The sequence below is a fragment of the Pituophis catenifer genome, unplaced genomic scaffold, assembly GCF_029215685.1.
Source record: "Pituophis catenifer annectens isolate HBS135680 unplaced genomic scaffold, rPitCat1.0.hap2 SCAF_3, whole genome shotgun sequence".
Classification (NCBI taxonomy): Eukaryota; Metazoa; Chordata; class Lepidosauria; order Squamata; family Colubridae; genus Pituophis; species Pituophis catenifer.
The window spans coordinates 114,697,625-114,758,572 of NW_027256883.1; the positions used below are offsets into that span (position 1 = coordinate 114,697,625).

General features: G+C 39.2%; 1 protein-coding gene across 1 annotated transcript; it reads left to right on the top strand.

The window, feature by feature from the left end:
- Positions 1-17,395: 17,395 nt before the first annotated feature.
- RGSL1 (regulator of G protein signaling like 1) lies at positions 17,396-60,672 on the top strand. Its single transcript, XM_070939269.1, has 22 exons — positions 17,396-17,408; positions 18,166-18,248; positions 20,692-20,766; positions 21,875-22,004; positions 26,177-26,281; positions 28,826-28,987; positions 30,285-31,273; positions 31,759-31,821; positions 33,101-33,323; positions 34,017-34,124; positions 36,129-36,234; positions 46,760-46,953; positions 47,522-47,639; positions 48,757-48,853; positions 49,920-50,049; positions 50,519-50,702; positions 51,617-51,755; positions 54,548-54,672; positions 57,291-57,415; positions 57,658-57,753; positions 59,405-59,462; positions 60,636-60,672. The coding sequence occupies exons 1-22, from the start codon at positions 17,396-17,398 to the stop codon at positions 60,670-60,672; spliced, it is 3,360 nt and encodes a 1,119-aa protein (XP_070795370.1).
- Positions 60,673-60,948: the final 276 nt, after the last annotated feature.

A 60,948-nucleotide genomic window follows, 5' to 3' on the forward strand; every position in this document is an offset into this window, starting at 1 on the left:
CCCTTCCTGCCACACATAGAAAATCTCGTCTCTGAATCAGATCTAAAAGTGCTTGTCTAGAGATTTCTGATAGAACTGATTAGACTTACCCATGGAGAACAGGATAAGGCATGTGGTGAACTGCATTGCTAAAATAACCATCCAAAGACGGGCTAGCAATTTGTGTACCAGGTGGGTGGTAACAGTGTTGATAGCGAGCCATCAAAAAAAAAAAAAAAACATTGGTGGCATGTGATTCACCTCTTTGGTTGACACAGTGATGTGAATTCTGCTGCCTGCTTATCACCACCTCCTGTTTGACTTTGTTCTTCACGTCTTTAGAGTAGGACTGCCGGGTATTTTCATACACTAGGTTAGTTTGGAGGTTATAATTCTTGCTTGTTGGCTCCTTTGCCTTACAAGCTGATTTTACATACTATCATAGCCTTATTTGGGCAGAATAATATTACTCAGTAATATGAATATTAGTGTGTGTGTGAAGAGGGGCTTGGATTTCCTTGTTGCCTGTTTTCCTTTAAAAAAGGGAAAAGTTAGCTATCAAAGGCAGATCTAAAGTTTTCCCAATTGAGGATATTTTCCTTGCCCCTCTTAATCTTCTTTCTCTTTCTCTAAGGAGTGACAGGAAAGGTGTTGCTGTGCATGGACCGAGTTTAAATTGAACTGTTGAAAATTAACTGTAGAGGCTGGAAAATGAAGATGTTTGCCCATTGTGCTGGGATTCTTCTACTTGTCTTGCATGGTAAGTATTTTCAAAACTTAGTCTTATTCAGATTCCAAATTTAGTACTTGATTATCATCAAGGAAAGGGTGATTCCAGGTGAAGTTTTTCTCCATTAATCACTAGGTTTTTCTCTCTCACCCATCCGCAATGCAGTCTTTTTTATTTATACTTAAATACACACACAACATCAAGAGAGAAAGGCTATTATATTGTGTCTATGAATGTCAGACTGTGTCTTCAGACAGGTTATCTCAATGATCATTTATAGCACATTGTTAAAAAAATAAGCAAAGCATAACTGTCAGCTTTCAATATTTCCTATCAGCAGAGCACAGCTTATAGCTAACAAATTATTGTTCTTATAATAACATTAGAAACGCAAAAGCACTAATTTGCAAAACAAATGGAGGAGTATTTTGCAGACAATGTTTAAAGCTGTTTTCTGACACACATACTATTTTTAAGTAAATTCTACAGAAATCCATTTTTTCTGCATCAGCTTAACACTTGAGTGGTACAGTTTCTATGTTTTATTTCTCTCCTGATTATATGGCTTTGCATAGTACCTTCATGAACAAATGCAACTCAAGAACTTTCCAAATTTTAACTTATTACATAGCATGCATTGTTTATTTGTTAATTGATTGATTGTGGGGCTTCTACACCGACAGTGTATCGTGCTATTAGTTTGTTGTGTAGACTGTGCCAGTATGCTAATTACTCCATTCAGCCATGGTGATGGTTTTGGTATTTACTGTAGAGGAGGAAATTCATTTTAATGTGGACTGCAAGATTGAATGAATTGAACCAATGAGTGAAAAATTCATATACAGAGGAAAGGGACACATTCACATTTTCTCTCTGCTTCATTTTGCAATAAAAGGTTTCTTTGTTTTCTTGCTGTAGCAACTAATTCACAGGGTAATCAAGTAAAAACGATTGAGGTCCCTTTAGGAGGCACGGTAAATATCAGCTGTGAAATTTCAGCTTTGCCTTTTGTCGTGACCTGGTATAAGGAAGGACAAAACAAAAACCTGTGCAAGATTGATCAGGATGACAATAACTTGAAAGGAGAGCAAAAGTCTACCTCATACTTCAGTAATCTGATTATCAACAATGCACAAAGGAATGCTTCTGGTACTTATACCTGTGTTGTAAATCAGAACTACGGCAAACTACCCATGCACAGGACAAGAGTAATAATCACAGGTGAGAATTCAAGCAGTTCAATAACTCATTCAGTGACTTTGGGCCAGCTATACTTTCTCAGTCCATCCTACTGAACAGAGTTCTTGTGAAGAAAAATGAGCAGTTTTATGTGTACCACCCATAGTCTTGATAGTCTTCATTCACTGGTAGTGGCGGCTTGCCCATCCGCCCAGACATCACCAAAAATGCTCTGTGCAGAAGTGCTGCGCCCGTGCGCTACTAATAGCAAACTGATAGCGCCGGGATTTGAAACCCACTATTGAGTAAGATATATACCTTAATAAATAAATGATGTAATCAAGTGTAGGTAATAAGGCTGATTTTTGGGAAGAACTAGAAAGAAGATGGTTCACAGTGGAAGGCGGACATATGATGCATGCACATCTCAGTTACAAAAAGAAATCTAGATACTTCCATCATCACAAATAGTAAAGTGTGGGCATGAAATATGGAAATATTGAACATTTCTAATGTCCTGTCAATGTTTGGGAATTCTTTACCATGAATAGTCCAATACATCTCCTTTTGATTTTCTGTTTGCGTGTTCTGTTCGCAATAGGCTATAAAATGGATTGGTCTTTGAAACTGCTATAATTTGCTTTACTTGCATTTTCACCTCTCAAAAAGTTTGCTTTGATCTGATTGCTAGCGTACCTATCAATTGTATAAATAAATTTAATTCAAATTTAATTCAGCCATACAGTCCAAAGGAAATTTAAAAGAACGGACACAAATTCTTTGGTGGAAGGGAATATGTTTTAAATAGTTCTATCCAAAAACAAACAAGTTCTTTAGTTGATCATACAAGGCTTTATGAGTAGAATATGTGTGAACATTTGTTTTAGGTCTTTTAAAAAAATATTTTCTTCCTAGCATTTCCCTGCAAGTGTAGAGTCCCTTTTTTCTTTTTTTTTAGATGAACACTTGGTTGATCCATTGGTTGCAACAGGAATTGACTGACTGGCTTGTCACCAGAACCTGACATCATGGACTGAGAGAGTGTGATTGGCCTAAAGTCAAGCACCCGACTTTCATGCCCAGGGCAGGACTTGAACTCATGGTCTCCTGATTATCTTGGTCGCCTAGGCTAGCTTAGTCACTCAACAGTGAGACACTCATAAAGCAGCCACTGCAGCACCTACATTTTCTGTGTTGCATGTGAAAAGTTCATCTTCTTTCCACTGTCCTTACCACTTTCTATAGAGGGACGATCAAGAGCATCCTGTCATATTGCATTACTGTCTGGTTTGGAAGCATTACTATTTTGGGCAGGAAGGCGGTGCAGAGAGTGGTGAGGATGGTAGAAAAGATCATTGGTAATTCACATCCTTCTATCCAGGGCATACCATTTAAACGATGCTTGAGCAGGCTCTGCAGGATTGTCCGGGGCACTAGATATCCTCTTCATGACCTATTTTCCTGGTTACCTTCTGGGAGGAGGTATCCAAAGCAGAACATCTAGATTCAGTCACGGTTTTGTTCCATATAGATGGGTGTAGATATATTTATTTATGTATGTATATACATACCTACATGTGTTATATGTATGTGTTTGGGTCAATACATATTTTCTTTAGAGAGCGGGCAACAGAATTCCATTTTTAATGTGTGCCAGTGCGTTCACAGTAAAAACTGACAATATGGCTTATCTTATCTTATTTCTAGCCTGGTGCCTTAACCACTAAACCAAACTGCTTTAAGTTTTAAAATGCTGGTATGATTTACTATCTGAATTGCTGATTCACTTCTACATGTTCAGATTTATTGTAGAAGGGTTTGTTTGTTTTTTTATTTTATTTTTTATTGAAAAAGTTTTACAAATACATTTTCTCCCCAATTTCCCCCCCCCAACCCTCCCTAACCCCCCCTAGCCCTCCCCTCCCCCCAGGACTTCCACAAAATATATTATATATATAAATAAAATATATAATTATATATATATTTATAATTTTTTTTATTTTTTTAAAGCCACACGCATATAAATTGATTATGTGCAATCAAGTTGTAATGACTCTAAGTGACCACATAGGTAAATTCTTTTCCATAGTGATTTTTCTCTACTTTGGTCTTTCAAGTGTACTAATCATTGCCATTGTAACTGAGTCCATCCGCTTTGCTGTTAGTCATCTTTTTTTTCTTTTCATGTTTCCCATCATTAGAGCCTTCTCCAGAGAGCTAGATCTTTACATAAGTCAAAACGCACACAATTTAAAAAAAAAAAACACAACCCCCTCCCCCAAAAACAAATCATCAACTTCAATGAACAATTAACATTTCCTTATAAGAACTCATATTCAGTGGTATCACCACTCCCTTGATTAGCATAAGCCTGGGCTCCAGGTCATAGGATTTAGAAATGCTGATAACCAAACTAAACATAGGTAATTTAGAGAGCCAGTTTAGTCTTATATTTAAGGCATCAGGTTAGAAAGCAGGAGACTGTGAGCTCAAGTCTCGATTTAGCCATGAAAGCCAGCTGGGTGACTTTGGGCAGGTGACTTTCTATGAGCACACCTTTGTGGGGAAAATAGGAGGAGGAAGGTGGTTGGATATGTTTACCATCTTAAGTTTTTTGTAATAATAATGAAGATAGGATACAAATTAAACAAACAAAGAAAGAAAGAAATTCAAGGGATATAAAGCGAATAATAACCATTATCATTTTTCATCTCTTGTAGAAACTTTGAAGCCAACTCTTTCCATCCTTGGGCCATCTTTCTTGCAGGATGGACCTCTGAAGCATGATATTCCTCTGCTCTGCATCATTTTCAATGTTAACCCTAATTCAAATACTGTCACTTGGAATATTAGTGGAAAAATATATCAGGATAAGAAGGATGCTGACATGATAGATGGGAAAGGGGCTTTCAGTATTTGGAGCTTGAAACTGATTCCTCCAGAGGACTGGCAGTCAGAAATGTCTTATGCTTGTTCATACCCAGGAAGCATGACAACAGGAGGTGTCTTAAACAGGAAGAATAACAGGTAAACCATGGCAAAATCGTCAAATAAATTGATTTATCCAGAAATTATAATATAATCATCTCCAACCAGCTGTCCTCCAGTTATGTTGAGCCACATCTCCCATCATCTACACTTAGAAGAGATAATAATTTAGGTCTAAGTTGCTAAAAAGGCACTTCCATATGGAGGGCAAGAAAATTGCATGGATGTATCCATATAGTCACCAGGAGATAAGCACAAGGGAGCCTTTTCCTCCTTTATATATGAGGAGTGTACCAGGCTGTGGAAACCTGTAGCCTTATAGGTAGGTACAGGGGCTTCAAAGGTACAGATAGCTTCAAAAATTTTAGAAAGGGGTTCTCTGTCCAGTTGCTGGGTGGGCGTGGCCATGGTGGGCATGGCCTAATCTGCCTCCTGTACCACAGCAGGGGGGGTTGTTTTTGCCCTCCTGGGCTCTGGAGGCTTTCCTCAAGCCTCCGGGAGGGCAAAAATGGCCTCCCCAGGTTTCTGGCCTTCCTGAACTTCCGGTAGGCCCATTCTTCGCCCTCCCCGAGTTTCTGCACACTTACCTGCATCCAAAACAGGCTGTGTGGTGACTCCTGGGAGGGGTGGGATGGGAGGGGCCAGCTAGGAGTGGGATTTGGGGGTTCTCTGAACTGCACAGAATATTAGCTAGAGGTTCTCCCAAACCCCTGCGTACCCCCCGGCAGCCCACCACTGTGTAGGTGTAACTTTTTAGCTCATCCTTACAGTGTTCTTGCTTTGGTTCCTTGACAGTTCATCTAACTTTTACCAGGGGCGAAGCCTCACAACAAAGGCTTCATAGTGTTGCCAGCATAGAGAGTAAGAAAGATGACCTTAATGGAAATATGCAAGATCCATTATCTAGGCAAAGGGGGCTAAAATGTTTTTATTTTACAGCTAATGTCTATTTAAGTAGTGTAGCCTTCATGTTGAGTTGATAGCCTGGTCTGGTCTCCCTGGCCACTTCTAATAAAGAGTGAAGCTGGATCAAGGTAATCCTACATGAAATTAAATTTCTATTAGAAGATGGAAGACAGCCCCTTATTCAAGCATTCTGATTCTCACCGAGGGGAAATCTAAGAAAAGTCAACGCACTGCAGAAAACGTACCAGGTCTGCTACATTACAACTCTTTCCCATCCGGCCATTGAATTCTGTGCCTCTGCGACCATTTCTATTTTAACTGCCAGAGAGATCAGAACTTCATCAGGTGCACATTGCTGCCCCTGTTAGCATCAGCCACAGCTAATCACCCGTTTTGGAAAGACCGATGCCGTGCAGTATTAGTAGAGCCAGTGTTGGGACAGGTGACTGGCAATACTCCCCAGCAAAGATTGACATAAAGAAATGGGCAGCAAAAGGGAAAAATAGCAAAACCTGGTGGAGGGAAGAGAAGGAGGCAGCTGAGAAAAAGAATCATATCCTGCCCCTTCCTGTTTTCCTGCTGCTAAAGCTGGAGCCATAGCTCACTGTGGCCTCCATTTAAAATCAGGGAATCTACTAGCCTTGTTCCTGATGTGTCTTAAGAGGAATTTTAAAGAGGGGAGGAAAGCATGCAGATAGTGCTTGTCTTACAACAGTTCATTTAGTGCAGTGTTTCTCAACCTTGGAAGCTTGAAGATGGGTGGACTTCAACTCCCAGAATCCCCCAGCCAGCGCTGCTGGCTGGGGGATTCTGGGAGTTGAAGTCCACCCATCTTCAAGCTACCAAGGTTGAGAAACACTGATTTAGTGACTGTTCAAAGTTACACCACCCAAAAAAGTGGCTTATGGCCATTTTTCACACCCTGCAGCATCTCCATGGTCATGTGATCAAAATTCTGATGCTTGGCACTGACTCATATTTATTTATGACAGTTGCGGTGTCCCAGGGTCATGTGATCACCTTTTGCGAACTTCTGACGAGCAAAGTCAATGGTTGTTAAGATTCACTTAACAACTGTATTGCTAACTTAATAACTGCAGTGGTTCACTTACAAATGCGGCAAGAAAGATCGTGAAATGGGGCAAAATTCACTTAACAACTGTCCCGCTTAGCAACAGAAATTCTGGGCTCAATTGTGGTCATAAATCGAGGACTACCTGTATTTGTGGGTGAGAAAATACAGTACAAGGCCTCAGAGACATTGCTCTTTAAAAAGCCAGAGAACTATAGGTGAACAAGTGGCTGAAGTGAGAAAGCAGGTAAGGTTGAATACCAAGGCTGGGGATTTCTGCAACAAGAGGTTGAGGTGTAAGAAAAATAGATTATTTGAGAGGAGGGACATGAGAAGGCAAAGGAATGTGAATGGAAGACCAGGGATGCTAAACTCTTAGGAAACTCTTATTAATTTCTCTTCTTGCCCAGCACAAAATTAACCTTGGTTTGGAGATCTGATTGCAAGCAGGGAGGCCTACATTGATTATCCATCAATGGAAAGACTTCAGCTCCTTCCATTTTGGCCCAGTGGCTAGTCTAACAGATTGTATTTATTGTTCCGTGATCTCAGTCCTGCTTTCACAGGGTTCTCTTTTGGGTTATCCCACATCAGCTTTCTCTTTCTAATTGCACTGTTGGTTTATTGTTCAGAGGATATATTTTTCAAGGAATGCAGTTGACAATGGCTTTGCCTTCTACAAATTTATTTAACTCCTACCGGTAAGGTCCTTCTCATGCTCCTGCTCTTCCCAGAAAATGAAGACAAGTCTGATATTCAGGAATAAAATCCAAGATGTATTTGGCAACTTACACGATGGCATTTTGGAAAGTTCATATTGTTGAAGCATTTTGACATCAAGCAGTGGGATTATGCTAGGATTAATTTTTTTTTTTAAAAAAGGAAGACTATATAGGGAGTGAGAATGGGAACTATATGCATTTCATATGAGTTAGGACATTTTTATGTGAATAGGTTTCTAAATTGCTTCACCCTTAAATACCTAGGATGATTGAAGATAGTTTCCAGACCAGCAATGGCTGGGATAATGGACCAGAAAATGTGTTTCTGGAACTAATATCTTTTATTTTTATTTTATTTTATTTTTTTATTTTACTTATTTTGCCAACCATGTATTAGATAACAGATATAGATATAAACATGGTTATTAATACATGAAATGGATATGAATAAAAGGGGACATTAAGGGACGCGGTGGCTCAGTGGCTAAAATGCTGAGCTTGTCGATCGAAAGGTCGGCAGTTCAGCGGTTCGAATCCCTAGTACTGTGTAATGGGATGAGCTCCCGTTACTTGTCCCAGCTTCTGCCAACCTAGCAGTTCAAAAGCACGTAAAAAATGCAAGTAGAAAAATAGGGACCCCCTTTGGTGGGAAGGTAACAGCGTTCTGTGTGCCTTTGGCGTTTAGTCATGCCAGTCACATGACCACGGAGACATCTTCAGACAGCGCTGGCTCTTCGGCTTTGAAATGGAGATGAGCACCGCCCCCTAGAGTCGGGAATGACTTGCACATATGTGCGAGGGGAACCTTTATCTTTACCTTAAAAGGGGACATTAGGGCAGGGACAATAGGCACGTTGGTGTGCTTATGCACGCCCCTTACAGACCTCTTAGGAATGGAGTGAGGTCAACAGTAGACAGTCTAAGGTTAAAGTTTTGGGGGTTTGGGGAAGAAACCACAGAGTCAGGTAGTGTATTCCAGGCATTGACCACTCTGTTGCGGAAGTCGTATTTCCTGCAATCAAGTTTGGTGCAGTTTACCATAAGTTTGTATCTTATGTGTGCTTGTTTGTTGTGGTTGAAGCTGAAGAAGTCATTGACAGGTAGGACATTGTAGTGGATAATTTTGTGTACTACACTTAGGTCAGACCAAAGGCGGCGTATTTCTAAGTTGTCTAAGTTATCTAAGTTGTCTAAGTTATCTTCTGTTAATATATTTTCATTTTAGCAATTTTTGTTCTTTTATTAGAGCTGAACTGTTTTATTTAAATTGTCATGTTAATTAAAATAGCCCAGGGTGTAGACAAGAAAAGCAGTCAGTTAGGATTAAAAATAATAATAGAAAGACCTTGAAAAACCTACTCAGGCAGTCTTCCAAATTTAGCAATCCTAGAGTTTCAACCCCAAATAGTTATTTACTGTTGCATCTGGGTAATGGAACACAGCAAAACAAAATTCAAAGTAGCTTTCTGATGCAAAGTTCAAATTGTAGGCAAATAAAGAATGTATAATCATTGGTGAGACTGACATTGATCTTCCTGTTTTCTTCTTTAGATCAAAGAAGCAGAACTAAGTGGGAAAAGGTTAAATGTGGCTTAAAGGGATTGAGAGTTTTGTGTAATAAATAGAAGATGGAAAGACTCACAAAGAAGAAAGTGAATGACAGAATTTAAAGGTTCAACGTGAAGAACAGAAATGCTTATGTTAATATCCAGCCTTTCCTTCTAGTATATCCCTATGGTTTATAATCCACAAGCATATATTAAAGACTCAGTTGCATTTTCCATAATTCCATGAGAAGAGAAGGCACCGCCTTTACTGTAAAGTAGTTTGAATTTTATCTTAAGCAATTATCTATATGTTGGGTGCCTGCCAGTTTTTATACTATTCAAATGTTCAACTTTTCTCCTTTATTATATCCAGCAATAGAGCGATGTGGTGGCCTAGAGGTGGAGCTCTTATCTCACAATCAGGAGGCTGTGAGTTCTATCCTAGGTAGTGGCAGATATTTCTCTTTTTCGGCTCAATGAGTAATTGTCTGCTGTGAACTCTGCGTAGGTGTCAGGAAGGGCATCTGGCCAATAAACACTCGAGCTCTGTTCAGTCGCCCCAACTCTACCCCAATGCAAGGGATTACAAGGTCATTAAAAGAAAACAAAATATCCAGCAATAATAGTGTAGAAACTATGGTAATACTGTACGTATGCACAGCATTATAAAATTAGTTACATGGCTACTGTGAAAACTTCCTCTGTGCCACTCAAATTAGCTTGCATAAAGAGCATCATTTTATCTTAGCAAAACCCTTAAAGATAGCTAGATCTAGAGATAATAGCTTTTCTAGGCCTTTTGCTAGAAATACAGTTCAAAAGAAGTTCTTTCTTATTTATTTTAGAAAAAGAAATGCATGTTAGGCAGCTGACATGGATATGAAAACACCATATGAAAAAAAATAATAAAAGAAATAATAACCCCCCCATCCTGGCGGCAACATACTTTCATATAAACCATTTAATGGCTTCCATTCCATTCTGGGTTCCCAGGCCCGCTGGCAGAGCCATGTGTTCAGGGCCTTCTGAAAGAGTGTTAGAGTGGGGGCCAGTCTAATCTTTGAGAGAATGATGTTCCAGAGAGAGGGGGCCAGATCAGATCATGCAGCTTGTCAATTGCTAATTTTTCCCCCTCATGTTTCTGGATCACTGTACATGAATGTTCTGTCTTCTGCTTGCAAGTCTGCCATTTCTCTAGCTATCCTAGTATGGCACCTACTTTTTAAAAGTAAGTCCCTCGCCTATATTTGGAAAGCATTAATCTTAATAGTTGTGAATTATGCCTGAAGATCCATCCTTTTGCCAAGATATTTCTTCTGTCAATGTTTATATGTATATTTGTGTATGCCCCCTGTGATTAAATTATACTGCAAATGTTTCAAATGCTTTTACATTTTGCATTTTACTTTTATGCTTATCAAATCATCAAGATGTAGGTACATCACTTTCAGTATGGGATAAAAAATTTACACACACACAAACACTTGGAGAGAGAAACAGAGAGAGAGATTGGTTCATAAGAATTATTTGGTGAACTGAATGAGATCTGAGAGACATCATTTTATAAGAGTCATTCATTTACAGAAACACACAGATCTTATCTAAGAGCTAGGAAAATAGCCTTCTTGCCATTATATGCCAGTTCTGTCAAGGTATTGACAGATAAAATTCAAACAAGGAAAAGGTTTAGTTGAATTGATATATCCCAAATCAAATGTTCCATGTCAATTTAACATTGGGCATCTTCTTTAAACAGTTTATAATTTGATCTACATGTAATCAAATTTGAGTTAGAAACATGGTCAGATTTGCACAGGAAAACTTATCTAGAACACATCTCAGCACCAAGATTTGAAGCTGGAATCGTTTGAGTGGAATAAGAATCTGTCAAAGAAATAGGCCAGACTATTTTACTTATTCTCTTTCCAGATGCAGAGTGAGGATGTAAGAGTCTTTTGCATTAGATCATGGAAATGAACAGTTTCACAAACAAATGAACAAAAAAAGCCTCTTCTGCAAAGACAGAAATGAGTTGAATGGATATTTAGGAGAAAAAATAGGAGATTTATCTCTCCCATAACAACTAAGGACATTTTTTAGCTTAAGCACTTATCTTCTGTGATAAAAGAGAAGATGGGGGCAGCCACATTCTTTAGGACAGCTGGATGACTTAACATGGTGTTTGTCTTCCCAAAGATGTTGGGAGTCTGAGCTGACTTGGAATGTGAGTACTTTGTATCCTCTTCCTATTTTCCTCAGCCAAGTTTCAAATTAATGTGAATTATAGAACTCAATTTAGTCTGTAATGCACCCCTCTGAATATTCATTATTCACCATCAATGAATATTCATTATTCACCATCAATGAATATAAGATATAAGATTTCAAATTGCCATTTTAATGTAAATTTCACAATATTAAATGAATAAAAGAAGTCAATTTGGAACATAAAAACTGTAATAGAACTGTTGTGAATATTGGAATTCCATTAATGGACCAGAGGGAGAGTTGTTTCAAGCACAAAGAACTCTTTGTCATTTTAGAAAGAAACGTTTTGCTTTGATTTTTCAGAGGTAGAAAATGTAAAAATAAAACCAAGTTCAGTTTTGTCTGAAAGACGCCTGCCATTTTTCATTTTCTTCTTTTAAACTGATTATTCAGAATTCAGTTGCAGAAATTGATGTATGATACAAAAGCAACGGCTAGAAGTCTATGTTAAATATTTCTGTCCCTATTATAAGATCAAAAATCACAGGGAAGAAAATATATTTCAATTTGTTAAGATGATCTACATTGGGTTGTTAATTGTAAATCTTTGCTTAATACATAAAACTTCGTTTGCATTAATGTGACTCTGTGTTCTCTCTTTTTTAAAATTCTTTCTCTGGAGGCCTGAACGTGACCAAATGGAGTGAAAAAGGAGTCTGGAAAACTCACATCAGACCCAGCTGAGAACAATGAGTCTTAAACATTAAAGGAAAATAACAGAAAATTATGTAGAAAGAAATATAACTATGAGGTTGAGGAAAAAATATTTGTAAATTGTCTGAAAGTCCAGGGGAATCTAATTAATTTCTCCATTCAAAGAGAAAAAAATACATAATCAGGCTGATGTTTGGCGAGGGCTAGCTGTCAACCTTGAAGCAAAACCTTTGGGAAATACTGGAAAAAGAGGGGGACAAAATGGTCTGGAGTAAGAGCTGCTGATCAGAAGAGTTAAAAGAAATGTATTAATCTAGCCAAAAATTAAAAGATATCCAGATTCTTATTTTATTTTTCCAGAGCTAGTAAGCTAAAAGACTTCTCAGAATTTTGTTTAAAGTTGAAGGAAAATTAGAGTGGGAAAGAGAGTGCCTTTTGCCCTTTAACACCACCATCACCCCTTATGCAGGAAAACACTGGAGATTTATGATCTGATTTTAATACACGGATGAGAGAGAATGACATTTGTTTCCAGACTGAAATTCTAATTCCAATTAGGCATTGCTGAGAGTCAGCACCATGGAGAACTCCCTCAGTTCAAGTTTACACTTCCAAAATAGGAATTGTCTAAAAAATACCTGGTATAAACTCATAAATTATGTCTCTTTAAAAAAACTTTGAATTCTTCTACAACAGGGGGGGTCAAACTCAAGGCCCACAGGCCAGATCTAACCCGTGGGGTGCTTAGATCCAGCCGGTGGGGCCAGCCTGGAAATAGCTCACGGTGCCCCTGCTAGCGAAAATGGGATATGTGCAGCCCCCCCCCCACCAAAGCCTGTTTTTGGCATCGATGGCCTCCTGCAAAGTCCTGCAGCAAACACAATCCCCTCACTAACCTGCTTTCCAGGTCCATTCTCCAGCATGCAGGGCAACATGTGACTACCAGTAAAAACAAAAGTTCAGTCAGACCTTCTAACATCGCAAGATCTTTTTTCCCTGAGAAGTTGGAAGGTCCCATTGCATTTTTTTTTAAAAAAACTGGTAGTCATATGGTCTTCTTTTGTTGCCCTGCACACAGGAAAATGGAGCTGGAAAGCAGGTTAGTGAGGGAATTCTGGTTGCTCTGGGATGGGGTGGAAGTGAGATTTTTGCATTATGATTGCTCTGGAATGGGTGGAAGTGAGGAGTTTGCATTATGATTGCTCTGGAATGGGTGGAAGTGTGGATTTTGCACAGGGGTGGGTTTCTACAGGTTCATCCCAGTTTGGGCAAACCGGTAGTGGCGATGGTGGGAGGCTCCACCCGCCCGCCCAGACATCATCAAAAGCACTCTGCACATGTGCAGAAGCTTCTGCACATGCACAGAAGTGCCACACGTTCGCAAAGCAAGCACATGCGCCCGCGTGCTACCGATAGCAAACCGGTAGTGCCAGAATTTGAAACCCACTACAGATTTTGCATTATGATTGCTCTGAAATGGGGTGGAAGTGAGGATTTTGCATTATGATTGCTCATAAGTAAGTAAGAACCAGTAATAGAGGAAAGGAAAAATTCCTATCTGTGGGTCAGCATTTTTCAGTCTTGGCAAGTTTAAGATGGGCAAATTTCTTGCTGCATGGGGAATTCTGGGAATTGAAATCCATGCACCTTAAAGTTGCCAAAACTGAGAAGCATAGGTCCACACTAGATTTTAGGATTTTTCATTCCTGTTTTATTTAGAGTTTGGTGCAATTAAAAAAGTCAATTGTGGTTTCTTTAACAAATAGTGATTAAAGTGATATGAATCATTACTGAACTTTTTGTGAGAAACTGAAATTAAAGGTTGATCTGGGGCTTTGATGATTAGATATGGGATTATAGAAATAATGTAGACAAATGTTAATCTTAGAGTAAGAGTTTGGTGTATTTTTTTACTTATATCTGTACCAAAGAAAGTTGGAAGTAATTCTTTTTTGGTTTTCCTTCTTTCCTCTTTTTTTCTTACACTTTCACTCTTTTTCTTTCCTAAGCCTTTTCTTTTTTTCAAATCTGTTTATTTGTTTATCCCTTAGCTTAGTGTTTTCATTGGTGCCAGATCTCTACAGCCTCAGGCAGAGAAGGGCTATTCTGCACCCCTCCCTCAAATGTTCTTTAAATTACAGGGTTTCCCAGCATTCCTTTAGGAACCTCCAACATACAAACTGTGGTTATTTGCCCTAAAATGAATCCTCTTTATCTGGAACTTAAAAATTTGCTGTTTGCTGGGAAGATGTGTAGCTAAAAGTCAGTTTACATTTAGTCTGACTTTGGGGATATTTCTTCATAACCAAACAAAAGTGTATTTTCTGTGCAGGCCGCACCCCTTGCTTGCTGGATCTGGCTGTCACAAAGCAAAGCTCACATTCTGTAATTAACCCCTGTGCCTCATTTTGGCTGGCAGAGTGCTGCAGGAGACTGAATGCTGTAACGCCTACCCTGGCCATGCCCACCCTGGCTACGACCACCCTGCCCCCCACCCAGCCCTCCGAGGTCAAACACAACCCTGATGCGGCCCTCAATGAAATTGAGTTTGACACCCCTGCTCTACAATATCTAATGAACCATTAGATTATTTATATTCAAAGTAACATCTTGCTTTTTTCCTGAGGCTGATTTTTGGTAGCTCACTCTTAGATTTTATCCACAGTAAATAATCTGAGGGTCAAATGAAAACTAATACCTCCTCAGCCATAACTTTAGTTTTAACAGGGAAATAAATGAAACAGGAAAATAATCCTGGAAATGAGCTCTTTTCTTGAATTTACATCTCTGTGTAATCACTATCTTTGCTATACACCACTACCAAAAATGGACAAGATTCTTAAAGCTGGTACCCAAAGAACTATAAATTTTGCAAGTTAAAGTTGTTATATTAGTGGCTTTTAACTCCTACTATACTCCATATACTATAAAATTACCTCAAAATGTAATGGTGGCTGTAAAAAAAGGGAATTTATCATATGTGGTAGACATGTAATAAAGTAACAGCTTTGCACATTTTTAGTGAAATTAGTATTATTACAACCAAAGATTTGAATGGTCTCAGAACAGGGTATGTTATATCCCTTTATGCAATACAAAATAAAAAGCTGATTGTCTATTTGCTATTGGCAACAAAACTGATTATTGCTCAACATTGGAAATTTCTTGAAAATTTAACAATTGGTTTGTGGATCAAAAAGCTTTCCCAATTTTTTTATTAGAAAAAATAGTCTATTAGAAAAAAACTTATAAGGATGAATTTCCAAAGGCAAGAATCACACTTTTATCATGCTTGGACAGATTATATTCATTATGTCAATTGCAACTGTGTAATTTTGTTAACTTTTACAATATATAGCAATTAAGAACAAGTTTAAGATTTTTTTGGTAACTGCCTTCTACTTTTTATAAATTGTTTTGTGTTTCTCCTTATAATACTGTATATTCTTTGTGTAGCCATTCCTCTCTTTGAGTAAACTACTGTTCAATAAATAATAGTAATAGTTCACTTTAAAAATACATGCTTGAGTAGTGTGGTGTATAACAGAAGAACAATCCATTCTTGAACTGAACTCTAGAAATTGGACCCTACCGTATGATTTCTTGGAAGCCTATTGGAATGAGGTAGAGGAACTGTGGTCTTTCTTTGCAGCAGAGTGAAAAGAGTATTTAAGTGAAAATAAACCTCAGAATTACCAGAAATGATTGAAAGGCACATACTGAAATCATCATTATCATATGGGCCAAAACAGTTTATTGATCTTCCAGTTTTGGCCCAGCAAAATGTGATCTAGCACCTCTTGAGAAGAACACACATACACACAGGAAGGAAAAGGCGGGTGTTGGTTTCTTTGTGGTGTTTATCAAGAATAGTACTTATTCATGACACTCTTATCATGGCAAGAAATATTTGCAGAACTGAAGGAATAGAAAGTGTAGGTTTCTCTCTAGCACCAAAGTTGCTTTTTTCTTTCATTTCTCCTTGCATCAAGGTCTTATGTTTACAGGTGAAATAAAGTTGGATACATTATGACTCAGAGGTTTCACTGCCAGTACTGGGCAGAGAGCACAATTGATGCAAGATAATAGATTGTGTGCAGAAATTAAGAAAACCATTCCCCTTAAATCAAGAACTACCTATATCATAAACACCAAGGAAGGTTTATTTGGTAAGCTGCAAAGAAAAAGGTGGCACTTGAACTTCTGGGAGCTTAAAGGATTATTCAACTTCCTACTTCTGTGTTATGAAAAATGAAAATCTTTAAGCAATGGATCATGACCCAATAATTGGAAGGCTCACTTTTGCTCTGTAAATACCAAATAGCAAAGAAAGATTTATTCTGCATAGATTAGATGCAATCTTCTAGTACCAACCCTCTGAAAATTGAATCCCACATTTGGCAACTGCTGAAGCTTCCCTGATTCCCTCTTACAGGAATCAAGACCTATGCATGGGTCAGCCCCAGGGTTTAAATTCTTGGACTTTTTCTCCTGCCACTTCAAGTCAATGGAATTTTTGCCCATCCTTTTCCTTGTCTTAAGAGTCTGCTCTGTGTTTCCCTAGAAGCTGTATCTGATGTAATAATTACATTGCCACCTTCATCCCTTATTGATTTATACATTTAATTTATTCTTTTATTGCCTTTAAAATGGTGACAAAAAAGAAATGAAAAAAAAAACAGAAAAATATATGCATTGTAAAATAAAAGAAAAAATAGAAAGTAAAATATATGACAAAGAAAAAATTATCATTTTAAGAGGAAATGGAACTCTATAAACAATTATCTAATGAATTATTATTCAAGCAGATAAGTATTTCTAATACATGTATATAATTATCATTTTAAAAAAAACACCTATGTATTCTGTGTGAATGAGTCCCATATTTCATTATATGTGTCCATACAAAATCTATGTCTATAGGCCATCCTGCATAGGAAGGATGTACATTCAGGTCTCCAATCCATTGAGTGCCCCCCAGAGTCATTATGTGAGGTGGACAGCTATACAAATATGAAAAATAAGTAAGAACCACATGGAAAGTTCTCCATACAAAATGTAGGTTAATGAAATTAGATTTTTCAGCTATAGGGCAACATCTCCTCCTTGGGATCTCTATAGGGAGCTGCTCTCACAAAGTGATGGATTAAGGTGGTAGGTAAGAAGAGGAACTGTGTAAAAGAAAACTGTTGAAGTTGAGTTGATATGACCTGAAAACATTTGGAGAGATCTTGATTGGAGGAAAGGGTCTTGGTGGAATGTGGAACCTGCTGGAACAACAAGAGATCTAAGGCATTGTAACATAACAGAATGCTCAGTAGGGAACAGTCTTCTTCAGGACAAGCTCAGCATGAATACAGCTAGTGAGTTGTCTGCTCTTCATATTCCTGTTCCACCTTTCTGCAAAGAATCTCTAAGTGGCAATAGAAATCAATCTCTCTTTCTCTTGATTCTGAACAAATTGCAAAAATTTGGAATCAAGAATGGTTCCCACAACCAAAGATGTGCCTCCCAAATTAATGACCCCTCCCCCCAGAAGAGTACAGCTATTCTTCCCTAATTAACCTCTTATCAGTTAGCCATTTGCAAAAGGCTTGTATCAGATTATTTTACTCACTACTACGGGTATATTCCTCTGCAATGAAGGCTGGAGAGTACAGTCTTATTCTGAACACAAAAAGAGCCACAGGGATGACCTTGGCAAAAGTAGGCAAAGATGATAGTTACACAAATAAAGAACAGGCAACAAATGTATGTTACTGTAAGATGTAACAATAGACCATAGTTCCAGTTAATCTTGTGCAATCTTTTTCCTGACCTGTCTGTCTTGCCTTTAAGGACAGACAGAACATAGAGTTTTTACCGCTTCATAGGTTCCAGATGAGATAGACATACTAGTGGCATCTTCCAGGGTGTATTTCTGAAGATCAAATTGCCACAACAGTAAATTTAGTTGAGGCCCTGCATGTACCATTTTTGAAAATTAAGCATATAGGCTTTAGTGGGATAGTCTAGTTTCTTTGTAGGAATATGAAACAAATATCCCAAGAGATGATAATATATCAGCCCCAGTTCACATTTTCTGCTCATTAATGTCATAATTGTTTTTCCTCTTTTCAGAATTGATTGGCAGCAAACATTTGTCTGTTCTGCTAAAAGATGAAATATTTACAGACTTCTTCAACACATTCCTGAATCTTCCTGTAAGTTTCCCTCTTGAATCAAGAATCATTTTCTGTATATGAACCAGTTATCAAAAACCTGTCACATTGGCCTAAAGTGCTATGCAAATTTGGTAACCATGATCTGAATTATTTCTTTTTTATATTTACTAGTACTTTCAGTGAAGTGGTGATAACACAACATCAAACAGATGTATGGGATCACTAAGGAGAGATCCCAATATTTTCTTCTCTAGGTTCAGACATATACTTGATCCCAGTTAAGGCTTAATATATAGCTACTATTTTGAGATAAAACATATAGATGGATGGCACTAGATGGCAGCAAAAGTTGGAGATTTGATCCAATTTTTTTCAGGCCAGATTTAAGGTGAAGTCACCTTTAAGATGGGCTCCACTCATGGTGATTGCATGGACACATCCACACAGTTTTATTAAGGGCAGGATGAAAGCAGTTTTTGTCATTTCTTTCTGGAATGTTTTCAGCTTCCCCATCTAGCTTACAGCTTTGGAATTTCCTGGAGGTCTCCCATCCGGATACAAACCATACTTTACTCTGCTTAGCTTCTGAGCCAAGGCAAAGTATGTCCAGTATTGTTTAGCTCTACTCTAACAGAATTTTTGAAAAAATGAGGAACAATTGAAATTCTCAGAGGTTGAAGTTACTGAACCTGAGACCACATTTAATCCTTCTCAGAATGCATGCTCTTCTTTCTCCTGCATAACAGAAGTTGTTTATTCATACAAAAAAAAAAAGCCGTAATTTTGTGTCAAGTGTTGTATGGGTTCTTACTCACATGGAGTATAATTAATGAGATTTTACAAGTGAACAATACCAGGTTTGGGACAATGACAAATTCTTGCTCATTTTTCCATATTACTAAGTCCACTACAAATATTGTATTTTTAAAGAATGCATCCCATTCTGTTTTAAACGAGCCTCACATGATTGTTACTACCACTTCTGCAATCCTACATGTCATATAGTATGACTATCATATCTAGGCTGCAAAAACCCTAATGCCCACTAAATGGCATCAGCCAGACAGTGAAAAAAGATACTGCACATAAAGATACACTTATGAAGGTGAGGCCTGATCCTAAGCACAGAGTGCTTTCAGCTGGGTACATCCTCAGGGGGCACAGCCAGGTCTTACCTCTGAGAAAGGGCCCTGAAATTGTTAACATCTTTAATCTCCTAGGCCTGATCTATTTTTCAGGCAATTAGCATGAATTGCTAATTACATTTCTGGAAGTAAGATGTGGAGAGTGGGAATTTAACCATATGTCAACATTGTAATCCCAGTCCAAATTTTATCTTTTGGTACTGATGTTGTATCAAGAGAGTATTCAGAATCCCCAGTTCCATTCCACTGCACACAGAAGGAGGGTAGATATAATTGGATCTTGGTAAGGCTTCTATTAACCTTACTGGCTGAGGAATTCTGGAACTTGAAGTCCACACAGCTTAAAGATGCCGAAGTTGAGAAACATGGCTTTAAAAAATCAGTAAGTGCTAATTACATCTATCTACACATCTACATCTATCTCTAGGCAGGACATGAAGATACTGTTTTGCTTTGATTCTTTTTACAATATATTCAAGATTTACTTGAAGCAAGGTTCCTAACATAGTATACAGGTAGTCCTCAACTTACGACAATTCGTTTAGTGACAATGGCAGTGAAAAAGTGGCTTATGATCATTTTTCACACTTAACGACTTGCAGCATCCTCACAGTCATGTGATCAGAATTTGGACTCCTGGCAACTGATATGTATTTATGATTGGTTGCAGTGTCCTGGGGTCATGTGGTCACCTTTTGCAACTTTCTGACAAGCAACGTCAACAGGGAAGCCAGATTCACTTAATAACTGTGTTGCTAAGTTAACAACTTCAGTGATTTGCTTAACAACTGTGGAAAGGAAGGTCCTAGAATGTGGCAAAATTCACTTAACAAATGTGTCATTTAGCAACAGAAATTTTAGTTCAATTGTGATCTTAAATTGAGGACAACCTGTATATTCTTCTTCCATTTTCCACATATGTTCTTTTGAGTAATGGGTTGTGTTTCAAAAAATCCACTGAATAGATGCCTAAGGGGGGAAAGAAAATAAGTGTGTCTATATCTATGGAAACTGAAATCTCTTTTTCTTTAATTTCTACTTGCTTAAGAACGATCGCCAATTTTCAACCCTGATTTTATTTGTTAAACATAGTTTATTAATTACAGTCAAACAGAATGTGATCTGCTCCGAATGAGGTTGCCTCTGCATTAGCCAATATACCCTGCAATTATGATGAAGGGAGGAACAGCCCACCAATATCTGAGCCTAAATAGCAGCTTTGCTAAGGAAGCCTTGCCTGTATACAGCTGGGTTCCTACACCATGCTAAGCTGTAATATGACTGGTTAGACATAGCAAGATGTGTGAATCTCCCCTCCGCTTCATCTCTCTCTACAGGTGTTTGGTCAGACACCTCTTTTCATTTGCAGAACGCGCCAGTGGTATCTGTGGCCAGAATTACCATGCAACCAGGTATGATTTTTCAGTGTTGTAAAATTATGCACTGGAGGATGGACCTCATTGATTTATTCCGAATCTGGGAACTATAGCATATTAAATGTAGCTTCAATACAGTCTAATCATTGTCATTACTAGTAATTCTTTTCCATAAGATTAAAGTACAAAAAATCTTTGAAAGCCCAAATTATATTAAAAATGTCTCAGCACAAATCAAGACAGAAAGAAGATGCTTGATCAGAATATACTTATCTTTTATGGTCAATTCTTCAAAGAATGTAATGTTTGATGGTGTGAATTGGAATTTGTAGCCACACATACACCTATGCCTTATATCAACAACTTCTTTGAGTAACCCAGAACAGTCTGCATGTAACAATTAGTGTTTTTCAACATAATGTCCAAAATTCTATCTATTTATGTTCTCTTTTTAGGAGAAAATGAGACTGTGTGCTTGTCCCAAGGGCGCTTTTTTAAAAGGCAACTGGACTTTGTTTTTCCTTGAAGACATTTTGCTTCTCATCCAAGAAGCTTCTTCAGTTCTGTGTGATTATTGCAGGGGTCATTGTCCTGTAGTTTATGGCTACAGAGACAGGACACCATTTGGTCTCCAGGAATCAGAATGGTCAGTCTAGCAGTAAACTAAAAGAAATAAAAGGAGGAGATAAGAGAAAAGAAAATAAGATGCATTAAATCTAGTTCACCCATCCTGTTCCCATATTTAGTAAACAATCTAGCAAGGTACACAAATTCATCTACTTGTTCCAGGTTTTTTTGTCACTCATCTACAGCTTCAGATTTATTTCTCCTTTTCCTTTCCCTTAGCTCTACAGGCATACAATATACTCATTTTCCTTCTTTCATTTCTTAATTCATACTCTTTACTCCTGTTATATTCTTCTGTACTTAGAGTACATTCAGGTCCAGTATTTCTGACTTCTATATCATCAGCATTGGGAAGTCTCCAGAATGGTGGCCAAATTTTGTGCCATTGCCATGGCAACCAGAAGATACTGGTTGCTTAATCTCAGGTAGAAATGGCGATTCTCTTCTTGCGTTAATCTTTGGCTCATGCAGATTATTTTTTTAAAAAGTTTCATTGCTCTTTTGGGGGCTCATACAGGTATCAAAGCACAAAGGCTTGTTGAATTGGATGGAGAAGCATCGACTGCCTTTCTTCTGCAAAACAAATCTGTTTCTTCACTATGTACTCTGTGAGGAGCTTGTCAGTTTCATCCGTTCTCCAGAGGCAGGTGAGAGTTGAAGCTAAATATATTAAGTTAGCATAGACAGGACATGGGGTCTTTTGTGGGGGGGGCGGAATTTTTGGGAACTGAGCACCTTATTTTTGGGTAAAGATGCAGGATAGACAATGTCTCTGAATTTGTCCAGGGGAAAGGGAAATTTTCCAACAACTACTCAAGGGCAGAGCTAACAGGCAGTAATATTAGTACTACTCCTACAAGCACTACTAACTCAACAATCCCAGTGGAAGACGTTCTAATGGAAAGAGCTGCAGATTTCTGGAGAAATGACAATGGATTGAATGAAGGGGCCCATTACTTCCCAAAGCTCACATACAAGCTGCTCGACTGCCTCCTTGATAGAAAGAGCACAAAACTCACACTCAAAATGAGCCCTGCTGTTAGTTGTCTGGCAGACTTGTTTTGACTGTGGGTTTAGCACTTTGGTGGGTGGTGGAAGCCTGCATTCAGTCCCATGGAACATATGATTCAACTCATAAGTCACTTTTTCCAGTGCCATTGTAACGGTTGTAAGTCAAGGATTACCTGTACAAAAATACAAAAAGCTTCTTTGCTTGCAAAAAGCTGCCCTAAATACCAATCATTAGATTAGAAATACCTGCAAACTGGAGTTACAAATCAGGGAGGGTGCCAGAGCACCTTGAGGAATTAAAATAGTTAAAATGCAATGATAACTATCAGCAGCCAACTCTTGCTCATAAAGTGAAACCCTTTAACAGAGAGGTCATTTAAGCTCTCCAGAATGAAGCAAAGGAGCAAAGAGAGTATCTGTTGCTTGTTAAACCAATTACCAGAACAAATAAACACAGAACTAGTCAGATTTCCAAAGCTGCTTCTTTTCAGGAACAGAGATTAACATTTTTCCTTCCAAACAAAGCTGAATAGGGAAAATTATCTCATCACTAAACACAGGATTAAACATCACCAAGCACAGAATTAAACTTCACCAAAAACCAGTTTTAGACCAAAAGTCAGAAAGGGTATGTAAACACACGTTTGAATGTCAATCTTTCTAGCTAGCCAGTAAGCCTTGCTGAATGTCACTCATCTTGGTTCTTTGTCCTTAAAAGTTTCTGCTTCGTTATTCAATTATTTCTTCAAAGTGCTGATCATTGCACTCTGGCTGGAAGAACTCCAACAAGGGAGTATTTCCTCCCAACAGTGGTATAAAAAGCTTAAAACAACCCTTCCCCTTTAAGAAAGTCAAACAAACAAACAAAAAAAAACCCTCCAAGAACCTCCGGAACCGGAGAGGCAGTTTCTGTAAGCAGGGCAATAAAGATTAGGCTAGGAAACAACACCGAATGTTGTAATTCCTTACAGGATTAACCCTGTAAAGTGGAAAAAAAACAAAAGATTTCTTTTAACAACCGGTTCTCCAAACTGCTTAACTACTTAACTACGGTAGAATCCCACCACTGGATTTGAGGTGAAAGCTACTCAATTCAGTAGGTGAACATGTCTCACATTATGAAGCCCTTTAATGATTAAGAGCTGAATAGGCTTCTTTTGAACATAGATTTAGTACTGTGCTAAACTCACAGTCAAAACAAGTTGGTTATCAAGAGCTGTTGAGTAAAGTGAGGGAATTTGATCCATTCCATGGATCAGCTATTCTATGCACTGAGGGGAGTATCAGGTTGTGACAGAAAGCTACTCCAAGTATCTGACAAAAACATTCCTCCATCATAATGCTTTGATTGGCAGATGGTTACCTCAACTGCTGACAAAAAAAGTGGGGACAATCAAGTAATGGCTCAACCAATGACTTTACATAACATAGCCTGTATGAACCAGCTCTCTACCATCCAATGGCAAACTAGGGCAGGAGCAAAAGAGTCAGGATAGGGATTGATAGCAATTTTTCGACCATCGATTTTCCTGCTAGCTAAAGACCATGTAGATGACACTTTAATAGAGCCATTTAATGAAAGGCCCTTCAGTCACCGTTAAGAGCGCTGCTTTGAATGTGACTCTAAAAACCTTCAGAATGTGTAGAAGTATGAATATAGCACCCGACTGCAGGTCCTTATTGCAGCCCTAATTTTTTTCTGGAATTGAACCTTTGCTTTGTTGTCACACAAGTCTAGAAAGAGACACGGCCACTATCCAGGTTTGTAAACAGCTACTACACTTGCACTCCAGCATTGCCTTAAGCACTCCAGAGCCCTACTTACCAATGCTGTCCCAACCAAAATGAATTAAACCTAGTAGAAATTCTGCAAAAACTTTCCATTGCTAAGTATTGATCATGCTGATGTTTTGTTGTTATCCTTACTTAAGGAATTATAGATTCTGTTCAGTAAGTAGCTATTTTACTAGACCAGCTTGGTCAACAATCAGAAAGGAACCAATGATTTACCCAGCAATAATTGTGTATTACACTAACCTTAGCCTTATTTTCCAAATGTTATGAGTCTGACAAGACAGGGAAGGCACATTTTATTAAGCAGTAAGCCCTGCCCATCTGTTTCAAGTTCTCCAACACTTTGCATGTTGTTGCCAAGAAACTGTCACTAAATCAACTCCAACAGACCAGTTTTGTATAGTGGTTAAGGGACCAGCTAGAAATTGGGGAACCATGAGTTCTACTTCTACCTTAGGCACAAAGCAAATCGGTTGACCTTGGGCCAGTGACTTTCTCTCTACTCTAGAAAGAAGGTCATAGCAAATCACTTCTGAAAAAACTTGCCAAGAAACCTGCAGAAACTTGTCCAGCAGTCACCAGGAATCAACAATGACCTGAAGACAAAAATTTAAAAGAAATCAGCACTAAGCTTATACATTTGTTCAAGAAATAGTTGCATTCTGCCACATTATATCTTTACACTTTATGCAAAAGTGTACTTAAGCTAATCCTCTCACTAAAATTACAGTTGTTGGAGGCAGATTTTGCTATATAAAAGATCACCATTCATTGGACATTTCCTATGAAAGTGGTTCTAGTTAAAAACAGACAGATGGGTCTTGTTACAGAGTGCTCCATCATTGTACAAGCTTTTGATCTTATAAATCGGAAGTGCAAACTGGCTGGCTAGTAATGGATTTGAAAACTGCAGCTGGATTAATTATATTAACATAGAAAGAAGCAAGTGATGGGTTTTTCAGTGGACAGCCAGGCATAATTAAATAAATACATTGGATCAGCTGATATGGAAGTTAATTCCAGGCCTTTTCAGTAGTGTTGGAAGAAATATCCATCTGGTTCAGTTCCAAGCAGAGAGAAAGACACTGGAAACATGGAGGCTGATTGGAAAGATGGTTTATTGATGAATAGAACCACATGGGTTTGAGGTCCTAGGCAGGTGACCACATGGAGTGAAGAGTGAGGGTTGTTCATACCCTCACTTCAGGGATGAAATCTATTTACCTTCCCTACCAGTTTGGAAGTGCATGTGTTACATTTGCGCACGGACCCTCTCCGCATGCACCAACCCTTCTGCACATGTGCAGAGGGTAAAAACAGGTTACTTCCTGGTTAAAACCAGGAAGTAATGGGTGGGTGGAGCCTTGTGCTGCCATTGCTACCGGTTCTCTGACCCACCCGCCGCCATCATTACCGGTTCAACTGAACCAGTCCAAACCAGTAGCATTTCACCCCTGCCTCACTTGGGCCTTGCCCTTGAGCTTCCTGTTCTTGTGCAAGAAATGTATTCTATTGGCTGTAGTCAGACTCCCATGCTAGGAGTTTGTCTGAGATAAATTTGGCTGAATCCTGGAGGGTGATGCGATGTCCCCAGATAATTTTGCAATGCAGTGAGCCCTGCTGTTAGATAATCCTATTATGTCCTGGCGGGTCATGTCTTAATCCCATCACCCTGCAGCTGAAGGTCTTTTGTCTTGTAGATAGGCTGGCCCAGTCCTTTTTAATGGGCACCAAATATCTTCTGGGGGCAGGGAGCTGGGGCTGAGTTTCTGTCTCCCTTAAGTTTTCCATTTCTCTTTTAGGCAAATATAATATTCTGCCTTTTTAAATATTTCATTCTTCTAGGAGGGAAGAGAAAGAGAAAGCAAGCCCAGTTGATGACCTGCCTTCTTTTTCCCCTCTATTTTGTCACTTTTGGTACAAAAACAAGTAATTTCTAAGCCATGGGGCAGGACCCCATTCCACCCCTGCAAAAACATTCTCTGGTGACATTGTCTTTGCTTTTGCTTTGCAGCGGAGATGTTGCGATGGAGAAAGGCTGATCAGTGGCTGCTTGAGAAATGCATTGCTGGCAGTAGAGGCATGTGGCGTTTTCGGTCCTTCATGCAAGGAATGGCAGGTAGACAAGGCAGCACCAGAAATCACATTCCTAGAGAAACAGGGCGAAGGAGAGTTGAAGGATTCCTCTCCCAGATCAATGGAGAACCATAGCTCAAAAAATGAAAAATAGGAAGAGGCCCCTGGTTCCAATCTTTGACTGTTTGAAATTTAATGGGCTGGCTAAATGTTCTTGCTGAAATCCTACAGAGCTAGAATGAATATACCTTCCATGCTCTGAGCAGTTATTTCCAGTTATTGCAAAACCTGGTGTGGGTGATATGACCAGCAAAAGAGATTAGCTGTGATCATTGTTGTTTTATTGTTGTGAGCCGCCCTGAGTCCTTCGGGAGAAGGGCGGCATATAAATATGAATAAAATAAAAATAAAATAAAATAAAAATAAATCATACCAGCCTTCAGCCATACTGTCCTAAATTGTATGCCTTGGAAACACAAATGCAAAAAAAGCGAAAAGGGAAGAAAAAGAAAAGAGGAAAAGACTGTTCTAATCAGTGGCTACTAGGAAAAAAAATCTTACGACCTGCTATTGATAAAAAAAAAAAAAAAAAGAGGAAGGATTTGCAGGATGGGATAGATATAAAAGCAGAGAGGAAGCATAACTCTTACTTTACCTAGTCCAGGGGTCTGCAACCTTAAACACTCAAAGAGCCATTTGGACCCATTTCCCACAGAAAAGAAAACACCGGGAGCCACAAAACCCTTCCTGTGCCTGACTATTTCTTGAGCTGCCACAAAACTAGCATATGTAGTTGAATTAAACATTCTGTTTTCTTTGGAAACTTTTCTTTTCTTGGATTTATCCATGGTTGGCCTACTGGGGGTTGAAAAGCTCAATAAATTGCATGCCGGCAGGTGTCACACATTGGCAGTTGTGATACATATTTTGAGTGACAGGGAGCCGCAGCAGAGGGGTGAAAGAGCTGCAAGCGGCTCCATAGCTGCAGGTTGCTGACCCCTGACCTAGTCTAAGGTTAGCATATCTGCACTGCAGTAATAGTGATTGCCACAAGATGTCAGCAAAGTGTCAGAATTTGATTTGCCTTTTGCTAGCCTCTCTGGGGGGGTCACCGTAGCCCAGCCACCATATCCAAAGGGAGACAAACACTGGGGATGCTGATTAAATTAGGGCAGCCTCTTATCTTATAACAATCTCCTTTATGGTTTCTGCCTTCAATTAAGGAGCTGGTAAGAGTATTCCCATTTAGTCTCCCTTTTGGTGAAGAGCACATTTTTGGTTATGGCATAAGCATATCCAGATTTGCTAACCAAAGAAAGATGCTTAAATATCACATTCTGATTTATTGGTCAGTCTTGCACATTTTCCCATGGGGCAAATAGAAATATCCATTGCCATCACCCTTCTTTTATTAAATGAAATCAAAGAGATTTTGTTTTGGGAAGAGGGGAGTCACCCAGAGGTGCATTTGCACAGACAGCAGCCCATCAGCTTTCTTTAGGGTGGCTTTGACTATTCATTTGCTTTCTCCTGGAGGAGAAAAAGGCAGAGTGGGACTGCACCCCTATGAGAATGCTTTCATATCCTTGGTGGCGCAGCAGACTAAAGCACTGTTAAGTACTGTTAATTAACACCAGCTGCCTGCAATTACTGCAAGTTCAAATCTCACCAGGCTCAAGGTTGACTCAGCCTTCCATCCTTTCGAGGTAGGTAAAATGAGGACCCAGTTTGTGGGGGCAATAAGCTGACTTTGTATAAAAAAGAACACCGCTTGGGGGGGCCGAAAGCCCTACTAAGCAGGTATATACAAAAGTATGAAGGCTATTGCTTAACGCATTGTAAGCCACCTCTGAGTCTCCAGAAAAGAGCGGCATATAAATCGAACCAATAAATAAATAAATATCAGCTCCACTAATTTAAGGCCAGCATTAGGTCTTTCTTTACACCCACTTCAAATTCTGTTATGTTTCTTGCCAGGCAGCAAAGTGCCCTTAATAGGAGCACTTTTACAGAGCTCCTCTTGATACAAACAATAGGCAATTACTTAGTTAAGATCAATCCACAAGTGGCATCCTATGTGTGCTTTGGAGTCTCTCTTGGCAATATTTTTGGAAGTGACTTGCCATTACATTCTTTCTAGACTGACAGATAGTAACTGAGCCAAAGTCATCCAGATCTTCTGGTTTCTAGCCTGGTTTCTTTAACCATGAATCTTTTTTCTTATTTAAGTTCTCAGACTAGACAATAGAACTACTATCTATGTCATTCATTCATTCATTCATTCATTCATTCATTCATTCATTCATTCATTGAATTTCTATCCCACCCATGTTACTGATACAGCAACTCTGGTCATGTTCTCATACTTGATGTCCACGATACCACAATCCCAGAGGTTGGCTTTATTACAGGAATATTTCCTTGGGGATCAGTGGGGGATTCAAGAATTTCCAGAGGTAAACCTATTTTTATTTTTTATTTTTTTGCAAAAAAGCAAAGAAAGAAACACTGAGTTGAACTATTTTGCTAGGATCTGGTATTGTTGGGGACTACAGGTGTGGCAAAATCAATGTTCTAATTTCTACAGGAGAAGAGCTCACCAAGTTCTGGCTTGCTGCAGAAAGGATACTTGGGATTGATGAAACAGATGAATCCCAGCAAGATCTCTATGTGTCCCTGATCCAGATCCTAATGGCCACCCACTTGCAGGAAGGGTCTACAGTTGTCACCCTCTGTAACACAACTGTTGGTAAGTGACATATATCTTGCAGTCAGAATTGTCATTTTCTAGCTACATACCGTGCTGGCTATGCTTTCTTCAAAGAAAGTTATATGAAAACCCTTCTAGAGCAAAATCTATCTAGGTCAGTAACTTGCTTCCCTACACACTGCTTAAGGAGAGATGAAATGTTTATTTTTTTTAAAAAAAATGGAAAATAAATAAAAAACTTTAAAAAAAGATGAAACCCATGCTTCCAAAAATTCTTAGATCTCCATCTGCTTTCCCTTTTTTTTGCATGGGCAACCTCTGCGCACACACACATACACCAGAGGTGGGTTTCAGCAGGTTCTGACCAGTTCTGGAGAACCGGTAGCGGAAATTTTGAGTAGTTCGGAGAACTGATAGTAAAAATTCTGACTGGCCCCACCCCCGTCTATTCTCTGCCTCTCAAGTCCCAGCTGATTGGGAGGAAATGGGGATTTTGCAGTAACCTTCCCCTGGATTGAGGAGGGAATGGAGATTTTACAGTATCCTTCCCCTGCCATGCCCATCAAGCCATGCCACGCCCACCAAGCCACACCCACAGAACCAGTAGTAAAAAAATTTGAAACCCACCATTGACACACACACACATACCTGCCTCACAACACAGAGATTCTATTCAACATAATGGATTTCTCCTCAATAACCCTTAGTAGGCCTGGCCAAAATAACACTCAGTGGTTGTATATGAAACAATATTCTGAATTCACATAGTATATTGAACCACAAACCAATGAAACAGAGAAGTGTTGCAAAAGCCTTAAAACCATAAAAGAACCAACCAAGGTTAATAATGACCATACTAACACATGATAATGGATCCCTTCTTAGGTCTTTAACTAGTTAAATGTTTCATATAAACACACAGCCATTTAGAATCTAGATGGGGGTACTTGAGTATAATTTTGACATGTAGTCATTTTACAAATCTGTGCATGTGTAGGCTTGAAATGTTCCTTAACATTTTAAATCACAAAAGAAGACTCGGCTATCAGAAGCATAGAAAATACTTGCAGCAGAACGCTGGGATTATCTGAGCTTCCTCAAACTGGCATCCCTGCAAATAGGCTCAAATTGAACTTGCAAAATTCCCAGCCAGAAAATTCCCAGAAAGATTTGCCTAGGCAGTAACAGCTCAGTTATGGCCTCCTTAGGTCTGATCCAAACATCAGAAATTTACAAGCCGACATAGAATTAAAGAATTCAGGTAGACTCTTTTCCTCCTTTCATAAACAAGGAAATCCCTGAGTCCTCTTTTTCTGGTTTGTTCTCCTCTTCCCAGAATCACTTCTGAAAAAGACTCCCTTTCACCGGCAACACGTCCAAACTCGAAGGGAAATCCTATACGAGATGCAGAAAGTGGCCCTGTTCAAGATTGAAAGCTACTGGCTCCCCAACTTCTTCATTCATTGCAAATTAAGCATGGAGGATGAGCCCAAATGTCTCCATCTACTCAAGAAGTATCAGGACCGCTCGCTTCACATGGGCATGCAGAGGCAGAAGGCATTAGCTCTGCCTCCGATGAGCATCCGAGAAAGCAGTCTGGACACAAAGTCCTACTACAGTTTGAAAAACAAAAGGGAACTCTGGGATCAGATCAGAGGTAGGAGCCTTTCTCACAAAGCAAAAAAAAAAGATGGCCGCAGCCAGAAGCCCAAATCATATAAAGGTAGTCCGGTTCCCAAGAAGCTGACCTTCTCCAGAAAGAGCTTCTCAAGTCCCAGCCCTCGTCACAAAGAACTCATCTGGGACTCTGAAGATGTGACGTCTTTTGATGAATCGCCGAACTTCAAATGCAGCCCAAACGAGTTCCTCACCTCCCCTGTATCAGATGAGTTCCCTGACAAGTGCACCTACAACAAATTGCGCTCCTCCACTCCTGTAGTGCAGTTCCCTTCCATGCTTGCTCTGAAAACTCTCATCAAGTCTCCCCCATGCTTAGACTTCCTTCCTTGGGTACTCACGGCTGACAAATGTGCCGGACGCCCCTTCAGGGAGTTTTTGCTGCGGAGGAACTACGCAGTAGAAGTTCATCTCCTTGATCTGTGGCATGACCTGGAGGACTTCTTGCGCATGATGTTGTGCTCCCTTGGTGAAGGGAACATCCTTCTGCGCCACGTGATGGGGGAAAGAATTTGTGAGCTGTATCTGACACAGAGCAACAATTGGCATCTGCCCCTGAAACTAACAACACTCCAGAGTTTGCAGAATCTCCTGCCTTCTGGTCATGTGATTCCCTGGGTCCTGAAGGCACAGAAGGAAGTCTGTAAGGTGGGAAGATCACCATCTCCATCCTTTTCCCAGGCAAAGCAACCTAATCTTTCAGCAGCTTTGCTAGGTCCTGGGGCTATGATGTACACAATACCTATGGTTTGCCATACAGATAGAAAAGGTGCTTCACCACTTGTAACTAACATGGCGCAAATGTGCTCTGGCACATTTATAAATGTTGCTCTGACAACATTTACTTTCTGCAGGGTTCCCCCTTATTCCAAAACTGTCCAAAGGCAGACCCAAGGTAAATAAAATCTGCTAGGCTTTTTCACCCATTGTTTGCAAGGAAGTTAGGAGGAACAGACACAATAGAGGCAAAATAAGGATTGGCAATGGAAGCATCAAATTTTCTGCCAACTCAAAAAATGGGAGGAGAAAACAGTATTCAACAGTAAGGAAAGGAGCAGTATAATTAATTAATTAATTATTGTGAAACTGAAAGAAAATCATTTACTTGGGTGTTGTTCTTATGTTCATTTTAGATACTCAGCTTCCTCTATGAGGAGTTTCTTCAGAATGATGACAAAATGTTCCTGTATTATGTGGTAAGAGGGAGCTATGGAGATCGTTAGTTCAGGTGGGAGAGACAAGTAAGGGACCCAAATATAATGCAAGGAAAACAAAACCTCAATTTATGACCACAACATGGCCCAACATTTCTGTTGCTAAGTGAGACATTTGTTAAGTGAATTTTGCTCCATATTTTAGGACCTTTCTTGCCACATTTGTTAAGTGAACCATTGCAAGTTAGTAACACGGTTGTTAAGTGAATTTGGTTTCTCCATTGACTTTGCTTGTCAGAAGGTCACAAAAGGTGATCACATGACCCTGGGACATTGCAACTGTCATAAATATGAATCAATTGCCAAATGTCTGAATTTTGATCACATGACCACGGGGTTGCTGCAACGGTTGTAAGTGTGAAAAAATGTTATAAGTCACTTTTTTCAGTGCCATTGTAACTTTGAACGATCACTAAATGAAACTGTTGTAAGTTGAGGACTACCCATACAGTCTTGGAGCAGAAAAGTTATCAGATTTCAGAAGGAATGGATGTTAGATGTTAGAATTTGCTTTGGTAATATGTGCCATGAGGGTCTGTGGCCTGTTGAAACAAGCTTTTAAAAATTAATTTCAATTAAAGGCCATCAGAATAGCTCAAGAATGGTGCTTTCAATTGGAGTAGGCCAGAGCTGTACTCAAAAGCAGTCCTTCAAGGCACTGTTTGCAAAAAGCAGTCAGTTTTAGCAGACAGATATTTCCATTTCTCCAAGCACTCCTGATTATTGAGCTACTGACTTTGATGACCGAAAACCAGTAATTTAAAAAAATAAAGCACCCAACAAGCCTATCGAAAGCAAGTAGAACATTGGAAAGAGTAGGATTCAGGATGAACATACTTCCCCCAGGTGTCTCAGAATAGGCCTACAAGATCTGGGCTGAAAAAAGTTTCAGTGATCACTTGGAAGCATCAAAGTTTTAGAGTTTCATAAAGATTCTATCTATCTCACTGAGCAGCCTAGATCTGGTAGTCCAATCTCAGAGTCTGAGGGGAAAAAGTTCCGTATGGATCTGCCTCAAAATCTCAGTGCGTAGTATTCCAACCAGTGGTGGGTTGCTACCGGTTCGCACTTGATCAGGCAAATCGATAGCGGCAGAGGCGGGAGGCTCCGCCCACCGTCTGGACGCTTCTGCGTATGCACGCAAGCACACATGCACCCACGAGTGAACCGGTAGTGACGGGTTTTGAAATCTGCCCCTGATTCCAACATTCACTGCTTTGAATAACCAGGTGGGTATATACGTTTATATTTTCTTCCGCAGAGTGGCAAGGAAAAGAAACCAAATGCAGAAGAGCCGTATGACAGAACTGAGAACCTGCGGCTGATCAGAAGGATCGTTGAATCCTTGCATCTGAGCCAGGCCTTAGCTGGCATGAGAGACATTGACCTGCTGACACGAGACCACTGGCAGCTGTTGGGCATTCAGGACCTGACCACGGGAGGCTCTATTTTCATGGAATTGGAGCCTGTTGTGCCACAGATGGGTAAATTGATAGAGTTGGCTCAGCAAAAGCAGTGTTTAATTGGAGAGCAAGATCTGAGTCCTTGCAGGGTTAGCAATTTAGAATATATTTGGGGTACATGGATCCAAACTTATCTGTTGATACACAGCATGCTTGATTAAGCTACAATGGGATGGGGTAATCTCTGACTGATTGGTTGTGGGAAGTCAGCCACTGGCTTAGCATGCTATGTGAAACAGGCCACTACTGCTACAGGTCTCTTACTGCTATTTGTTTGACCCGGGTTTAAATTTACCGGTAGATGTCCTGAGGTAGATTTCCACCCAGTTCTCAGAAGTGTAAGCAGATCAGGTTTGTAGAGATTCATCTCTGGAACCACCAGAGCTGGTTCTTCAGAACTGGGACAGCATTAGTTAGCTCAGAGAGCAAAGCTAGCTGGATTGAATTAGAATCTGCTTCCTGATTGGGCAAAACTGTTTGTAAAAATGAAACCAGAGGGACTAAAATGCATGGTTGAACCTTTTGTGACTCCAAAAAAAAAATAAAAAAATCACAACATTACCTGCAATTTCATGGTGCACTGAGTTACATCTGAGTTGTAACTTCTTTCCCCATAACTTAAACAAATCCTGAGTAGCAAACTGGAATAGCTCAAAACCACTAATGACTGCCATGCTTGTTCTTCCCACTTCTCCCCCCTGCCCATAACAACAGATTATGGCAGTATGACATTTGAGGAGCTGGCTCGGCTGAATCCCAAGATGGCTGTGGAACTTCTTAGCAAGAACTTCCGGGAGTTCTGCAAGAGATGTCCATCAGGCAGTGAGTTCTTGGAGCACTCCAATCAAGAGGAATTCATCTGGTTCACAAACAATATGGAAGAAAATGGAATAGAAATCCCAATAGAGATGATTAGGGTGTATTGGTGGCTTTCTGTTACCGTAATATCTCAGAATAGGGAAAGAAAAAACATCTGGAGGCATCTAAAAATAAAGTACAGATACTCCTTGTTTAGCAACCTGAATTGAGACTAGCGGCTTGATCATTAAGCAAAGCAGTCACAAAGTGAAACCATGGTTGTGTTTATTATCCTACTTCAGCTTTCCTCATCTTTACCGATCTGTGAAAGTTGTAAATATAATGATTGGTTGTATAGTTATTTTTTCATCACTTTCAGAACTGGAAACCATTGCTAAATCAGGCTGTCACTAAATAAGGACTACCTATATTTCCTGCAGTAGTCTTGAGATTCTGCAAGGATATCATATTTTCAGAGTAACCAGCACTTCAGCTCTTGTTGCCCAAATTTTATGATTGAAATGAAGTAAGATAGTCTGACGATACGAGATACTGCAGGAACAGGAAAAATCTAATTGTAAGTGGGTGAGGTTGGTGGAAAAATGACAGCCACTTATAACCTATCAGTTATTATTAATTGATAAGGGAAATGCCTCAATCAATTGCTGCTTGGGTATTGTTAGCTATCTTCACTTCCCATTTAAAAATATATATCTTCCAGTGGTGAAATCTGAACCAGTTTACTACTGGTTCGCTGGCTGTGCATGTGTGCCAAGCACGCACTGTGCACACGCATGTGCAGTACACACCAAACATGCGCTATGTGCACGCATGCACAGTACGCACCAAAAGGAGGCTTCGGAAGGTAAGTAGAACAGCTGGGGGGTGGGAATGAGCTGTGGCACGTGAGTTTGGGAACCTTTTTTTTACCTTTTTAAAGCATTTTTTACTATGCTTTAAACTGGTAATAAAAAATGCTTTAAAAAGTAAAAAAAAAAAGTTGCGATGATCATGTTTCGCTCAGCTGATCTTTGGAACTTTTTTTTTTTACTTTTTTTACTACTGGTTCGGTAAACCAGTAGCATTTTTTACTACCGGTTTGGGCGAACCGGCCGGAACCAGTAACATTTCACCCCTGATATCTTCCCTCTCAAATACAATTATAAAAAATAACATGCAGATGTTCAGTCGGTCCATCATGGCAGCTTGTCTCTTGGGATCACAGCCCCATATTTTGTGCCCTCTGCCTAACCTCCGGCCTTGCTGGTATGTCTAGCATGAGATGAGACACATTCCCTTCAAGAGCCACCCCAGTTTGCTGACCACTCAACAAAGGAAATGCAGCCTCTTTTGCTGGGCACTTGGTGCTAGAAAGTGGCAATGCCAGTTAGTATAAATTAGCAATAGTAATAGCACTTAGACTTACAGTATATATTGCCCCAAAGTGCTTTACAGCAGAGATCCCCAACCACTGGCCACTACCCACTACCAGGCCTTGAGCAGATCAGAACTGGGACACAAAGTGATGTATACACACATCCCCACTCCCTACCACCACCAGTCCGCAAAGGCAGAAAGGTTAGGGAACTCTGCTTTACCGTACTCTCAGGGTGGTTTACAATGTCAATATTATTTGGTTATTGCTCCCAACAATCTCGGTCCTCATTTTACTGATCTCAGAAGGATGGAAGGCTGAGCAACCTTGAGCCTGACAGGATTGAGCTCCAGGCTGTGGTCAGAGTTTGCCTGCAATACTGCATTCTAACCACTGCGCCACCATGGCTTCTGATACTGCAATTGCAGCAGGAGAGAGCTGGAAGCATCTAAAATGGCCAATAATGATGTCAATTAATTAATCAGTGGGGAGTTTATTTTGTTGCGTGAGCAGATCCTAATCTATATTTCCTAATGCCCAGGTGAATTGAAGTTTTAATATGAGTTTCAAATCTTCTATGCTCATCTTCATCCACAAATCAGATAAGGCAGAGCTTGTACTTACCTGGAAATGTCCTGTTATTTTTTTTACAGAAGTGTTTGTTCGGCCAGTGATTCCCAAAAGGAGTCTCCAGTGGGCCAGATCAAGTTTCTCCTTCCTGAGGAAGGCTACAGTTAGGAAACCCATTTCAAAGCCCAGGTATTTATCTCATCCACCCAGAAGGATACATTCTTCTCTTTCATTCCAATTCTTTGCTCAATCCAATTCTCTTTCATTCCAATGCTTTGCTCAATATGTAGCAGCTGGAAAGAAAAAGGAAGGGAGGGAGGGAGGAGGGAGGGTGGAAGAAAGAAAGAAAGGAAGGAAGGAAGGAAGGAAGGAAGGAAGGAAGGAAGGAAGGAAGGAAGGAAGGGAAAGAAGAAAGAAAGAAAGAAAGAAAGAAAGAAAGAAAGAAAGAAAGAAAGAAAGAAAGAAAGAAAGAAAGAAAGAAAGAAAGAAAATATGGATCAGGGAATTAGGGATGGAGTGAGGGAGTAAATTTCTTCCTCCTTTCTTTCACAAACTCCAGGTTAAGATATTTTCCCTAAAGCTGTTTTTTTTTTTTATTTAAACAGAAGCCTCCATTGCTACCAATGGGAGCTTCGTGTAATACATTAAGTTCTCCGGTCTGGTCTAATCCTTGCTAGTTACTCATTCTACACTATCAACACCATATTTTGGTGGGTTCATCTAATTTTTCAAAGAGGCAGGGAGGTATAATATTGGCACCAGTGCAAGGGCCCTATATAATTATTAGATCACCACTTCTTGCCACCTTTTGTTTTTTTGAGCATTTATTACTATACTCCTATGCATGCTTTTTTCAGGACTAAGGCCTTTTGAATTTAATCAAGTGAACATACGTAAGATTGCATTGTAAAGATGGTATTGCTTTGAAAATCTGCAATCCAATTTGAAGTCAGACATGCAAGAAATGACCAGGCATAACAATGCCGCTTGTGTGAAATTGTATATTTTCCCTGCTTCTGGATCAAAGGAAGCAAAGCAGAGTTTGGGGCTCTGATCAAGGCAAGTAAATATCATGGAGATTTTTCCTAAATTGCTAAATATGCAAACTTCCATGGTCTCCATGGCCCAGAGGAAAGAGCAGTATTGGAGCTGATAAGCAATGTAAAACATAGATTGTATGAAGAAGCAAGCTTGTGAATAAGAGATATCAGAAACAGCCTTAGGGAGGGAAAAACCTGGAAGGAAGATTTGCTTCCTAGAAGCAAAAGAGGGGGGTTCTTTTTGCTTTGTTTTCTTTAAACATCATTTGGATATTCTGAAACATGATTTAATTTGCCACATTTCTTTCCCTCCTTCCCTCCAGAGATCTCATGTCAATTTTCTCCTTGTGCATTGAGAATATAGCCAGGCACAAAGAAGCTCCAGCTTCTACAATAAGTTTTATAACTGAACTATTTATTTTTATTTATTTTGTCAAGCATGTATAACATAACAGATATAACTATAAACATGATTATGAATACATAAAATGGATACAAATAAATGGGGACATTAGGACAGGGATGGTAGGCACGATGGTGCACTTATGCACGCCCCTTACAGACCTCTTAGGAATGTAAGGAGGTCAACAGTAGACAGCCTAACTAACTAACTAACTACTAACTAGCTAGCTAGCTAGCTAGCTAACTAACTAACTAACTAACTGATGACCTGGTGCTGCTCAGGTATTTTTTCATCCTAATCCCCCCTGCCTCCCATATGTGCCTCCTGCACATGTGTGCATGACCGCCCTGGGGCCCATTTTGGGCCTAGTAGGCCTCCCTACAGCCTCCTGTGAACCAAAACAGGCTGCAGGAGGGCCGCACCCCCCCCCGCACCCCATTTTTAACTTAGTACGCCTCCCTGCAGCCAAAATGGGCTGGAGGGGCTCGCGTTGAACCCCTCTGCACTCCCCCACCCCCTGCACATGCGTGGCAGAGACCCAAATATCAGCTGGCTGGCAGGAGGCGTGTGCACATGCGTGGTGGAGCTAAGCTAGGCTCTATGTTCCACCTGCATGCCAGGACACACAAACACCCTGAGGGGTCTTAGGGGTGTCTTTCCCCCACAGTATTTTTTTCCAGAGAGTAAGTCATCTGTATACCAAGTTTGGTTGAAATTGCTCAAGGTGTTCCAGAGTTATGCTGGAACACACATACACACCCCGAGAGGTTTTAGGGGCATCTTACCCCCACAGTGTTTGTCTCCAGAGGGTAAGTCATCTGTGTACCAAGTTTGGCTGGAATTGCTCGAGGCATTCCAGAGTTATGCTTGAACAAACATACATACATATAGATAGAGATCCAGCTGGGTTACCTTGTGCCAGTCACTCTCTCTCAGCTCTAGAAACGAGCCAACAGCACACTACATCTGAAAACTTGCAAAAAAAAAAAACTGTGCAGGGACATGTCCAGGTAATTGCAGGAAGTCAGCACATGTCACTACCCCTCAAAGGAGGGGTATTAAACCACATGTCTCTATTGTCTTAATCCTCACACTCTTCTCATGAGGCTTAGAAATTTGATTTTAAACAAAAGAGTATGTACTGTTCTATAAGGGGAAGAAAATAAATACTTTTCTGTGTATTAAGTAGTAATAAAGTAGTAATTTTTGTTACAATATAATTTGTCAATAATTGTATAATTTTCATTACCCTATGATTTGTCAATAATTGTATAATTATTTTTTTTTATTGCAAAAGTTTTACAATTACATTTTCACCCCATTTTTCCCAACCCACCCCAAACTCCCCAACCTAACCCTCCCAAACCCCCCCTAACCCTCCCCCCCGACTTCCACATAATATAATCCCATCAAAATCCCCTTTTTATAAAACCTGAACCCCTCAAACCCCCATGTAATTTTTCATCTTCACAAAATTCAAATATTTCTATTTTTATATAATACTTTCAATGAAAAGCTATTTGATACTTCCTAGTTTGATATTTGTTCTGCACATAATCTATCCATTTTTTCCATTCCCATTCATAAGTCTCTTGTGAGCGATCTTTTAGATATGCTAAAATCTTCGCCATCTCTGCAAAGCTGGCCATCTTCAAAGTCCATTCCTCAATAGTGGGCAAAGCTTCATTTTTCCAGTATTTACCTATCAATAATCTCGCTGCTGTTATCATATACAATATCAACTTAGTTTCATCCAATGTAAAACCCTTTACTATACCCAGTAAAAACAATTGTGGAGAAAATTGAATTTTTTTCTTCAAAACATTCTGCATAACCCACCATATTTTTATCCAAAAAGCCTTAACTTTCTTACAGGTCCACCAAACATGATAATATGTGGCATCTAAGCAATCACATCTCCAACATTTTGGCTGAACATTAGGGTTCATACACGACAATTTCTTGGGATCTAAATGCCATCTATAAAACATTTTATAAAAATTTTCCCTCAAATTCTGCGATTGTGTAAATTTGACATTCTTTTTTTATTGAAAAAGTTTTTCAAATACAAATTTTTCTCCCTTTTTTCTCCCCCCTCCTCCCTAACCCCCCCCTCATCACCCATCCCCCTGTGACTTCTTCAAAATAAAATCCAACTTCGTAACAGATTATATAATATTTTACCATCCCCTTGCTCCATCCCTCAAATACTGACCCTTTCTTTCTAATAATATTATTACATCCCCCTTTTACCATACATTTCAAAATAACATTCTACTGTAACATTGTATAATAACTTCTAGTTTAGCATAATAACATTATTTTAACTCCCAATTTAGCAATAATCTGCCCTTTTTCTCCTCCCCCATACATATATCTATATATTAATATAACATTTATAATATAATATAATATAGCATTTCAAAACAACCTTCCACTTTAAGACTATATAATAAATCCTATTTTAACATTTAATCTTTAATGTATATTAATATAACATTTCAAAGCAGCCTTCCCCTAAAAAGCTATATAATAAATCCTAATTTAACCTTTATTCAGCTCTATCCATTTCCTCCAGTCCCATAAATGTATCTCTTAAACATCCCTTTTCTTAAACTAAACAATCAATAAACTAACCTGTCTCCACCCACTTTCCTACAAAATTACCATACATAACAATTCTTAATATCTTTATTCTTCTGCCCACCCTACTAAAAAAATATTCCCTTATATAGATAAAATCAATGACTTTAAACTTATAATCCATATAATATAATATCTTCTTTGATGTCTCTCCACTGGATTGTTAACTCCATCGCCCATATTAGGGTAACATAGCATCCTAATTGCAACAGAATGTTCAAAAAATCCTCAATCATCTGCCCCCATCAACAATAAATATCTTCATGTATATAAAAAAGGAAAACAACCACCCGAGTGACATTATAATTGTATTCCATATAATATCTGTAGTAGTGGATTTCTTCAGGATTATTAATTCCCACCATCATAATGGGGTAACAACCAGATCTTCTGCATGCCCCAGCATAGCTCTCTTGCCATATAGCTCAGGATAAGCATGATATATTTATCAAAAAAAAAAAAATCCAAAATGGATAATTCCAATCCAACAATTTAAGGCCCTTTTCACATCCCAAAATTACAGCACTGCAGAGGTCTGTCACTCTCCTCAGGATAATATTGACCAATACTTCGCCTCAACTATCTTTTCATGTATTCAGCCATCTTTTAAATAACTGGCTTCACTGTTGCCTAATTTAGAAATTTTTGTTTTTGCGAGATCTATTTCTTTTTTTCTTGACTTGTTGTGGGTTTGATCTCCATCCTAATTTCCTTTCTACGAGTTGTATATCGACTGATCGGTTTTCATTCTGATTTATAACTTGATCTTGTTGGTTTTGCTTTTGTGACTCATATTTCTTTTCTATAGGTTGTGTATCAACTGATTGATTTCATGCTTGTCTGTGACTTGATGAATCATCACATTAGAATCCAATACCACATCTCTTTTATTTGTGGATAATCCAGCTGAGGTATCTAAAGAATCCAAAGGCAATTCATCTACAGAGGCCTCTGTAGCTCGATATTTTTCCTTTATTTCCAACTCCTTCTGCTTATCTTGTGTTGTGCATAAAAATGTTGAACTCATTTTCAAAATTTTTTGGTAAAATTCTTCCGCTTTTTCAACAGTATTTAATTGATATCTTACTCCTTGATATCTCAATATTATACCAACTGGAGTGTCCCACCTGAATATAATATTTCTCTTTTTAAGCTCAGTCACCAGAAAACCAAATTTCTTTCTTTCCAATAACATATTAGGTGGTAGCTCTTTGTATATCCAAATCTTTCTTCCAAACAAATGCAGAGTAGAATTAAAAGATTTTTGCACGATATTATTTCTTATTTCTTTGTCTGTAAAATAAATCACCACATCTCTTGGCAATTGCCTTTGCTTTGCAATCCAGGAGTTTATTCTATAAACTCTGTCGATCCTACAAAATACTTCCTCAGGATGAACCTTTAAGATCCCAGCCAGAAATTCAGAAGATATTTTTCTTAAGTCATCTCTGTTGCTTTCCTGTAATCCTCTCAGTCTAATCGCATATTCTGTGAGATTATATTGCATCATTAAAACTTCTTTTTCAATCCGTTGTTTTATATTTTCTGCATTACAAGTCTTATAATCAGCTTCCATTTTAAGTTTTTCTTCTAAGCTATTATCTTGAGTGTTTATCAAATCATTTTCAGTTCTGTGTATTTTATTGTCCAAATTATCCTCAATTTCCTCCATTTTAGACTCTAATAAGTCAATATTTGTACCCAACTTCATAACAATTTCTGAAAAACCATTAGTCACTTTTGCAATCTTTCGTTGCAAAATATCAAACTTTAATTGCACCATTTCTTTAATTTCCTGCTTAAATTTTTCAAAGTTCTGATTCACAATCTCATCCCTTCTTACAATCTCCTCCAAGAGAAATTCAATTATATTAAAATCAGTTTTCTGAGTCTGTAAGTTTAGAACTTGTTCATGTAGTTTATAGATGGGGGAATCCCCCCCCACTGCTTGTTTGTCTAGCTTTGTAAGTTTGAACGCCATATTTCCACATAGACAAACTCTCTTAGAAAAGAAAAGAAAAACAAAGAAAGAAAAAAAAAAGCTTCTTTCCAAACAAGATCAATACCAAATCTCCAGGAAAGAGAAAACACAAAAGTGGAGCTTTTTCTTCAATTGTAGCCAGGAGTATTTATTCCGCTACTTTGTGGCTTAATAAGAAATGGAAGGACTTTCCCTTTTCAGCTTCCCTGCTCAAACTTCGGCAGTCGCCATTTTAAAAGTTCTTTTTTTTACTTTGTTCAGTATCCTTTACAAAATAAATATAAATACTTGCGATTTAGGGTCACAGGTCCAGGTCCAGATCTCATCCTCTTTACTTAGTCTGTTAATTATCTTGAAAAGCTTGTTTTCGTCGCCTTGCTCTGCAAAAAGGCAGAGGTCTCCCAACGCCCGGAGCGAACGGCGAGTGATATAGGGAGCCTCATCCGCTCGCCCCCAAGAGTAAAAAAAAAACTCTGGGGGCTTCGCGGAAAGCTCTACCTACACTCACCTGCTCTATCTCACATTTCCTCCTGGAAATGGAGTTTTTCGAGCCGCCTTTCCGTTGTAAAGGCGGCTCTTTACAGGCGATGGGGCTGGCGGTCCCGAGGGACCGTCTGGCAGCGACGAGAAGCAAGCAGGAAGTCCCGTAAATTTGACATTCTGAACCCATATTTTTTCCCATGTTTCCAACATCACTGGTTCTGCAAAATTTTGTGCCCACTTAATCATACAGTCTTTAACCAATTCAGTTGATCATCATGAATCACCTCTTGAATTACTGGCATCAACCTGTTGGCTAATACTTTTGCATAAATTTTATAATCATTATTCAGAAGAGATATTGGTCTATAGTTCTCAGGTTTTTTAGGACCTACTTGCTCTTTTGGTATCAAAGAAATATAGGCTGTTTTCCATGATGGGGGTATTTTACCCCCTTGTTGTATATTACAAAACAAATCTCTGAGTTGTTCCACCATTTCTACTTGCAAAGTTTTATAATACACTGCAGTCAAGCCATCAGTTCCGGGAGCTTTAGCTGTTTTCAATTGTTTAATTGCTACAATTATCTCCTCAACTGTTATAGGGTGATTCATTCTTTCCTTTTATTGTTTGGTGATTTTTGTAACTCTTTTATTTTCTAAATATTTTTCTATAAGTCCATTCTGTATGTCATCTTTAGCATATAATTTGGTGTAATAATCTACAAAAGCTTCTTTAATTAATTTTTGTTGAAAAATTTCTTTCCCTCCAATATCAATACTATCAATAGTCCGCATACTCTGCTTCTTCCTTAATGTATAGGCCAACCATCTGCCCGGTTTATTGGCATTGCAAAATGTATTATGCTTCGCATATTGTAAATTTGTTGCAGCTTGTTCCGCCATAAACATTTGGAATTGATCTTTCAAAAGTTTTATAGCACCACTTATTCTTTCGTCTGTTGGATTTTTAATAACTGTTCTTTATTCTTTATTTCTACTTCCAGTTCAAATCTTTTCTTTTGTCGATTCAGTTTATGTTTAGAGTTCATATGAATGAGTACCCCTCTCATGTACGCTTTACTCGCATCCCACACAATTTCCATTGGGGTACCCTTGTTCAAATTTATTTCAAAAAATTCTTTAATCTGTTTTTTAAGTTCTGTTATATTTTTTTCATATCTAAACAAATTTTCATTTAATCTCCATGATCTTCTCTCAGTCTTTCCAGTCTCAATTTCTATCCATACTGGACTATGATCGGATAAAGTTCTTGGAAAAATCTTAGTTCTTTTTGTTTTAACAAGTAAGTCATTTGATAATAAAATAAAATCAATCCTAGAAAAAGATCTATGTCTATCAGAGAAAAAAGTATAGTCCAAGTCTTTTGAGTTATGTATTCTCCATACGTCTTTTAATTCCAAATCTTCTTTCATATCAAAAAAGGTTTGTGGTAGTCTGATCCTTGACTTCGCCAGACTCTTTTTATCTAATTTGGAATCAATTACTCCATTCCAATCTCCCATAATCAAAATAGATCTATAATCCCATTGCAGTATTTTGGTATGCAAAGTTTTATAAAAATGATCCTGTTGTTGATTAGGAGCATAAATTCCAATCACAAGAATTTGGCCATATACAGTGTGCAGTTCAATTGCTACAAACCTACCACCTTCATCTGCTTCTATAATTTTAGCTGATAGTCTTTTATTTATGTAAATAACCACACCATTCTTTTTTTCCAAATTTGAAGCTATAAAATGTATTCCTAATTTTGAATTTATCAAATATTTTTGATCTTGTGTTCTGACATGAGTTTCTTGTAAGCAAATTATATCATTATTAAATTGTCTCAAATATGTAAATATCTTCTTCCTTTTCTGTGGTGAGTTCAATCCATTCACATTCCAAGATAAAAACTTAACCGTCATGTATACCTTTTTGAAGCGACGAGCAGAATTGCCGGATATCTTCCGAGACCTTTGGCTTTGCTCCCCCCATGGCTTCACTTTCTTGTGTAGTACTCTTGGCTCCTTTTTTGTATTGTTGTGCCTTAGCTCTTTCCTGTAATTGTTTTTCTTTGAGTTGTTTAGAAACTGCTCGAGTTATATGCTGGTCTTTGGCTTCAGCCATTCGAGCTAGGTCCAAGGCCACATCTCTTGTAGTCAAAATTGGAGAAGATTCTAACAGGGGCTCCTCCAGAAAACCTCCTGTAGCTCCCTGCACTTCCACTAACTCTGATTCAACCTGCTTAGGCTGCTCTTCCAGCTCTTGCTGAGGTTGCTTCTCCTTATCACTCTCCTTTATCTCCAACACTGTAGATGTACGTGGGGATGGTGATCTCTCAAAAACAGTATAATAAAAATGTTCCGCCTTTTCAACAGTATTCAATCGATGTCTTTCTCCATTGTACTTCAAAATTATACCAGTTGGAGCATCCCACCGAAATGGAATCTGTAATTTTTTTAATTCATTTACTAAAAAACCAAAATCTTTTCTATCTTTCAACATCTTTGGCGGTAGTTCTTTATAAATTCCAGTTTGAGTTCCCTCCACTTGCACAGAAGAAAGAAAAGATTTTTGCAAGATATCATTTCTCATTCTTCTATCTGTAAAATATATCACCACATCTCTAGGCAGTTGTCTTTGTCTGGCCACCCACGAGTTCACTCTGTAAATTTTATCTATTTTGTAAAAAATCTCTTCAGGATTAATTTTTAACAACACAGCCAAAGCATCAGCACAAACCTGTCTCAGGTCTTGTTGGTCATTCTCCTTAATACCTCTAATTCTTATAGCGAATTCCATAGACCGGAATTGCATCATTGTAATTTCGTTTTCAACTCTCTGCATTTTATTATCCACATCAGAAATTTTAAAATCAGTATCCTTTATTTTGACATTCACTTCTGATTTAAATTCTTCCAATTTAGAGTCCACTTTAATAATAATTTCTGACAAGCCAGACACCACATTTGATAATTTATCAGTCACCTTGCCATAATTCTCTTTCACCAACTTTTTCACTTCAATAATTTCCTGCTTTATTTCCTGTTGAGATTTTTGGAATTTATCATCCATTTCCTGTTGAGATTTTTGAAAATTATCATCCAGAGCCTGAGTAATAAATTCTTTTAAACTTTCAAAATCAAAATCTTTTTTCTGACTCTGCTGAACTGAAGGAAACTGCTATTCAGACTTGTGGGGGGGGGATCCCCCCCTGCTGCCTTGCCTTCCTGTTTTTTAGAAGCCATTCTGCCACATAGATTAGATTTTCTGAAAAAGGAGATCCTCTTTCCTTTTCCAGCACCACAAAGTCCTCTGAAAAAGTCCCCCAGGTTTAGTCAAATTGAAAATAGAATTAAACTGAAGCGAGCTCAGGCTTATTTAAAAAGGATTTTTTCTCCCTCTTCTCCTGTTTGCTTGTTACAAGCAGCGCAACTTTGTAACTTGTTAGAATAGCTTTACAAGACCACTCTCACTCTCAGCTTGTTAACGCTGGAGCCGGGTGCCATTTTTGAAGCAGCTTTCACTCGCTCTGATTTTTGCTTAGCTCAAAAAGTCACAGAAAAAAAATAATACTTGCAGTTTCTTGGTTTAAAGGTTCAGGTTGTTTTTTCCGCTGATTAGTGAAGTTAATTTCGATCAATTTGGATGTTTGCTGCAGCCGGCTTGCTCTGCAGCGAGCAGAGTCGTCCCACGCCGTCCAGAGTCTCAGCAAGTTGAAAGGGAGCCACGCCTGTTTCCTCCCCAGTAGCAAACTTCTGGGGGCTCACAGGGGCTCGACCTGCGCCTTGCTTACTCTTCTCCTTCAAATCCTTCAGATTCTGGAGTTTTCAAGCCGCTTCTCGAAGTCGAAGCGGCTCTACAGACGGCGGGGCTGGCGGTCCTTAAAGAGGGACCGTCTTTCACCGGAGGCAAGCAAACCGGAAGTCTCAATAATTGTATAATTATTGACAAATCATATCTTTTGTTTAGAAATATCCTCTTTTGTTTAAAATTAAATTTCTAGGCCTCATGTAATATGCTTCTGTACCATGGATCTTTTATTGATATTACTGTTATGCATTTTTAAGTGGTTTTTAAATGGACTCCATCGCCATCTCTGAGATTGTAGCTTTATGGAAAAGCAGCCTCTTGAGCTTCCTCATCTCTCTTTCCTTCCTAGAACTCTCTCTGAAGTGATGCAGAACTCGCTCCATTTTGAGTACTTCAGGAACTTCCTCAGGCTACACAATGCAGAAGCCCCACTCCTTTTCTGCCTGACTGTAGAAGATATAAAAAAAGAGCTAGATCCCAGGATTCAGCAAATGCAGATCAACGAGTGTGTCCGGACTTACTTCTTCAGCCCTATTCCACCTGGTATGCCGCAAGCAAGTCTCTCATTCTACCTCAGAAGGCTAGAGATAGGTTCAGGGATGATTCACTATTGAAGTTTACCTCCTTGCTGCCAGCCACAAGACCTTCTGCGACCTGCCTTACTAGTCTGTGCTCCTGCCTTACTAGTCTGGATGGGCCTTCTGTTTGGTGCCCTATGACACAAAGGGGAGAAAGGGCAGTATTGCCTTTAAAAGTCTCAGCAGAAAGCTCCTGGTCTCCTCCTGATCTTGGCTGCTTGTAAATGCTTCCAAGTCTGGTTTGTTCAAGCCAATTTGAGAAGAACTCAACCTGAGAGCTTTGAATCTTCAAAAAAGTATGGGGAAGAAGTGCTTTGGATTTTACATAAGAGCACCTCTTTGCTGTTCTTTCAAACTCTTCTTCAGACTAAAAAATCTTCTTTAGAAGACTAAAAAATAAATAAATAGTGTGGCTCTTTCAGAGTTGCATGAAAGATACAATGCTATAATGATATGACCACTAAGTGTGGCCCAGAGTCACTCAGGGACAAAACAATCACCCAGATGTCTGGTATGTACTTTGTCTTATCCAGAAAAACTGCTGCATTGCGATGAATATGTCATCCGTGAGATTCCAAAGTTACCATCAGTTCATCTTCCCATATTGGTCACTGCTCAAATGTTAGTCCTGAGGATCTTGGAAGAGAAGTGGTGAGTAAAGAGCAACGACCAAACAGTGCCATGGGGATTGCTCGTTTTGGGCCATTCCAGTGGTGGGATTCAGCCAGTTCACACCACTTCAGGAGAACCGGTTGTTAACTTTCTGAGTAGTTTGGCAAACTGGTTGTTGGAAGAAATCATTAGGGCAGAGAACCAGTCGTTAAATTATTTGAATCCCACCACTGTAATGTGGAAAGTGACAAATAAAGTAATAAAGTAAAAGCGGATCCAACTAGATGATCACTGAAGGGCCCTCTTTGTTCTTAATATTGTAAAAGAGAAAATGCTTGTAATTGTATCCAGCACGTAAACAGGCACATTCCTTTCAAGTAGGATTTCTACTTCAAGGCCTCTCAGTTGTCACAGATAAGGACAGTCTAGGTGATTTACATTTTAAAGTCGGAGAGAGGAGATGACCAGATTATGCTTCAGTAACTTCTTAGAAGAATTATAACTGTTTTGCAAAGATAGTAACAAACTCAGTAATTAGGAAATGTCAATTAAAAATGACAAATGTATATGACCATATGAATTGCTGACTTCACAGAATCCTTTGTTTGAAACTGTATAAATGCTTTGAGCTGAAAATCATACTTCGGTCAGACCTCCATTTTTATGGTAGCGATACCAGGGTTTGATCCTTTATTGCAATAAATAAATAAACTGATTCTGTCTGCCCTGAAGGGATGGTTCTGAATTCCTTCTTCCACAACAACTGGGCCATTCCATAGTCAGAAGACTGTATGTGGTGATATGGAAAGCCACAAAGGCATTGGCATAATAGTGCAAATAACAAGGAAATAGTATTCCTCAAAGGAAACCTGTTGTATTTTTGTTCTGGGGTGATGTAAAGTTGGAGTTTAGTCTCCTTTGTGCGAGATCTGCCTTGTGTCCATACACTGCCCATATGTGACTTATCATATGACAAATTTATATCAGGAATATAAATTATTTCGGAGGCCCAAAAATGGGGGAGAATGTATGACAATTTAGGAATCCTTTGCCTGTTACACTCAAGTTTCTCCTATAAACATCTTCAAGTGAAATGAATTACAGTAGATAACAAGGAGTAATAATTTACCAAAATGATTTTCCTTTTTACTGGCAGGTTTAATATGTACCAAGGCCTATATCCTGATAGTGACATTGCCATTGTTCCAACTGGTTGGAAGTCAAAGAAGGATTCTCCATTCACAAGCAAGCAGGTGACTGATGGTTGAAGGAGTAGTGGTGGGGAGGGATTAGATTCATACCTTCCATAGGGATTGATGGTTGAAGAGGCAGGATTTGTGTTTACATCCTTCTGCCATATATTCAGACCCAATCTGAATTTATGAACTCATAAACAGCTGACTCAGTTGCCTTGATTCTGATTTTAAAAGTTATTCTAAGCTTTGAAGGTTCAGAGGAAGCCAGGATGCAGGACATTGCATTCAATAAACAAAGCTTGTCTGCAATAATGAACTTCTGGCTTGTCTTGGAGAATCAGTTGAATAAAAGAGATGACCTTATTCTGACCTGACATTCTCCTAATCAATTGAGATGCTGTGTCCCAAGTCTGAAATAATATGGGGGCTTTAAATAACTAGCTATTTTTTTCCTCAGTCTTTATCTGCTGGAAGTGTCAATACTCAAAACTTACACTCCATAAACAATAACCATAAAGCAAACAATAAGAGAAAAAAATCCTCTGGAATAATCTTCCTCCAGAGATTTGTGCGGCTCCCATCTTTAGGTCATTCAAAAATTTACTGAAGATCAGGTGGTTTTCCCAGATCCTAAGATCACAGTGACTGTGGAGCCCCCTGTTTTGTTTTATTTTGATTTGGTGGTGGTATTATTATTATTATTATTATTATTATTATTATTATTATTATTATTATTATTTAGTCAACACAGTTGCTAGTTCTTTAACTGATATTGACCTTCATATATATCAAGTTCTTCCCAAGAACCTAGGAAGTTGTAATTAATATGTGTAGATCCAAACAGTGAGGTCCTTTGCAGATGGAAATTTTGTCAATGGGCAGATTTTCTAAGAGCTGTCCAAGATGTTTTGGTATGGTAACCTGTGTTCTGATAGCCACAGGGAACACTATGGCCAGTTTATGCCATAATCTTTCAATTTCTATTTTCAGATCTTGATACTTTGTGATCTTCTCCAATTCTTTGTCTTCTATTCTAGTTTTTCACATTTCACATGTGAGAATTGACAAGGTCAGCGATCAGGCTGCCCTGTGCTAAGCATGCAAACCATGGTTTCTTTTCCAGAAAAGATGCTGGTGTATTCTTACTGCCTTCATCAGGAGGGTCTGTAAGTTCCGAAAGGCAATGAGTTATGTGGGACAGCGCAAACGCTTTGAGAACTTTCTCCTCAAGGAGGTGAAGAACGACAAGGAAAGTGAGTCCTAAATCTCTCTGTTTCCACACATTGGTGGATTTTTTTTCAGGAGGAGGAGTCTTTTATGCTATGGTTTATTTTAAAACCAGGAAATGGAGAAAAGGTATCAGTTGGTTCTGATTGAAAGGAATTCAGCATCCAAAACTAACTTGGTTTACCGGGAATTAAATGAAGTTTGAGAGTTTTAAGGATTTTTTTTTAACACACACATCCTTATTTCCTTGCTTCTCCATTCCTCTAACCTAAACCTCTTCAGCCACATAGTGTGGAATGGTTCCACTCAAATGACACTTTGGTTGAGTCTGTCCCTTACAGGGAGACCAACTTCAACTGGAAGCTAGGAAAAACATTCTAATAGTAAGAGCAAAGCCATAGTGAAGCCAATATTGAAGATTATTGAACTGAATTATTTTTATACCTCTATCGTTTATGGATTTTTGTGGAAGATGCTCCCTCTCTTTCTCTCCAGATATACAGAGTCCAACTCAAACAAAGCCTGCAATTCAGAGTGGATTTAGTGGGCGTTCTGGCCCAAGTTCTGGACCATCAGAAGAACCTGAATTGCAACAGGTGAAGCGCAGGCTACCTGGTGGCCGCATCATCTCAGTCAACTTCTTGGTGAATGATCTCTATTTTTATCTAGAAATGGAGAGGTAAGTCAACCCATGCTATATCATTTGCCATATCATTCATGCTTCTTATAGTCTCAGACCAATAATAATTAGCCCCATTCATTGTGTCTGGTGCAATTCTTCAGTCACACTCATCAAGCATTATGTTGTAAGGCCTTATATCAGGGGTGTCAAACTCAAGGCCTGGAGGCCGAATCTGGCCCATGGGATGCTTAGATCTGACCTGTGGGGCTGCCCTGGAAACAGTGAAGGACCAGCCCACAGTGCCTCTACCAGCTTGGGAGGGCTGCAGGTGGCCCTCCTGAACTACATTTTTGCTGACAGAGGGTTACAGGAGGCCGTCACAGCCAAAAACAGAGCATGCGAGGGCTGCAGCCTGCCCTCCTGAGCTCTGTTTTACTGTTTTACTGGCAGAGGATTGCAGGAAGCCATCACAGCCAAAACGGAGCTTGGGAGCTCGGGAGCCTCACAGAATGCTTGGGCCATCACAGTGCCCCCAACATGAGGGACGAGCTACTCCCACCCCAGCCCATCCCAGCCCTGATGCGGCCCTCAATGAAATCAAGTTTGACACCCCTGCTTTATATAAATATCTGATATACAGTATCATGTTTGAATTGATAATTGGCCAATAAATTCTCCAACATGGGAGGCATCATCTTCTTAGTTCACCATAGCAACCTGTGACACACAGAGACTTTTATCAGGCTGATGCTGAATTAACGTAGATGACAGCTTTTAGCATGGGAATGGGACACAGGAAGAAATATCCACTTGACCCCAAATATATCCTATTATTTGCTGCATTGCCAATCCAGGTGCAGATGATATCAACTGTGATATGGTCTTGCCTCCAATTTCTGTTACACCAAGGGAGGGCTTTTGTACTTCCCATCTCACCTGTCTCTCCTTTTTTCTATTTATTACTACCACAGGTTTCTTCATCTATCTGACACTGTGGTCATGCTGGCTTCTCTTGGGTTCTATACAGAGAGGGATATTGCCTTCTTAAAGAGCAAAGTGACCACGATCTCCAAACTATTTCTGAACTCAGATATCCCACCTAAACTTAGGGTAAGAGATCTGAAAACAACTTTTCCAAGGTAATGGAATTAGTTGTGATTGAGGAACATAAAGAACATTTGCTGTGTTTTCAACTTAATGGCAGAGAATAGACACTGAAGTGAGCAAACGGACAGATAAGATTTAGAGATTTCATTATAAAGCTCAACTTACTATTATGATAATAGTGGCATGTTTTGTAAAAGCCAGAACACAGTTGTGTTGCATCCCACACTAACACAAAATTTGTATCTTTAAGGACCTATGTTTTAAAGGAGCCGTTCAACTCCCTTTGCTCAGAAAGGAAGTTTCTACTTTGGTCTGTGGTGATAACCTTCCTACATACATAGAGAGAGAGTTGCTTTGGATACTGAGATTGATGACATATAAATTTAATAAATAAATCAACAAAATAAGCATTTTTTAAAAAAAAATCAGTAAATTAATTTTTTTTTGCTATTCATTTTTTATTATTGTAAACATTGCCAATTCTTTCATTCTTTGTGCTGCCCCTTCTCCCCTATAAATCTTACACAGCTCTTTTGATTGGTCTGTATGTTCAGGTCTGATAATGATTGGTCTGTATGTTCAGGCCTGATAATGATTGGTCTGCAAGTTCAGGTCTGATAATGATTGGTCTGTATGTTCAGGTCTGATAACATGAGACCTGTCCCTGAACGATTTTAGGGATGTAATTTCAGAGAGAGGAAGGAAAGCCTTGTAGTGGCCAACATGAGCTGTTCCTTCCCTTTGTTTTCTCCCCTAGGACTTTAATGTATGGCTGGCTAGGGAATCCTGGGAGTTGAAGTCCACAAGTCTTAAAATTGCCAAGGTCGGACACTCCTGACTTAAAGTTTATTTCTGGGGCTAAGAATTCAAGGTAATTACTGATCATCAACTTCTTAAAAAGGTCCAGTCATGTCCAACTTTAGGGGGTGGTGCTCATCTCCATTTCCCAGCCCAGGATGCCAGCATTGTCTGAAGGGGCTTCTGTGGTCACGTGAGGGGCATGGCTATATATGCCAAAAGGCACAGGGAATGCTGTTACCTTCCCAACTAGGTGGTATCTATTTATCTACTTGCATTTGCATGCTTTCAAACTGCTCGGTTGGCAGGAGCTGGGCAAAACAGGAGCTCACCCCTCACACAGTACTTATGTGGCAAACTGCTAATCTTTTGGCTGACAAGACCAGCATCTTAACTGCTAAGGCCATCGTGCCCATTCATCAACTACTTGCATAAATACATTTTTAAAATGAAGGGCAGTAATCCTAGGATTACCAGATGGCATTTAATCGTGCAACCATAGAAGTTTTCAATTCATCACAAAGCTGGAAAGCAAAAGTTATTTACCTAAGTATGGAAGAGACATTAAATCCCAGGAACCTTTTTGCAGCATTGAAAAGGAAGAGGAGTTCATGACAAGGGACTGAATGGGTACTATGACCCTCATAAAAAATGGGGAAGTAATGTTTTTATTCCAGACAATACCCATTTTCAGGCGTACCCTTCGAAGAGTGGCAAAAAGATACAGCCAGATTCATATGAGAAATCAAGGATAAATATAAGTTTCTCCCAGATGCAAAGGAAAGAGGCATATTACCTGATTTTAAATTGTATTTTGCTGTCTGTAGTTTGGTTGACGAAGGAATGGATGCTGCTAAGTAATAAGAAACTCTTAGAATGAGAAAGTCATGGTCTGAGGTTTGGATGGCATGGCTTTTTATGGTATGGTAAAGTGAAACTGTAATTTTTTTAAAAAAAAATTGCATCACAATTGCCATATTACAAATGAAAATCTGAACAAATTACTAAGATGTAGACCCAGGCTATGCCCATAAATACTTCTGTGGACTTCCACACAAGAAGCATTTTATAGAAAAGAAACAATGGTTTATATAGCAAACAACAATGTTTAACAAATAAAGGCTTGCTAGTACAGAAAAATAGGGCTTGCGACTCAAGTGCCACATGACAGGCTGAGTTCCTGTTATTTTCCCCAGCTCCTGCCCACCCAGCAGCGCAAAAGCAGGCAAATGCAAGTAGAATAAATAGGTACCACTTCAGTGGGAAGGTAACAGCATTTTGTGTGCATCAGCATATAGTCATGTTGGCCACATGACCATGGAAATGTCTTTGGGCAGTGATGCCTCCCTCAGTTAAGAAACGGAGATGAGCACCACTCCCTACAATTGGACACAACTGGACAGGGGAAACTTTCCCATTACCTAATTCAAGAAAATGGAAAACTAAAAATGAAATCAAGAGAACTGACTACAGAAGGATTTACTTTTCACGGTTTGTATATGTACAATTAAGGGTGAGGGTCAATACGGACAGAACTTTACCAGGTATAGAACAATATGTAACAATTTGAAAATGATTATGTACAAATGATGAACATGATTGGTTGAATCTAGTCTTTGATCTAGATATTTTTCCTGGGAAATTAGCCTTTTAGAATTAGGTCCCACTGAATGCTACGCTGGTCTTAGTAAAGAGTAGTTAAACATTCGTAGGGCAAGAATGTGCTTAAAAGGTGATATTCATGCACACCTGTAAGGTATTTTGTGAAGAAGGTTCATATTCTAGGCAAAATACCAAGTGCAAACAAAGTGCAACTTCTCCAAAGTTAGCTTTGCCTTCCAATATTTGGCTTGAAGGCATTATCTCAGATATTGGGGACAGCCACATCACTTTTCCTGTTTCTGTTTTGATGATGGGCTAACATAATTATCCATCTTTATGACATTTTATTTGAAAATAGATTTTATTTACTTAGTTATGATATCTTCCATGATCAGGTCAATCTCACAGATGCACAGTGTATTCAAATTCGGACTTTAATTTCTGAAGGTGTGATGAACAGGACTCTTTATCATGGTGCTATAATAGCCATCTTCCCACATTTATTATACTTCTGGAAGAAGTAAGTATTTTTATCACTTGGAATAGATTTGCTGTATATATATGTTTCAGATGTATGTTAAGACACTCTTATAGAGCCTTTTCCAAATGCAGAACTGAGGTGTTCTCCACTCATCAGAAATCTATACAGGATTAGCATTTGCTGCACTTATTACCAATTCATGTTGGCAATGTTATTTTTTGATTTGTATTCTGCCTTTATTATTTTTTACAAAAAATTCAAAGCAGCAAACATATCGAGCACACCTTCCTCTTCCTATTTCTCCCTCATCAACAACCGTGTGAGGTGAATTGGGCTGAGAAAGAGTGACTGACCCAAAGTCATCCAGCTGGCTTTCATAACTAAGACGGGACTTAAATTTACCATCTTCTGCTTTCTAGCCTGTTGCCATTATGATTTGATTTGACTGCTTGACTAATCAACCAACTAAACTAAACTATCAATCCCTATCCTGCATCTAAAACCTGTGTTCTGGTTTGTCACCGGATAACAATATCTGGGCATGTTATTAAAGCTTTAGTAAGTAAGGTTAAACTCCCTGGTGTCATTGTCCTCTCTTTTCTAGTCTCACTAGTAAGTAGAAACTCTCCACTAATTGTACAGCTGTACAGTGTAGACCCCATCATCTGTCAAGATCTGCTATCAAGTGTCAGCCCAGCCAGCTAGACCAGACTAAAAAAATCAATGCCCTAAAGGTCAGGACCACTTTTATTGCAGCAGGTATAGTAACAGCGGGGAGGCTAAATGTGCCTCCCCGCACCCACATACACACACTTTCCTTTATGTGAACTAAGGAAAGGTTTGTCTGAGATGTTCTCTCAAGACCTTTGCATCTGACTATTGTCTTGGTAGTAGCGCATCCTTCTGTCCATCAAGGTCATTCCCTCTGCCCTCTATGACCCTTGACCTGTGGCATTGGTAGAGTCTGACCAGCAAAGCAGAAGATGCTTTTCTGCTTTGAACAATCCTCACACAATCCTCACACAACCAGCAGACTCGGCACTGAACTGCAACTGATCCATACTCAAGTCTACCAACAGAGGTGGCCTTGTTTCATCTGGTATCCCATTTCTCCTGCCACTTCTCCCTATTTTTGCAGCTGAAGCCCAGGTTACCAGTGCAGGATGGGATGGTGGAAGAACTGACACTTTACTCACCAGTTAGAGTCAACAAGTCCCTCAAATAGCTGTGAGGATTGCAAAATGAAGTAAAAGAATCCCACTTTGCCACACCTTCCCTCTCCCCCCAGTACTGACAGCTTTTTTTCCAGACTTTTGTGAAACATACACTTCTAAAAGAACAGTAAACCTATGCTCAAAAGCAGCTCAAACAACAGCTGACAGGCACACCAGGAGCGGTAAGTGACACAGATGGCTTGCTCTCACCTGCTTCACCTTACAACTTTCATCACCACCACTGGTAGTGCTGTTTGGGCTGAAAAAGGTCTCCAACTAGAGATCAATTCAGATATCTGGTAACTATGAGAAAGAATCTCTCTGCTGCTCTCATTGTTCCCAAGTTAGGACTGTCACAGGGAAGAAGTTGTCAATTTATTCTCTAAGCATCTGAGGGCTGGACAAGAAGCAATGAGTGGAAGTCCATCAGAGGAAGAGCCAACCTGGAATGGGGAAGACTTTCCTGACAGTGAGAGCAATGGATCAGCTTTTGCTTCCCAGAGTTGTGGGTGCTCCATTGCTAGAGGCTTTCAATAAAAGCAGCTTTCAACCACTTATCTGGGATGGTATAAGGACTCCTGGCTTGGGCTGGGGATTGGACTAGGAGACTTCCTTTCAGCTCATGATTCTATGAAAATAAGGGCCTAGAGGGCCATGTCTGAGGATTGATCGGAGGGGACATAAATTCAACAGCCAAAGTGGCTAATAGATGCCAGGCTGATCCCAACCACTAAGGGTCATTTGATTGCAACACTGGTGGGTTGAATATACAGTATCAGTTTGCCCCCACAATAAAAATACCTGGGCTCATTGAATGACTAAGGAGAAAAATGCTATCTTCAGACCAGAATAAACCAAGAATAATTATAAGCTATCTCATATGTAGACTGAGGATGAGTGGAAGATAATGTAACAATGACATGACAGAATAAAAAAGTCACTGGGCATGCTTTTGATCTGGGAAATACCTACTTTTGTGGACAAAATCAGAGAATAAAGGTTACAACAGGATTAATAAGATGGTCCCAAAGTTCATTTTGAAATCTAAGCAATACATATATCAAAATCAAATGAAGGTGGGAGCCTACATGGTGTATCCTTACTGCTTGTGCTGCTTTTATGTGATAATTTGATTTTGGATGCTTTAGTAGTACAAAAAGAAAGGTTCAACTCAAAAGAAGAATGGCATGTCCCTAAATTGTCACTCTGTCTACTGTTTTTTGATTCTTTCACTCTAGACCTGACCTACACAAATTATAGCCCTCCCAGCCAAATACAGTCTGTTATCTATGTATGACAGGCTATCCCGGGGGGCTCAGGAAGCCTCTAAGTTTGTTTGTCTGCTTTGTTTTTTGTACCTTTCTTAGCGAGCAACTCTTTGCTTTGCCAAATGTGCATTATGTCAATAAAAGCTGCCAGGAGTATCAACATTTTTCCTGGCAGATATTGTTATTGGAAAGTGATGAAATATTTCAGAAAACGTAAAGGAGAAAAAACAGATGAGTCTCCTCTTGTTCTACCATTCTCACCTACCAAGACACCTAGGAGGTCCAGTGGTTTCAGTGGAGGTAAGCAGAATATGTAGCTTCCATGATTTATTTTGTATATGCATTTGATTAGGATGTCGGAACTGTCTATCACTCTTGACCATCTATAGAGTGTTAAACCAGTGTTTTTCAATCTCAGTATCTTTAATTACACCATTCTTATAGTATGCATATTAAAACAACTTTTCTGTGATCAGTGATGGGGGATCAGGAGATAATGCCTGAGTTATAATTTGCCTTCACTTTTTAATGCATTTATATAGAAGATCATCCAATCATCAGGTTTACTTTGCTCAAGGGAATACAGCTACTGCTGCCTCAACCAAGGGAGGCAACAGACGAATTACCAGGAGAAAAATGTAAGTCTTTTTATATAATTTTATTAAGAATTTTAATTATAATAGTAATATCTAACACAAACTAAATTTAAAGAAAGGGAAAAGAGAAAGGAAGATGAAAAAGTGCAAGGAAATAGGGGAAAAAAAGAAATAGAAATATAAAGAAAGGGAATAGAAATATACAGGTAGTCTTCAACTTATGATCACAACTGAGCCCAAAATTTCTTAAGTGAAAAATTTTGCCCCGACTTTTTTTACGACTTTTCTTGGCAGTAAGTGAATCATTGCAGTTGATAAGTTAGTAACACGGTTTGTTAGGTGAATCTGGCTTTCCCATTGATTTTGCTTGTCAAAAGGTCGCATAAGGTGATCACATGACCTTGTGACACAGCAACGGTCATAAGTATGACCCAGTTACCAAACATTTAAATTTTGATCACATGACCATGGGGATGCTGCAAAGGTCATAAATTTGAAAAATGGCCATGAGTCACATTTTTCAATGTCGTAACTTTGAAAGGTCGCTAAATGAACTGTTGTAAGTTGAGGACTACTATCTAAAGAAGTGACTTCCAGTCTTGGTCACTAGAGGGAATCAAGCTATTCTCCAAGCACCTGAAGGCAGAACAAGAAGCAATGGGTGGAAACTAATCAAGAAGACAAGCAACCTAGAACTAAGGAGAAATTTCCTGACAGTTAGAACAATTAATCAGTGGAACCACTTGCCTCCAAGAAGTTGTGAATGCCCCAACGCTGGAAGTCTTTAAAAAGAGATTGGACAACCATTTGTCTGAAACGGTATAGGGTTTTCTGCCTAAGCAGGGGGTTGGATTAGAAGACCTTCAAGGTTCCTTCCAACTCTGTTATTCTATCTTCTAACTACAAGGTTAAACAAACCTAGTGATTCTAGTGGAAAATCCAACTTCTCTGGATGGTGAACAATTTGTTCCTTAATTAGAGGTTAAATTAAAGGTTGCGGGAATGTCAATAATCACCTGCATCAAAGACCATCATAGTGACCTCCTCAGCATCCCAAAGTTATTGTGCATTTGATGCAACTTAGAGATGTTTTGGGGTGTGTGGAGAAAGGGAAGTTTTCCTCTGAGCATGGAGTTTGCTTCATTGGGGCAGAAGCCAGGAGGCCCATGCAAGGTTGAATGGAGTGAGGGGCTGCAGGGGGACCATGAATATGACAGGCAAGGAACATTCATTGATTGAACTTTGGCTCAACTCCAAGGTGCTTTTACAGATGCAGCAGAAGACCTGCAGCCCAGAGATCGGGAGTGGGGGTGGGTGGGATGGCCATTGGCCTCTGCAGGGGAGGAGAATTTGCTAAATTCTCAGCTGCTGATCAAACACCGGCTGGTCATAAACTGGTAACAAGCAAAGAAAGCCAGCAAAAGCCAAACAACAAATTAAATTCTTACCTAGGTGATCATAATTTTTTTTTTTGCATTTCCTGCACTCTCATCCTTTCCTTATTATCAGTCAATGTAATGGCTGAACCAAAGATTGAAGTAGGAACAATCTAACCCTAAAGAAATTGGCAATTGTCCAGAACTTAGAACTTAGTTGTGGATTGGGGGGGGGGGGGAGAGATGGTTTTAAATTACTTTGTTTTCCCAGATAGATTGAAGGCTTCAAATCTAACTTAATTCTTTTTCCTTGGCAGCATCAACAGGAAGTGAAACCCATGTGAAATCGTCATCTGGTGCCTCTATGCAGAAAAGGTAAAATGTCTTTGAAATATGTTGCCTCTCCTTGAGACTTGAGACTTAAAAGTTTTGGGAAAATGTAGAATTGTATAAAAGCATCCTCCTGAAATTCTCCACCAAATTTATAGGCCGATAAATTAGGCAAAGACGCTTATTGACTTTTTAAGTGAAAATTCTCCACCAGTTTATAGGGCAGAAACTCCCCAATAAACAGGTAAGGTATTATATGGGTTTCCTATGGAATGTGTACATTCACGTGTTTCACTTCTGCAACCAGCGGTAGAAGCAGCCATGCTTACAATTTGGCCAACATTTTGTACCCTGCCTCCATGCAGAGGGTGACAGTGCTATGGCTGCCACTTATGTGCCTGTAGAAACACGCACAAGTGCTGACTATTCAGAGGAAGTTCTGCAAAGCAGCCAGGGGTAGAGAGAAAGCATAAGACAAAGCCATTCTCAGATATTTCACAGAGGGAAAAAAATCTGAATTCTGTGAGATTTTGGCATATCAAGGCATAATTGTGGTTGTCAGCTACTCCCCCCACACTTTGCCCTGTCCCTGAATTGCCCTTATCTTTTCTTAAGTCTATGAATGGAATGGTGATAAGTTTTCACTAGATATTCCAATACTGACTTCGAGTAGCCTTTTCCTCCATATTCTAATGTGATCCAATGGCAGCCTAAAGTTATGTAAAATAAATAGGTGGTAGAGTTCAGTGACAAGTATTGACTCTGATGAGAAAGAAGCTCTTGGGTGTTTAAGACAATTGATTTAAGGTCAGTCTTCTCAGCCACCATTCTGTATGCAATTATTCTCTTCCTAAAGAGGTGGAACAGAGTGGCCAATGGAAGGTCAAGAAAAGAGTTTGGCATGTGAGCACCATCTCAGCCAACATCCGCCAAAGATAATGAATAGCGGGGGCCAGATTCTCTTAACAACTGCATTATTGCAACTGCAATGATTCACTTAACAACCTTGGCAAAAAATGATCATGAACCACAGAAATTCTGGCCCCAAATGTGGTCATAAGGACTGCCTGTATGGTTGGACATGTTTGTCGCACAGAAGCCACACAGCCTAATAATGCCGAAAGATCAACTAATTCCTAATTCAGTTGTGAATTCTCATAGCATTACGTATCTCAGCTTTAAATTTTTAAATTTGTTTTTGCTTGCATTCTGACACAGGATATCAATTTTTGAAGATGGAAAAAAAGTCTTTTAACAGCTTAATACCTCCCCTTCTGGAGGCAGGATGTCACCACTTTCTCAATGGGGGATAAATTTCTGCTGCAACATGGGGAAACTGAGGTCCTTGTCTATCACCACAGCAAGTAACAGTGCTTTGACAAGCCTGAAAAGATCTTTGGGAGCTAAGTGATAAAAGTATATTTTCCCTCCTGGGATGTATTTTTTTCTATTAATTCTCAGAAAGCAGAAGCAACGAAGGGGAAAAAAAGGATAAAAGGAAAAGAAAGAATTGAGGATATGTCTTGTGTGC

What these genes read in the sequence shown, in the direction of transcription:
- RGSL1 (XM_070939269.1), top strand. An exon ending in CATCCGTTCTCCAGAGGCAG is followed by an intron (nt 22,005 to 26,176) that starts GTGAGAGTTGAA and finishes TTTGCTTTGCAG; the next exon opens with CGGAGATGTTGCGATGGAGA. An exon ending in CTTCATGCAAGGAATGGCAG is followed by an intron (nt 26,282 to 28,825) that starts GTAGACAAGGCA and finishes TAATTTCTACAG; the next exon opens with GAGAAGAGCTCACCAAGTTC.